The sequence below is a fragment of the Athene noctua genome, chromosome 15 (assembly GCF_965140245.1).
Source record: "Athene noctua chromosome 15, bAthNoc1.hap1.1, whole genome shotgun sequence".
Taxonomy (NCBI): Eukaryota; Metazoa; Chordata; class Aves; order Strigiformes; family Strigidae; genus Athene; species Athene noctua.
Window position 1 is genome coordinate 9014233 of NC_134051.1, and position 67599 is coordinate 9081831.

At 51.2% G+C, this 67599-nt stretch overlaps 3 protein-coding genes across 9 annotated transcripts; 2 read left to right on the top strand and 1 right to left on the bottom strand.

The window, feature by feature from the left end:
* Window positions 1-1702: 1702 nt before the first annotated feature.
* On the bottom strand, window positions 1703-16077 carry MAFK (MAF bZIP transcription factor K). Of its 4 annotated transcripts, none has more exons than XM_074918816.1 (3): window positions 15953-16077; window positions 7734-7813; window positions 1703-6605 (listed from the first exon to the last, which is right to left on the bottom strand). In XM_074918816.1, exons 2-3 carry the CDS (start codon window positions 7767-7769, stop codon window positions 6171-6173), a joined length of 471 nt encoding a protein of 156 aa, XP_074774917.1. In that variant the 5' UTR covers window positions 7770-7813; window positions 15953-16077; the 3' UTR covers window positions 1703-6170. The 4 variants fall into 4 exon arrangements, with proteins under 4 accessions (XP_074774917.1, XP_074774915.1, XP_074774914.1 ...); XM_074918814.1 differs by lacking the exon at window positions 15953-16077 and adding an exon at window positions 9909-10084; XM_074918813.1 differs by lacking the exon at window positions 15953-16077 and adding an exon at window positions 8766-8888.
* Window positions 16078-18627: 2550 nt separating this feature from the next.
* LOC141966306 (lysosomal alpha-glucosidase-like) lies at window positions 18628-29455 on the top strand. Of its 2 annotated transcripts, none has more exons than XM_074918812.1 (20): window positions 18628-18707; window positions 19899-20436; window positions 20635-20780; window positions 21738-21903; window positions 22412-22508; window positions 23568-23687; window positions 23945-24063; window positions 24132-24263; window positions 25035-25145; window positions 25952-26065; window positions 26229-26313; window positions 26675-26792; window positions 27120-27253; window positions 27375-27526; window positions 27720-27868; window positions 27961-28102; window positions 28301-28399; window positions 28526-28690; window positions 28773-28919; window positions 29146-29455. In XM_074918812.1, exons 2-20 carry the CDS (start codon window positions 19909-19911, stop codon window positions 29206-29208), a joined length of 2787 nt encoding a protein of 928 aa, XP_074774913.1. In that variant the 5' UTR covers window positions 18628-18707; window positions 19899-19908; the 3' UTR covers window positions 29209-29455. The 2 variants fall into 2 exon arrangements, with proteins under 2 accessions (XP_074774913.1, XP_074774912.1); XM_074918811.1 differs by having other exon boundaries at window positions 18665-18711.
* A 527-nt stretch (window positions 29456-29982) lies between these two features.
* Window positions 29983-59931, top strand: INTS1 (integrator complex subunit 1). Of its 3 annotated transcripts, XM_074919346.1 has the most exons (48): window positions 29983-30172; window positions 30273-30563; window positions 31139-31335; window positions 31570-31707; window positions 32447-32606; window positions 33558-33663; window positions 33953-34139; window positions 34278-34423; window positions 34709-34850; window positions 35199-35375; window positions 35615-35723; window positions 36292-36412; window positions 37057-37134; window positions 37662-37819; window positions 39010-39106; window positions 39505-39596; window positions 39808-39868; window positions 40249-40446; window positions 40704-40833; window positions 41016-41195; window positions 41286-41435; window positions 41997-42176; window positions 42366-42470; window positions 43306-43473; window positions 43825-43936; window positions 44380-44541; window positions 45731-45877; window positions 46284-46382; window positions 46757-46881; window positions 47540-47794; window positions 48453-48612; window positions 49241-49381; window positions 49785-49965; window positions 50049-50172; window positions 50247-50256; window positions 50713-50827; window positions 51890-51977; window positions 52597-52823; window positions 54078-54201; window positions 54680-54813; window positions 55204-55396; window positions 55660-55787; window positions 56281-56393; window positions 56964-57077; window positions 57959-58029; window positions 58574-58665; window positions 58782-58891; window positions 59323-59931. In XM_074919346.1, the coding sequence occupies exons 1-48, from the start codon at window positions 30115-30117 to the stop codon at window positions 59436-59438; spliced, it is 6570 nt and encodes a 2189-aa protein (XP_074775447.1). In that variant the 5' UTR covers window positions 29983-30114; the 3' UTR covers window positions 59439-59931. The 3 variants fall into 3 exon arrangements, with proteins under 3 accessions (XP_074775447.1, XP_074775445.1, XP_074775446.1); XM_074919344.1 differs by lacking the exon at window positions 50247-50256 and having other exon boundaries at window positions 50709-50827; XM_074919345.1 differs by lacking the exon at window positions 50247-50256 and having other exon boundaries at window positions 44383-44541; window positions 50709-50827.
* The last annotated feature ends 7668 nt before the right edge of the window (window positions 59932-67599 follow it).

Sequence of the window (67599 nt, forward strand, 5' to 3'; positions counted from 1 at the left end):
TCCTCCACCTCTTCAACAAGGACGCGAGGAAAGCTGGCGGTGAGCACACGGGTGACCTACACAGGAGCACAGGAGCCCGGCTGTGCCTGGAGCCGCGCCAGCAGGCAGCTCGGGTGGAACAGGCTTTTCTCGCTGCCAGCAGCAGGCTCGGGTGGTCGGCAGATTTGTTTTCCAGTTGTCGCTTGTCCTCAGGCTTTCCCCAAGGACAAGGCTGGGCTGCAGCTATCGGTTCTCCGGGTGGTTTTTGGGCTTGGGTCCCACAGGTTTACAACCTGGTGTCAGGGACGCGTCCTCACGGGGCACACCCTGCCATCGCACCCTGAGAGCTGGGGCTGACCACGCTTCCTGCGAGCGGAGGGGAAGGAAGGTCGCCCCTAGTACCGCAGCAGGGCCAGTGCTCTTGCACATGGCTCCTTGCCTCGCAGCACCCAGTCAGAGGCAGGAAGACTTATTAATTTTGGGGTTCTGGCACCTACCCGCTGCTGACAGGCAGCCAACTGCCAGACCTGCATCAGAGAGCAGGATTCACCATAGAGACTCCTCCCCACAGCTGTAGGACTTTCGCCTTCCCTAAGCATGGTGAAGGTTCAGTTTCCTTTTACTGCTGAACCTCCACCTGGCCCCCTCCTGATGCCCTTTTCCTCCTGAATTAACACTCCTCTATCCCTCCAATAGGCACGACTGGCCCACCTCCCTCTCTTTTCCTCTCCATCACCAGCTCCTTGCTGCCATCTCTCCAGGCAGTAGCTGAAGCAGCTGGTGATTTTCTTGCTCAGCACAGTGACTGCAATCACCCCACAGGCTTTATCCATGACCCTGCTTAGCCAAGCCTGCCTGGCCCCACCTCTGGCATCTAATGACCATCCATTACCCACTGACACACAAAGACTTTTCAGCCCTACCTCTAATTCCAACTTCAGACAATGCACCCATCTGCCTCCAACCTATTGCCTCTAACTGACACAGGGCAAGTGCTTTCCTCCTTCGGCTGTCCCCTAAAGAAAACTGACCACTTGGAATAGGGGATTAAAGCTAACACAGTCTCTTAGGAGCTCACTGGCACAAGGTGCCACCTCTTTAAAGCCCTAACAGGGAAAAACTGAAAGGTGAAATATTGATATACAGGGTTAAGGCAGTTTATTCACAAGCAGTTGCTGAGGAAAGCAGTGAAGGGACATTTCACAACCCAAAGGAGAGGGGAGTGTCTTTCTCCAGCACTCTGACCCATCTCACAGCACAGGGTCTCCAAGCCAAGAGCTCTCAGCATCACCACTGCAGGCAAGTGCCTGCTGAGCTATCGGTGCCCACTCATTCTGCTGTGGCTGTAAACACCCCCCAGTTACACACAAAGGCACAGCCTGGGTTAGAACAGATGTACATAGATAAGCATGGGATCTACCAGACAAGCAGCCTGGACAAGAGCTATCCCTTGGGTATGTTCCAAATACACCAGGGCAGCACCACAGCAGGGCTGGGAGACAGGTGAGCTGGCTACCCTGGGCTGGGTCAGATGCTTGCAAAAGCACGAGCAGCCGCCGCACGCGCCTTAGCCCAGCCTGCCTCCCAATACCACATCGCTCACCCACAGCACTGCAGCCAAGAGGCAGCTGTGTGCTGCGCCGGGGCAGACAGCAGGGAAACGGAGGAAAACACTCCACTGATGATCAATTCAGGCTCTAAAATGCTGACCATAGACCAGGGCAAGTCTGAAACCAGAAAATGCTTTATTGGAAAGGTACAAAAAAACCAGTCACTGCAGCTAAATTTACAGCAATAAATTACGTTGTGGCTGTCAAGAGAAAGTAATGGACACATACACAGGGCTATTCGCCTTACAAACAGGAATCCACATTGCTTGGTATATCAATAATTTATTTTATAATAAAAAAGCAGCACAAAAATAAATATTGAAATGAAATTACTGAGTAACCACAGAGGATAGAATGAGCTGGTGATAAAAAAACAACTTAAAACAGAAGACTTCTATCATTAAAAAAATGAAAGCAAGTATCCACCATCTACGGAAACACCCCAGCAGACTGAAATACAGACGAAGGAAAACAAATCCACATTACAAAAGTTTTTCATTTTTGTTTTGTTTCTTTTTTTTTTTTAAATAAAAACAATCATGACAATGAAGTTTAAATGATTCGAGAGAGAAAAAAATGCCACCTTCTCCTCCTCCCCGGGTCTGAGCCGTCCAGTGGCCTGACTGCTCTGCGGTCCCGTGGCACCGCGCCGGCCCTGCCACAGCTCACCTCCACACCGGCTCACCCGCCAGCACCTCATCCCCTCCCCAGCCTTCCCCGGAGCTGCAGTGTCACCCAGGTCTCTAAGCTTGCGCTTTGCGGTCTCCTCCGGCAGACGGTAGAGTTGGGCAAGAGCAGAAAGAGCAGAGACGCTGACTTGCTTCAAAGGGATCTGGAGCTGCCCTGGAGGGAAAGGTTCCCCACTCCCAGTAGAGAGCACAGCAAACACGTCTACAAGAACAGAGATGTCCCTCCCAGACCCTGCCCAACGCTTTCGTCTTCTCCTGCCTCCCACCCAGCCCATGGTTCCCACGTCACACTGGGGATGGGGAGCAACCAAAGAAAAGCCAGGGCCAGGGGAGAGGATTCCAGCACTCAAATCCAGAGCCCCCGCTCCTCAGCGGTGCAGGGGGAGAACAAATTAAGAGGGGCAGAGAAGGGAGCCCCAGCATCCAAACTACTGCAGCAAAGAGACAAGCGAGAGGTACGGCTGCAGGGAAGCATGGCCAGAGCCGCTTGGGCGACTCTGCAGGCAGCAGCCAGCTCCCCATGCAGCGCTCACCCTGGGTGTCAGGCTTGTAAGTGCAGGACGGAGAGGGAAAAAAAAAAACAAAACAAAAACAAAACAAAAAAAAACCCAACAGAAACAAACCGAACCCCAGAGGAATGCAATGCGACAACCCCAAGCTGGAGGGCCCTCCAAGGCGGAGGGTGGCGGAGCTGGGTCTCCAACGCGGTCAACAGCTTTCGGGTCATTCCTCCCTCCACGTTACCTTGCAATTCTGATCCCTCTGTGGAAGTTTAGCCAGGACATTTCATTCCCCTCCAGGTCACCACCCAGGGAGCCCTGGACTGGCAATTTCTTTTAATAAAGATTTACAGTATCAAACTTGGAAAAAAAATTATTTTTTTTACGAAAAATCTGTACGATAAAATGTATATAATTATATATTTATATATATATATTTCTCTCTCTTTAAATATTTCCACGTGGTCCTTATGGATATCCAATATGGATTACCTACCATGGCTATGGTATCAACAGCTTTAACAACACCCAGGCCTCTTGTTCTTTATCGAGTGACCAGAGATTTAAGTGCCTACCAGCACTAAACTAGCAATCACTTGGACAAGCCTTTGGCACCCTTCCAAGAACTGGAAAAAAAGAAATACTTGGCCACAAGGGAAGTGCCACGTAAAGATATGTTTCTCAACTCATTCCAACAGCAAGAAGACCCCATGGAACAAAGTTTGACCGACCTCTGTCCCCCTCGGTGTGACTGGTCTGATTTCCCCCGTGGGGGGGGTCAAGGGCAGCCAGAGGGTGTTCCTATCTAGCCAGGAATGTTATGGAGCTCTGGAGCTGTTTTAAAGGCTGGAAGCATTTGGGCATTTTCAAGTCAACTGGCCTTTTTCATTAAAGTTTTCATTTAAAGCCCCAACAGTGCCAGGAGTCTCCATTTTGCCTGTTTTCGGAGGCACCTGTAAGGTCTGGGAAAGTTTCCAATGTCTGTGAGCTGGAGAACATGAGAGGACCAGGAAATGACAGTAACATCGTTCTCTTCCTCAGCTTCTGCTGTGGGAGTCAATAACTGGTACTGATACACAGGGCATCGATCTGCCTGTTCGGAGATAGGGAGGGAGTGGAGGAGAAATGAGGTAACGCTAAGTGTCATCCAAACTCTACGTGTTGGAAAATCACTTGAAGGAAACTCCCTGCTCCCCTCCATAACATGTGGATCTGGCAGGGGTAACAAGCCTTCAGGAAGCGTTTCACTTACACCCTTTCTGGCTCAGTAAGGTCACGGATGTCGATGTTGAGGACTGAATGAGAACCAAGTCTGAGGTTTCTCTTTTCATTAACCTATTTCACAAAGGACCCTCCTGGGAAATCCAGAGACTCCAATGACAAGGTGAAAAAAAAGAAAAAGCAAGCTAACAACTTCTTCCAAAGACAAGTAGGGCTTCGCTAAATTTCTACAAACTTACTGCCATTGAAGGCAAGACAAAACCTCTAACAACAGATTATACGGGGTGTCAGATGCCAGTTTGCTATCCCCTCTGCAACAACAGTGGCACTTGATTATTCTCTTTCAGTCCAAAACACTCATGAATTCTCCGTGATCTTTGTTTTCTGTTCTGGAGCCCAAATCCTCTAAGCTCTTCTCCTCATCTTAAACTCCAGCAATCTCATTCTCTTCTCACCTGCGTGACAACAGGCATCGTCCATTCCACAAGTCTCTGACCTGCCCTGCAAAACTCACAGTCCCTTTTCTTTCCTACTTCAAAAAGAGAAAAAAAAAAAAACAACAACAAAACACACAAACACCAACATAGCTATTTTTTTTTTTTACAGTGACCTGGAAACATTCGTCTTTTCAGTGCTGCTGCGCAACAGCAGAATCTCTCCTTTCAGCTTCCCGCCTCCTGCCCATTGCCAAGGCAGAAATCCCTCTCCCAAACCACTGCTCAGAGCCATATGAACGACTTCTCAATCCCAATTCTTCTGTCCCCTACAAACACGCCAATTTTCCCTCCTGCCCTCCGTGTGCCTCTTGGGATAATTCACCCATTCCCAAGAGAAAGTGTCAAGTTTCAGGGTCACATTCACACAGGTTGTCTGAACACTGAGGGTTGTTCACTGTACTCTTTGGATCCCATCTTCAGCACCTGACATGCTATGGAGAGGAAAAGAGTCTTCCAGCTCCCATCTGACCCCCCCATAGCCCTTCTCTGGTCAAAGACTGGTTAGCCCAGCTCTCCAGCTGGGATGTTCACTGCTAACCTACCAGTGCTTTTGTCAAAGAGGAGGCTCTAGAACTTCTCTCCTCCTGTCTGAACGCTATTGCCCTCTAGTTACACTTCAGTGCTTTAAAAACATCTTTCTGAAATAACTCTGCACAAACTCCTTCTCAGAGTGCTGATCCCAGCAGAACTGTCCCACCTTCTCACAGCCAGTTCTGCCTCCACCTGGTAATACTTGCAGCATTTTTTCCTCCTTGTCTCCCCTTCTCCCCACCACACAGCTCTTCACAGCATTTACTGTGCCTCCTTCCCTTAAGCTTCAGGGAATCCAGAAATAAAAAAAAGCTGCTACTTCAAGACTGCGGATCATTTGGAAGAAATAAACTGCATAAATATACCCAATTCACAGGCACACCTTAGGGAAGGAGCTATCGGGAAACTTGGGCTTGGAATAAAGGAGGCTGCAATGTCATTTTTACAGGCCACAAAGTAATGGGGCATATTAAAATATGTAAAATATATATTTTTCCATATTTTAACAGCATGGATTGAAAACAAAATGTTATTCCTAATGGGTGTGGTCAGACCCAAGCATTAGTCTCCATCATCCTCCCGTTCCCATCCACTCCCAGCAGGATGATATCTAATCCAAAAAGCCTATATCCCTGCTCTTGTAATATCAGATGGAAGTGGGGAAGGTAGGGGAGACCCTTCTTACAGGGAGTAGGATGCCACTAAAGGAAATTCTTTTATCCATACATTCATCTCACATGATGATTTCTACGGTCCATCTGTTTCCTGGCTCTTGAGCATCATTCACGAAGACTCTGGAGGCTCCTCAGGTATCTTCTCCCAGCTGGAAAGCAGCTGCCCAGAGCTGAGAGGGGTTTGGGGAGGCAGGGGGAAGGACGAAGCAGATCTTGCAATTTGTACTGCATACAGAGCTCAAATCCTGGACACAAGAAGTTGATGGAGCCACCGAGTCCAGACAGAAGCAGCCAGTTAAGTTCCCTTTGTAGGTTTGGGCGTTTTTTTTCTTTTTTTTCTATTTTTTTGCACTTATGGAAGAGAATTGTTAAAATGCCAATTCTTGACGTGACCAAGGACTCCGGAACAATGCGTAAGAGCCTTTTCCCCTCCCCTCTGAAAGGCTGCTAGTTCCCCCCACTGAGGGCACTAGGACGCTGCTGAAAACGGCACAGAACTGGATGAGATTTCAGCTGATTTCACAATGGTGATGACACTGGTGGTGGCAACTTTGGTCGGGGTAATAGGCCCTCGCGCCACAGTACGAGCAAAGGTCTGGAGTGCTTCGTACTTGGAGCGCAAGGCGTCCAGCTCTAGCTTCATGCTGCTGTTTTCTCTGGCCAGCTTCTCCACCTCTTGCTGCAGCTCAACCCGCTGCCTCTCTAGCTCCTCTTTCTGAGTCACACGCTTGATGCGGCAGCTGGCAGCGTAGCCCCGGTTCTTCAGCGTGCGCCTCCGTTGCTTCAGACGGATGACCTCCTCTTTGGTGAGACCCCTCAGGTGCTGGTTCAGCTCCCGTACGGACATTGACACGAGTTCATCATCACTCAGCACTGGGGCATTCTCTCCTGACTCCTCCTTTACCTGCAAATACGAACAGCACAGGGGTAGCAGCAACCCTACATGAACGGATGTTCTGGACAGCGAACAGAGACAGGCCACCCCTCAGCAATGTGACACCTCCACATGGAAAACACCCCCGAAGCACTGCAGGGAGCATATGCTCCACTAAAACATCTGCGTAGAACATGGCAGAGATCTGAGCACTGCTGTCATCTGGGTTTGGGTAACCCTCTTAAGTCAGAAAAAGCAGTGAGCCTTACACACTCAGTGTGAACTGAACAGTAAGATTTTTAAGGAGATAAATGTAAAGCAGACCGAAGCCCTTTGTGTTCGTCAGGACTCAGAATTCATACTAACGTGAACACTAACGATGACACCTTTTCCCAGCATTATGCTTGGACAGCACAGCATCTCAAAAGCAGAACAGCCACTTGTATGCAGGGTTTAATTCATCATTTTGTGGCTTTTCATCCAAGTAGTGAATAAAACCAACCCTGCTTGGCTTCAAGGACCACAGGCTAATTAGGTTTTCCTGGTGCACAGGCCAGACTGAAGTTACATGAGAAAGACACCTTGTGCCTTTTTCTCAGGCAGGTTTGCTGTCACACTTTTTTTCAGAACCTTTTAAGACATCATCCTTTTGTCCCTTCAGAGACTGCAGGTTCTCTGGAATGAAGAGCTAAGACATTGGAAAGAAACTCTGACAATGCATGCACAATCCATGTGTAGATCACCACCAAGCTGGTACGTCTGAGGCATTTACTGTCTCATGGATCTGAGAGACACCAGCTGGACATGTCCCTTCCCAGTGCCTCCCCATCCTGAGAATAGAAGTAGCTCACTGATGGGCCTGGGAGCACTGGTTTCGGGATGCTGTCAGTAACTGCTATAGTCAAAAGTCTCTTGGTTAGCAACTGGGATACTCCAGCCTTCTCACCATTCCAGAGACTTCAGATTTCTTTCTGGTTATCACTGGTATTCTTCTACCCTAACCTTTCCTGTAGATTGTGGGAAATTGTATCAGCACCTATTTGTAAGAGTCTCTCAGCATGAAAAAGAACAGTCATGTATGACCGACCTCGCACGCAGCACAGTTCTGCGACAGCCTCCCCTGCCACCCAGCATCGCCCACTCAGCCTTCTTCCCTACCTTTAATGCCTTGTTCGGTTTGGGATTAGTCGTCATAACCTGAGCACAGTCTTCTGGACAAAACTGCTCAGAAATTGCAACTGGAAAAACAAAACAAGATTTTCAGGTTACAGTAGTCTCAAATACGAAGGTAGGAAGAAGATCCAAGTTTGGTCCAAACCCCCAACTTAACCACCATTAAAAGAAACAACCACACAGTTGTTTAAAACATGGGGCTGGATTCAGAAATCAGTTTACCCTGCTCAGATACAAGAAAGAGAAATTTGTGTTGACAAGTGCATTGCTTTTTAACACTACAGATCTCTTATTTTGCTATTAACTACACTAAGATTAAGCAGAGAAGACAGGGCAGGGAGGGGGGGAAAGGACACCAGCTCCCGTCTGTAAACAAGTTACACTAACCACCACGCAGCACCTTCCAGTATGTCACCCCTTCTTCTCCAGGGGAGCGCAGAGTGCGGCCTCCCAGGCCCAGTCACTCGCTCACCTCCCTCCGGAGGAATCCCAGACACGCAGAATAGCCTATTAGGGACTGAATTAAGAGTTACCTCCGCTCATAAAAGGCACTGAAAAGCCACAAGACAACAACTCCCTTCATGCTTATTTTGATTATTATTAACCCAGCTTGAAATTGAATCAGCAACCCAGAAAGAAGCTGCCTCATTTGTAACCTGCTTTCAGTGCCGTCCCCACCCAAAGGAGACGCTACCAGAAAACCCAACAACAGAAACAAAAGCCCCCCGATAACAAAGCAAGGCAGGAGTTCGCCTCTCCCAACACACCAAGGCTGTTGCTTCCCGATCCTCTCAGACCCAGGCTGCAAGAGCTGACCTGACTGATATTTCTAGTGACATGGAGGCATGTCCACTGACAGAGAGACCATCCCCTGCCGAGCCGCTGCCCTTCACTCTCACCTTAGCTGACGACTACACCCCTTCGATCAGTGCCTTGCAGAAAATCCACCTGCCCGCACCTCCACCCAAAGCTTTCACCCCGTGGTGACGGCAGCACGGCGCTCCGCCGGGTACCTACCGCGAGGGAGGCGACCGCAGCCGTGCCACCATCACAGCCTCTGCCGATGGCTCCCCGGCGGGGAGGGCGCGAGGCGCCGGTCCCCCCCCGGCGCACGGCGGCTTTGAGGGTTGCACACCCAGCGGCACCGCAGAGCGCGCAGCCTGTCTGGCGGGAGTCCTCTCTCTCTCTCTCTCTTCCCCCCCCTCCAGCCCAGCCCAAACCCTCCCCATTTCCACGTCTGCATCGTGTCACACATCCTAATCATTCATGAAAAATCCAGCCAAAGCATCCCAAGCATGATTCCCTTCTGATAGTTGCCATGGTGACCTTGGGAAAGTAGCCAACCCGGAGACAGTTGCCATGGAAACAGAGAAGCCCAAAAGCAATAATGACTTCAGGTCATGTCTGTGCAAAGACATCACGAGGTCGTCGGAGAGTAAACAAACTCATTCATATCTGCAAACAGGGGGTGGCGGGATTGGGGGGGGGGGGGTGTAAAGGTGGGGTGTGGAGACCAGTGGGAGCCGTGTGGGTGAAGGTGCTGGCTCAGCCCGCTCTGCTGCCACTTGAATTTTATCAGTCAAGACACCTCATCATCACACAACTTACGTAAAAATCAAGATGAAGAGCCGGGGGGGGGGGGGGGGGGAAATAATCCCGTAAGTGCAAATCTGTGAGATACTATCCTAGATATTAGGGAATGTATTTAGGCGCCTCCTCTATTTTTAAGCCTGAGACAGCACAGCTCTCCATGTCTGGAGGAGGGACAAGGACAGCCGCACAGCGGACAAGCCAAGATGCTCCGTGATGAATGGACCACTTACAGCAACTGGTGTGCACTGCGTTTTCTAGAGCATCACTGAGTCCTTCCCTACTCTCGTCCGGCACCAAACCCCACCCCGGGCACAGCTCCAGCAGCCCCTGCCTCAGCAGGCTGGGCGCCAGGCAGGGGAGTGCGTCCCAGCCCCCAGCAGCCACCTCCAAGGGACGGGGATGTGCCTGTCCTCTGGCTGCTGCCACACTGCGTGTTTCGCACGAGGGCGGACCGCAGGCAGGCGAGCAGGATCTCCTGCGAGCACGGGCGCCTCTCCAGACCCCAGCACTGCCCTTTCGCCATCCATCGCTTCCCCTCCGCACCGGGAGTTGGCCGCCCACCCCTACCTCCAGGCCGGAGGCGCAGACGTAGGCGCTAGCACGGAGGAGGAAGGAAAAAGCTCCTCGTCTCGGCCAAGTGGTCCCAGCGAGTTCAGGAGAGCAGAGGAGCTGCCAGTGCGTAAAGGAAAGGGCCGGCAGCCCCCTCCCTGCAGACGCACAGCGCCGCGGGCCGCGCAGGCAGTTGGTGCCATAGTTATGCAGTGAGTCACCAGCTGTTTACAGAGTTTGAGAGCTCACATTCCCACAGCATCAGAAACTCTTCCTTCCCTCGGCATCCCCCCCTCCCTCGCCGCCCCCATCCCTACAAGGAAAGGGGCACGCTGCCGTCCCGCTGGCGGCACTCCGCGCTGCTAAAACCGGAAAAGGAAAGTCAAAAAGGAGGGGGAGGCCGACGACAGACCCGTCACACCCACCAATTACACAAAAAGCCTTTTGATCCTCACCCAGCGCGTCTTCAAAGCACTTTCTACGCCAGCCGATGGAAAAACTGAACAGGGCCGCTTGGCTGCGCGGAGACGGAAAGAAATGTAAAATATCGTGGAAAACAAGAGCCGAGGGGTGAGGTTGCCTTCGGCGGGGGTCAGCGTGAGGGCTCGCCTGTCACCCCGAGCAATGCTCCAGCTCCACGTGACAAAACCCCTTCCAGTCACCTGTTGCTCTGCGTCGCCAGAGCAGCATCTCCTTACCCTGCACATTCCTCGGGGGACGGCACAGCCGCCCTCGCGCTGCACGCCTGTCTGCCCCCTGCACACCAAAGCACCCTGGACGGGCCGGCGTCCCTCCGAGATGGGCTGGGATGCATCCTGCTGCACCAGGGGCGACGTGCCAGAGCCACTGCTAGTACAGAGATGAGCAAGGAGGTTCAAGGCACCATCAAGAAGTGTGATGGCCAGGCCCTCTTTAAACAAGGGTGAGAAATTGGGGTCTGCCCTAACCCCAAGGGCAGGATTTGGTAACGCAAGTAGAAACACTCAAACAGGCTCAAGTCTTACACTCAGACACAAGTGCCAGGGCAAGTCTTATCTCTGCACTAGGTAAACCCACAGGTGTGGTCCGGGCTCTGCTCGAAACCAATACAACAACACTCGCAACCCTCACAAACAGTCCTCCAGGGCCTCAGGCTCCATCTCTATCTCCCTACCTACAATATCCTTCCCATCAGGACTATTTGGAACTACTCAGCTACCAATGATGAGCAACTAGAATCAGCACAGCATCTTCCACAGTTAGAAGGCAAAACCACACAACAAAATCATAAACCATACTGCAAACATGTCATTCAGCAGTGTTCCCTAAACATGCCGCACAAGGGTCTTCTGGGATCCTGCCTGCGATTTGATTATTAGAACCCTTTTAGTCTTTACCCTATTCCTGCCCTTCTTTTCTTAATTGCGTTTGCTGCATCATGTCTAAAATTAGGAACTCAGCTTTTTGGAACAAGGACCGCATTACATCTCTATTCTGTAAGCAGTACAACACACTTTGAATGCTACATAAATAAAGCGGTGAGTAGTAATACACCAACTGTAAGGGGCAAAGGCTCTTCCAGCGCAGCTCCACGCTTGTATTTAAAGCAAGTGTTTTGACTGTGGGTTACATAAAGAGCCCTTGTAATTCTGCAATAAAGTTACCCATTGACAGTCTTGCTAACGCCCTTTCCCTCTCTCAGACGACTTCTATGCCTCTTGCAGCATCCTCCCCAAAACATGGAAGTCTCCGTCTGACATCCCAAGCCTGTTGGTCTCAGCCTGGACCGTCTAGAGATCCCCAGTTCCTTTGCTTTGAAAGGAGAAGAGAGCAGAAAGCCTGACTCGGGCAGAGGTAGGACAGAGCTTTCCACACAAGGCTTGCAATTAAGAAAGAAAACATGCCAGAATGAGATTTCAGACTTTCCACGCTACAGGGCTTTCAAAGAGCATTACGCATTAAGGAATTACTATAAAGTCACTGCCGACACCCGACAACTGCGGATGTACTCGAATTTTAAAACTCTTTCTACACTGAAAGACAACCCTGGCCAGAACATGAGTGCCTGGCAGACAGCCCTGCTGGTGTTTAGCCTCCATCCTCAGACACGTACAGCAAACTGAAAACATGCAACCCTCACCGTCAGCCAGGCCAGCCACGACTTCCAGAGGCCAGAAAAACAGCGTGAGGTTCAAGCAGCAATGGGGATCTCCGCCATCGCATCTCGATTCAGCACCAACAGTTACGCAGGGAATACTCTACTTATTCCCAAATGCGGCGACTTGATTCCCAGGCAGGTGTTTGAGTTAAATTTCTTGTTTATCCGCAAGTTATCCCCAGCTCCAAAGCACTAGCCAAACAGACGTGCCTACCAAGGATAACATCTGAGCTGACAGGTGAAGGGAACTACAGATGCTTACATCTTCGTCGCCGTGCCTCTGCCACTCGGAGGCAAGACACGGATCTCCAGCACATTGCTGCATGGTAGGCAGAGCACCATCCCCCTCTCCATCATTCAAAAAGCCATTCTCCTGCTCTGACAATCTTCACACATCCTGTAAGGCAGACTGACGCTTGTCACTCATTTGTAATGAGAGCGGGGAGGGACGGGCTGATGGTGTGAATCAGAGAGTAGAAGCATATGCGAGGCAATATATTTGACATGAAGAGAGAGAAGACACAAGGAGGGGGTGAGTCACTGTTTACTGTTCTAGAGGAGCTCCACGCAGCCCTCGCCCAGCTGGCCAGCTTTCCATTTCCCTTATGGATCGGAACCAGCATCCAGCAGCAAAGAGGAGATTCAGGAACCTTCAGAGCACATTTGAGAGCTGCCAGGACACAGCGCTCTGAGGCTCTCTCTGGGGAAGCCTGGACACGGATCAGACAGTCTTCAGTGGTTTGGTAAACAACCTAGTCAGATGCTGCAGAGAGCCTGTGGTTAGGGAGCAGAGGATACGGAGCACCAGGAGGGTATGCTTGTGTGTCACCTCAGAAACTTCACGGAGGAGGTGGCTGAAGGGGAAAGGTATGCAGCAGCCAGCCCTGGTACTGACAAGCATACAGCACTTTTCCCATCACGCGCTTATAAAATGCGGTGACAGAGCTACACCACAACTACGCCTCAGCATCGCTGGCCCAGAGATGCATCTCCTCCAGACAGGCACGCTGAACCACCGAGCAACAAATAACCTGCTCGGATGCACAGTCAGATCCTGGGGCAGAGCTGGGATTGGGATTCCTAACTTCACTGCTCCTGACCCCACATGCCAGCCATCGAGTCGAACGTCTTCACCAACTGCTGATAATGGAACGTAACGGCATTGCTATTCAGGGTCCTGCAACACTGCAAAGCAGCTGGATTCACTACACAACCTGTCCCTCCACTCAGGGGCTTAGTGGCAGGGTAACTGCTCTCATCACTGCCTTCCCCCCTGCCCCAATTCTTGTGTTGATGGTCACAGAGCACTGCATCACTTGTGCTTGCTTCACGCTTGCAAGACTCTCTGCCCGAGTTTGAAGATAGCCTGAAACAATAGCTCAAGACAGAAGTGGAAACTGCCTGTTCATCTCTACAGGGTGCTGAGCCCGAAACTTCCTGATAATTGAAAGTGCTAGCACCGCTCAAGTATTTCACAGCTGGATGTTTACAAAAATGATCAGCAAGTGAGCTTATCCCACAAACCCTGACTGCTGCGGGGGCCAGCGCTCCCAGCTGTCCTTTCTTCGCTTCCCAAACATCTCACACAGCTAGAGATTTTCAATACTAAGTTTTGCAGCGCATTCCACGCCATTAATCATCTTCCAATGTTGATGGAAATAAAAGCGTGTCAAACCGATCTGTATTTTTCCCTTTCAGGAGGCACAGAGCAGTACCGAACTCCTTGCCGCAACAGATTGCCGAGACGGGCGACGGCGCAGAAATGACATAAAACATGACAAAGCACGCTGCCCTTGACAGGCAAGCAAAAAAAAAAAGAAAGCTAACAAATTTCTGCCTCTGGTTCAGAAACACTTGCAAAGCAGGGTACGAGCCTGGCGCGATACCGCCAGGAACATGTAACGGAGCTCAGGGGCAAAGCCCCGACAAGCTCAGAGCCCGCCCGGGCAGGGTGTCCCGACGGCGGGAGCCACCGCACGCCCCAATCTCGCGGCATTCGCCCCGCCGCTGCCGGCCCGTCCGGCGAGGAGGAGCGGAGGTAACTCCGGTGCCGCGCGGCCCTGCGAGCTGCCATTGGGCAACCGCGGCGTCCATCACCTCTAGGAAGTGACTGCACGAGGAAGGCTTCTCCGCAGGCAGCACGGCGTACACACACGGAAGGAGAGGGAAAAGCGGAGGAACGCGCACCCGTTTCGTCAGTGAGAAAAATCACAAGGTAAATTCGTTTGCTGGTAAAACCCCGACAGCACCCACGGCGCAACGTGCAGGGCTGGGGTGCAGGGCTACGCTTCTCGACGGACAAGGCTTATAAAAACTTAAAGTGCAAGAAAAAGGCGTGCAGCTTTCCCGGGAAACGCTTCCCTCCTGCCAGCTCCCCCTGCCCTCCACGGTCCCAGCTCAGCTTTAGGACTATGCTGGCAAAGGAGGGGGCGGCCAGGTGAAAGCAAAAATGGAGGCCCTTCCCTTTTCTGTAACAACTTTGCCCAAAGGGGGCTCGTTCCTAATTTGAGACCTCATGGCCTGCTTTCGGCAGAATCTGTAAAATAAATCCCCTACGGAGCAGCCCGCGAGGGAGGGGAGCGGGCTCTCAGTCTGAGGAAGAGGAGGAGGAAGGAGGTCTTCCTCAAACAGACCCTGACGCTCTGTGAGAGTTCAGAGATCTCAGTTCCCCTCGCTCACGGCCTGGATGTTTCCCCATCTTATGCCACTGCCTTCACCGGGAGCTCGGAAGAGGTTCCCCCACCCACCCACCCCATTTCTGACTAAATCCCCAAACCGCCCCGCGCCCACCAGACAGTCACGCGGCAGCGCCCGCTCCCAGAACGTCACCGTCCCCTTTCCTCCCACCGACACGTCCCGGGGCGGCCGCAGAGCGCCCCGTTTTCAGGGCTTCCCCCTTACGCACTCATCCCCCCCGCCAGCTCCGGGACCAGCTCAAACACACCACACACCTCTCCCTCTTCCGACCCAAAAAGCAGCCGTGCTCGGGGGAGATAAGCCTCCGGCTCAGCCCTGACGCCCCAAGCCCATCCGATGGGCAGCGAGGGGCCCGGCCGGCGCTTCCCACCGGCGGCTGCTCCCGCCCGATAACGCGGGGCGGAGAGCGGCTCACCGAGGCCGCCACCACGCCCGGCCACCGCCGCTGCCACGCTGCCCGGCACCGGCTGCGCCCCGGCTCCCTCCGTACTACAAAAGCTGCTATTTTTAGACGGCGGAGCGCGCGGCGTCACAACAGGTTTCCTCACATGTATTTTAAGAACCATTCAAAGGCAGAGGCAGGCTGCACGCTCATCCTTGGGGGGAAAAAATAAAAATAATAACAAGAGAGAGGAAAAGCATCGCCCCGGCGCAAACCCGCCGTCGCCTCCCGAGGGGCGTCCCCGAGCCCCGCGTCCACAGGGGTGCGGGGGGACACGCCGGCCCCGTCCCGCGGGCGACTGAGCGCCGCCGGCGCCGCGCTAGGTTCGAGGCGGAGGGGGGCGGGGGGGTGACCGCGGGGCCCCTGCCCCACCGCGGCTCCCCGCTGCGGCCGGGCCGAGGGGCCGCTCCCCGCCCGCCCCCCACTCCCACGCCGCGCTCCCCTAACGCGGAGATGCGGGGCGAAGGGGGGGGTAAGGGGGGGGCGGCTGCCCCTCGCCACCGCCCCGCCGGGGCCCACGTGCGCGCCGCCCGGCCCGGTGCGAGGGGCGGCGGCACCACGTGCCCGGCGCGGTGGTGACTCAGCACTTTTACCTCAGCCGCCCCGCCCAACCGGACACGACCGGACCCGACCGGACCGAGTCGGGCCGGACCGAACCTCCCCCCACACCCTCCCCGAATCGGCGGGAGCGGCCGAGCGGCCACCGGCACCCCCCCCTTCCACAACCCGACAGCTCCGACCCGACCCCCCCCGCCCCCGCCGCGCCGCGCCCAGGCGGCTCCTCACCTGCGTGCCGGCGGGAGCGCGCGCGCGCGCCCGGGGCGGGGGCGGCGGCGGCGGGAGGGGGGGGAGCGGCGGGGACGGCGGCAGCAGCGGCGGCAGCAGCGGCGGCGGCGGGGGCGCTGCGCGGCTCCTTCCCTCCCGCCCTCCCTGCCAGCGAGTCCCGCGGACAACAACAAGCGCGGGGCGGCCCCCTCCCCCCCGCCGCGCCGCCGACCAACCAGCGCCCCCGCCGCTTCCGGCATGGCGCGTCACGGCGCGCGTCACCCCGGCCCCGCCCCCGCGGCGTCACCGCCCCGGCCCCGCCCGCGCCGTTCATTCATGGGGACGGGCGCGGGGAAGGGGCGGGGCGACGCCGCCGCCGTCACGTACCGCCCCCCGCCCCCCCCCGCCCCGCGGGCTGTGCAGCGCCGAGCACCGCGCCCCGCCGCCCCCTCCCCGCCGCCGCGGGCCCCGCCCCGAAAGCTCCCGCTTGCCCGGAGCGGCCCCGATGGAGGAGGAGGGGGGGGGTGAGGGCCGCGGCGTGGCCGTGGGGTTCTGCGCCCCCAGGCGTAGGGGGCTTCGCCGCGGGTCGGGGCAGACGGCGGAGCGTGTCTCGGGCACCGTGAGGCCCTCGGGGGGCGGTCAGCGGCTATTTTGGTCCCCGGGCCGCGGGAGGTGACTGCTAGCCGGGCTTGCCCTCCTCTGCTGGCCAGCGGACCGGCTGTCACCCCGGCGCTGGCGGGCCCCACGGCCCCCCCGAGCGCCGCAGCAGGGACAAATCCTGCCCCAGGGCCAGATCCTGAGCCCAGTCCTTGCAATCTCCGTGTGCAGCTGTGAGAGCTGCCAACACAGCACCCTGACCCCAATGGTGTGAGCGGCGTTTCGGACCCCGTGAGCATCCAGCAATGATGAAAACGCATCCAAAAAATGTAATAACAGGCGGTTGACAAAACCCAACTGCCTCCATTGAAACCGGGCTCCCTTTGATTTTTCTCGTGTTTGTAACTACATTAGAAAGTCTGTGTTGGCCCTGTGCAATTTGTGCTTTCCAGCCTCGGTGCCAAATATCCTTGTTGGAGCAGACCTGAGGGCCATAGTTGAGTCTTTCAGTAAGATCCTGTCTTTCACTGCTGCTCCCTTTGCTCAACACAAGCTGCAAAACATGGGGAGCCCCACGTCTGGGACAGCCCCACAAGTCCACACAGCCAGAGCAAACCCTGGCTGAAGAATTTTCGTCCAGGGCAGTGTGAACGTAGACTGTTACAATCCTTAGCCAACAGCGAGGGGGATGGTGTCCCTCCAAGTTGTTGATTTAGAAGGCTGGTTCAGGCAGATGCACCTCCCTGCTGCTAAAGAACAACACCCCACCCCCACCCCCCCTTTTTGTTTTTTTTGCACTGAGCCAATGACGCTGGTTAAAGCTCCCAGGCAGTGACACGAAGCCTGGGCATATCATGTGTTGGCCTTCACCGCTCCCAGATTTTCAGACTCTAGTTGAAAACCTGTCCCAGGTGCTGGGACAAGGTGAGCTCAAGGCTGGAAGGCAGATTTCAGCCATCACTCAGGTCCTCACTGATGTCTCCGAGACCCTCATCTGATCTGATCTCATCTCTGAGATCTCATTATCATTGATGTATCCAGATCTCCTTTGCGTCCTGAAGGGTTTCTGGTGGCTCAGAGAGCCACAAAAAGCAAGGAGAGGGGTGCTGGTGGTGAGATGCCATCCTGCATCATCCAATGGTTCTCCCTGAGACAGACACGAGACGTTGGTCCCCAAAGGCACGAGGGATGGGCTGGCTGTGTCCTGGGTGGGGGTCTCACCCTCCGTGGTGACAACCCAACACATGGGGCTCACCAGAATTGAGGTATTTTCTCTGTCTGCAACAGCATGGGTTTGACAGATCCCATATAGTGTGGGGTGGGGTGGGGTAGGGTGTTGTGTCACCTGAAATTCTGTTTCTGGGTGAATTGTCCTGTTCACAACAGCTCTTACTTTTTGTTTTCATTCCCTGGAGAAAGCAACTCTGCTCCAAAGGTCTGTTGTCCTTTGCTGCTGACCTTTAGACTGCAGTGGCCTTTGATAGTAAACAATGAGCAGCTCTCCAGTCCCCTGAGAGTGGGAAAGCCTGGGCAGGGAGGGTGCAATTACCATACTGTTAACCAGATGAACAGGAGTGCAATGGGAGAAAGGACCTCTGGTGAAAACCTGCACGAAGAAAGAGATTTGTTTTGGGAAGTGTGGGGTTTTTCAGGTCTATCCCACCTGCTGTGTGCTCAAAACACATCTGGCATCACTATTCCCTGAAGCCACAGTGTAGGATTCAGCACAGGCACCTCTTTCACACTGCTCTGGGTAAAGTCCTCTCACCCTAAAAGTGAGGTAGAGGCACTAATACTCCGGGGTTTGAGACCTTGCATGCATCCAGGCTGGGGAAAATCTAAAAAGTTGTTAATCTCTCATATTCTCCATCTTGGGGCTTTCAAACAGCATTTAGTGTAGATACATATATTAAATATATATATATATATATATATATATATATATATATGTAAAGCACACAAACCAGAGGAGCAAGCGGCTGAGAAGTCGCCGGAGAGGCGTGTGTGGAGGCGCTGCTACTAGAGAGGAGCGGTAGGAAGGCTCTGGGCGTCTTGTAGGGTTTTTACGGCGGAGCAGGCAGAGCTGCAGCGGCTGGGAGCCCTGCCCGCTGCCCGCTGCCCGCTGCCTGCCTGCCCGCTGCCTGCCTGCCCGCAGCCACAATGTCAAGAGGAGATACGTGTATGTAAGCGCCTGGCATGGCCGGAGCGGGGCCCAGGCAGGCCGGGCAGGGGGGTCCCAGGGCACGATGCCTCACCGTGTCGGGCTGGGGAGCCCCCAGCTGCAGGAGCTGGCGGTGTCCCCCCCCCCCCCGAATGCCCCTGCTGCAGGGTGACATCGCGGGGTGGCCTGGCATGAGCATGGGTGCATGGGCTGGTGGCATGCCGAGGTCCCCGGGGTTCGCATGACAGTGCTTGCCAGCCACGGCGGGTGGGCGCAGCCACCCCTGCGTGGGGAAGCGACCGAGGATTGCATAAGGCTGAGGTGCTGCGTGGGGCAGGCACTGCCGCTCAGGGGTGGCTTCTGAGCCAGGCCCTGGCAGGTTGAGCCATTTTGGTGCTGGAGCTGGAGGAGGGCTGCCAGGGAATAAAATCTGCTTTTGGGGGAGAGCTGTTTTGCTGAGCTTTTGCAGATTGCAGGGCGGAGGTGAGTGGGGTCTGAGCACCTATGGTTTGGGTAGGAGATGGAGAGAAGAAAGTTGTGTCTCTTATTTAAGGTGCTGAGATTGCTCCTTGCACTCAGCAGGAGCATGGGGGTCTCCTTTGCTTACAGTCCTGGAGATGTTTGCCTGAGTGGTTGTTAAAATCAGATTTTATCAGTGGGAGGCAAAGACTGACAGCATATTCCCTGCCATCCCTCGCCCAGCCCTCCCTGGGACTAAATCCTCTGACTCAGGGCTTTGGTTGACGGCAGGGGATGCTCGGAGCAGAGGATGCTTTACCCCAGAGCTACAGCTCCCAGCACCATGGCTCTGTTCTCACGGGCAGAGGGAGCTTGGTTTTACTTGCAGCTTCCAGACACGCTGCAGCCCATAAATTACGACCTGAGAAAAACCTGAGGGGCTGCTTTGCCACCCAAGAGCAGGTGGGGTTCAGGTGGATGGCACTTTGTCCCCTGGAGCTGGCAGAGTCATGTGGCAGCATCTCCCTGCACTCCTGCAGGATCAGGACCACCCAACCCTGGCAAAGCCATCCTTTGCCAAGTTTGTCGTATGCCTGAGCCAAGGGTGCAGACATCACGGTGCAGGGTGCCAAGGTGGGCAGGCTCTGCCTGAACCTTGGGTGTTGGGAGCGAGGAAGCCATCCTCAAGGCTTGGGCCAGTTCTCCCCCTCCAACTCCTTCATGCCTGCCTCCATCTCCCCCTCACTCCAGCACCAGGACGATGAAGTCGTACCAGAAGCTGACGACGGCGGTGCCGCAGCCGGTGGCGTGCCGGGTGGAGGAGGAAGGGGCCACCCCGGCACCCGCCGGCCGCGGGAAGCTGGCCCCATGGTGGGTGGGCAGTGGGCTGCTGGTGGCTGCCGTGCTGCTGAGCACTGTCACCGTCTGGGTACTGCGGCAAGTGTCAGGGGGCTGGCCTGGACCCATGCTACCCCCCAAATGTCTCCTGGTACCTGAAAGCCACCGCTTTGACTGCTACCCGGAACGGCGTGTGGTGGTGACGCAGGAGCTCTGCGAAAACCGAGGGTGCTGCTTCATTGAAAGCCCCCCACCGGCGGCAGGCAAGCAGGGTGTGCCCTGGTGCTTCTACCCCCCCGACTTCCCCAGCTACACCCTGGAAAGCCTCAACCAGACGGCACTGGGCATGGTGGGGTTGCTGGTGCGGACAGAGAAGGCCTATTACCCCCATGACATCATGAAGCTGAGGCTGGACGTGAAGTTTGAGACAGACACCCGGCTACACATCAAGGTGAGCTTCTCGCTGGCTGCCCTCCAGAGCTTGTGACTGTCGTCCTGCACCCTCCATCCCATAGGTGACCATTCACTGCTCAAACCAAGTCTAGAAGCTACTGTGCTCCAGGCGTGCCTGTATGTGGCCAGTGAGCATCTCCAACCCTTTGCCCTCTTGCTTTGCTGGTCTTTAAAGCGTGTTTTCTCCCTTTTGCAGATAACAGATGCAGCCAACCCACGGTACGAGGTTCCCCTTGAGGTTCCCCAGGTGATGAAGAGAGCAGAAAACCCCATCTACAGCCTGGACTTCTCCCGGGACCCCTTTGGGGTGCTGCTGCGGCGCAGGGCGACAGGGACGGTGCTGTAAGAACCCACCTCCTCTACATCCCACAGCGGGTGGGGGAACGCTCATCCCACCCTGGGCAGGCTCCAGCATGATTCCTGGGGGCTTTTCCTTAGGGAAAACCATGCTGTGGGATCTCCAGCCAGTAATTACACTTTGTCTTCATCTTTACAGCCATGCTAATGTGCAGATGTGGCAGCACATGGCTTCCTGACCCCACAGGCTGGCTACATACTTGCTGGGTCCGTGGCAGGGCTGGGTGGGATCAGCACCTCTCTAAAAACCTCCCAGTGCCCTAATTCCTCACCAGGTCCTACAGCAACCAAACATTGTGCAAATCCCCAACATGTCACCAGTATGGGACCTGCTGACTTGGGGAAACAGCCACCAAAGGGTAGTGGTTTTGGCTGTTTCACCCTGCTTTTGGGTTTTCCTGGCTGTCCAAGCTACAGGGACACCCACAGTCCCAGGCTTTCTGTGGAGGACTGCAGGTGGTTTTCTGTGCTGTTGTCAGTCACCTCCACGGCTTTGCCCACACTAAGCTGTTGGTGAGCACCAACAGCCAGTCAATGTATGGCCAGGGTGTTTTGAGATCCCGTCGTTTCCTGCTCCTTCCCATTTGCTGGTGTCTGTGGTCTGTCCTTTAGTTGGGAGCTGTTTATCAGTGACAACAGGCTGAGAAACCCCACTGCCATATTGCCTTGGTGGTTAATAATAACTTGCATGGAAACTTCTGGTGTCAAAGAAAAGACTGTACCATGCTAGGTCAGGCTTGGGCTGTGCCTCTCATCCAGCCAGACCCAAATTTGCCACCTGGGCCAAGGTACTGGGGCTGAATGCAGGGTGGGACATAAGCTGCTGTACCGGCCTTTGGGATGCTTCGAGGAGCAAGGGGTAAATTGTGATGGGCAAACAGATCTCGGTGGATCCCAGCATCCCCTCTTGACCCTCTCTCTCCCTCGGTGTCACTCTGGCAGGCTCAACACCACCGTGGCCCCCTTGATCTTCGCTGACCAGTTTCTCCAGATATCCACATCGCTCCCATCCAGTTTTCTCTACGGGCTGGGGGAGCACCGCAGCACGCTCCTGCACAGCCTGGACTGGAATACCCTCACGCTGTGGGCCCGTGATGTCTCTCCCACGGTACCATCCCCCCACTCCCTGCAGGGGTGCAGGGCGTGAGGACAGGGGTGCTGCTCTCCAGTGCATTGGACAAACCATGGGAAAATGTGGCAGGAGGATGGGCAGCAGTCCTGGGAGAGGCAGGGGGTGGTCGCGGCCGATGGGCAGATATGTGCCGGGAAGGGTTTCAGAGCAATTGCAAAACTCTTTTGGCACTCTGAGGGCCCTGGGTGTTTTCCGCTCCACCCTGCTGCTCGTGCAACAGGTTGTGGTGAGGCAGGAGGTTTCCCCCTTGCCCAGCCCAACTCAGTAGCAGCCTCCAAGCTGCGAAGAAGGAGCCTCCCATGGCCTTCAGCGCCACCTCTGAAACCATCCCCATCCCTCGCCTTGTCCTCCACAGAGGGTGACAGATGCCTGGTTAGGTGGTGGCAGCAGATGCAACTCGGGGCCATTTATTCACTGCTGTTGACACGGGGCTCTCCAGCTTTGCCGGGGAGCTTCTCCCTCATCTGGCACCTCTTCTTTGCAGGAATCATTCAACCTCTACGGTGCTCACCCCTTCTACCTGCTGATGGAGCAGGGTGGAGATGCTCACGGGGTTTTCCTCCTCAACAGCAATGCGATGGGTAGGTGTCCCGGGGGACCCTGGGACAGCTTGTCCCTGGAGGAGGACCCGACAGGTGGGGACAGATGGGAGCTGCTGGAGAAGCCAGTTCGGGAACTTGGGGCGAGAGGAAGCCGTAAAAGGGAAAGATGTGGTTTGATGGCTCCGTTATTGAGCATAGCCATCTGTTTCCTGGCTATGGTGAGGCTCTTTAGCAACTGCCGAGCAGTTTAACCACATGCCCAGCTGCCAAGTTGCTGTTGGAAAAGCAAGTCCCTTGTGTGTGGGTCCGTGCCCATTCCATCTCCACCCGAAACAGCCTTGCCCCCAGGCCCAGCGGCGCGGCATGGCTGAGGCGCAGCCGGGGATGCCGTCTGCCGCCCGCGCTCTTCCCAGCTGTGCTGTGCCGGCTGTGGCCATGGGATCCGCCTGTGTGTGCCAGCTGATAACACAGCAGCTCCCACGGGCTCCTGCCGTGTTGGGGACGGCACCGGCCATCACCCGTCCCTCCCAGCAGCCGCTGCTTGCAGCCAGCTGGGACAATGCTGTGCACGCTGGGGCTCTCGTAGCTCCAGCTGCACTTGGCTTTATTGTGGCGATGCTCCCGAGGAGGAGCTCACGGGAGATGCAACCACCTGAGCTGAGGTTTGAGAGCTCAGTTGTGTGAAAAGCCCTTCTCAGAAAAGCCCTTGCTCCCACATGCTCACTTGTATAAGTAGCTCTTCATTCATTTAGGAGGAGATTTTTGGGGAGGGCATGAAGGAAAGCCCTGCATGTGCTTGGTCTTTAAGTGGAATCTGGGAGAACAGTGAAGCTTTGGGCTTAAGGAGCAAATTTTTGTGATAGCGATCCCTCTCCCCATGTAAAACAGCAATCTCCCTGGGCTGTGGTGATTTAAGCTGCCAGATGCCCATTTAGCAGCCACTGAGTGCAAGGCAGTGAGGCAGTGATTTCTCCATTCTCCTGCCCAGGCTGACCATTACCTGTGGCGCTGCTTTGTCCCCGCTGTGGGGGTTGGGGTCTGGGCATTGCTCCCCAGTTGTCACTGTCTTTTTCTCTTCTCCCCCCTGCCCACCAAAAGAGGTGGCCCTGCAGCCTGCTCCAGCCCTGACCTGGAGGACCATCGGGGGGGTGCTGGATTTTTACATCTTCCTGGGGCCTGATCCCAACATGGTCATCCAGCAATACCAGCAGGTGATAGGTAAGAGTCTGCACCCCAACGTGGCCACCTGCAGGCACCTCCCCCATGCTCCCATCCCTGTCGCACCCCAGCTTCACCACCATCCCCAGCCCTTCCAGCTGGGAAGCGGCCAGTGGTCCCCAGCCATCCCATTCCCAGCCCTCCCAGCACATCAGGGGTCATCAGTCACCTCCTTTTTCCTGTTTCCCTTCCCATCTTTTTGAGATGCTGCTGTCATCCAGGGATACCCCGTCTGTGCTCCCTCTCTCCCACTGCAGGTTTCCCAGCCATGCCACCCCTCTGGGCACTGGGCTTCCACCTCTGCCGCTGGGGCTATGGATCCAGCAATGAGACCTGGCAGACTGTGAGAGCCATGAGGAACTATGAGATCCCCCAGGTAACCCCTCACACCCGTGGAGGCTGGGTCTGGGCTCTGTCGCACATCCCTGAGCCTCTGTCCTGCAGGATGCGCAGTGGAATGACATCGATTACATGGATGGGTACCGTGACTTCACCTTCGATCCCCAGAAATTTGCCTCCCTCCCGTCGTTGGTGGAAGACCTCCACAAACATGGGCAGCGCTACGTTATGATCTTGGTATTTCCCCTCCTCTCCCCCTGTGCTGTCTTTGTTGCAGAGCTGGGATGTAAGACGTAAGGGATGCTCATGGTCGCTGATCATCCCCAGCCCTGGGGATTTTTATCCAAGGCTGGTCCGCAGTGCTGGGCAGGCAACTGTAAACTGTCACTGGAAATCCCCCTAATGCAGGGACTGTGGAGACACGGGCCAGGTTCTTGTGCTGTGGTCCTGTCTGCTGTGGGAGTACAGGGATGGCCCTGTCCCCCGTGGGTGAAAGAATAGAGGAACTGTGGGTCAGGCTGTTTAACTTGTGGGTACTCAGCTGGGGTGCCCCCACATCCCCAGTAGTGCTGGGATCTCATGACCTGGCTGTGATCTCCCTTCTTCCCTCTGCAAGGAAAGGGGGTGCGGATTCTGCTTGCTGGGGGTAGTGGGGACTGGGGGATCCTGGGGAGGGAAAGGTGAGGTTCCCTCCCTGTTGAACTTCCTGTTGTAGCCCAAGCCCATTCATGACCCAACATTTCTTGCATAAGCATGAGATTTCTTGTATTTGTCCCCCCCTCCTCAAAACGCCCTAACGGGTCCTGGGGACTTGCAGAAGTGACATTTTAGAAAACATGCCTGGAAGTGTTGAAGCAAGTTTCTGTTCCCTTTGGGGGAAACAGCCACCGTCTATGGGCTCTGGCTGACCCTGTGTGGGTTGTCCTCTTCTCTGAATCACACCGGTCTGGCAGGGGGAAGGCGCCACAGTCTGCCAGGAATGGCACTAACCCTCTGCTTTGTCCCCAGGATCCCGGCATCAGCAGCACCAGCCCTAATGGCTCCTACTGGCCTTTCGATGAAGCCTTGAGACGAGGCTTGTTCCTCAACACCACCCAGGGGCAGCCGCTCATCGGGCAGGTGAGGAGCAGCGGGGGGAAATCCCAGCCCCGCAGAGTTGTGCAGTAGCAGGTCTGGGATTTCATCCTTCGCACTGGGGGGAAAGCCAAGCGGCCAAGGGACCTCTCTGGGATGCTTGCCAGAGCCTGGCTTAGCCATCAGCCTCGTGTGTCACCTCCTGGTGTCTCCATCGACCCCAGGAGCCAGCCCCTGCCCCAGCAGAGGAGCCTGTGGGAGTCATATGAGCTTAACGGTGCTGCCCAAGGCCGGTCATCTGACTTCTCTCCCTTCCCATTTCTGGGGTGAAGGGAGGTTGTCTGCAAGGGACACATACCTCCAGTTCTGCTCCACAGCGGTTCCCTCCCAATTTGTGTCCCTTGGATGTTTGCTCTCTCCAGCTCTCTCTCACCACCTATGAGGAGGAGGCTTTTGATGTAGCCTGAAAAAATAGGAAAAAAAGAATTGGCTAAAATTTCTGGAGTAAGGCAAAATGTGGAGAAATCACAGCTCTTCCCTGATGTGCCCTGGGCTAGGGGATGTAAGGGCTTGTGCTGCATGCGGAGGCAGAGCAGCTGCTCCATCAACTGCCAGTGCCCACTGGGTCGTGGGGGAGTCCTTGGCACCCCAATGGTGGCAGGAGGGATGCTGTGCATGCAGCATCCAGAACTTGAAGCAGTCAGCCTGGGCTTATCTTCTGGTTTATTGCCTGTTTCACCCCTGGTCCTTCAGCATGGTCACAGCCCTGTGGCACCCCGTTCCCCATGGCCCCACCCCCCTCGCCCCAATCACCTGCTTGCTGAACCTGTGGTTTTGTGGTGTCCCCGCAGGTCTGGCCCGGCTTCACTGCCTTCGCAGACTTCTCCAACCCGGACACACACCAGTGGTGGCTGGAGAACCTGCAGCACTTCCATGCCCATGTGCCCTTTGACGGCCTCTGGATCGTAAGTCCCTCCTTGCCCCGGGTGACTCCCTGCCAGCAGCTCAGCTGGCACCCAGTGTGTGTCCTGGAAGGACTGTCTGTCCCTCAGATGCAGCTTTTTCAAGTCTATTCACTAATTCCCAAAACCTTCTCCTTGAAATTGCTCCACAATTTTCTTGGCTTAGGACATGAATGAGCCATCCAACTTCATGGATGGATCAGAAGATGGCTGCCCCCAGGGAGAGCTCGACAACCCACCCTACACACCGGGTAAGGAGGGAGGTGAAATGCAGGGCTGTGCTGGTGGGTACTGTGTGCTTTGAGATCACTGGCAACAGAGTGTGATGGAGGAAAAACGTTTTTTAAGAGACGTCATGTCTCTGTTTTACACCCTGAATGTCTCCATCCCTACTCACGTGTGCTGGTGTCCGTGCCCAAGCCTTGCACAGTTGTTGGGGCTGTGTCAGGGTGCAGGATGGGACCATCTGCAGGAGCTTTCAGTGCTGTGTTGGCAGCAACGGCTGGTCCCTGCGTGTGGGAGGGCTGACCCAGAGCCAGCAAGCGTGGGGGGGTTTGTGTCCCCTGCACCCCCCCACCAGCACATGCAAACAGAGGCTCTCCCTCCTGGCAGCCGTGCTGGGCGAGTCCCTCTTTGCGAAGACGGTGTGTGCCTCAGCGAAGCAGAAAGCCTCAGTGCACTACAACCTCCACAACCTCTACGGGCTAATGGAAGCCAAAGCCACAGCGAGGTACCCGAGCATCCAGCTTTCTGCTGGCCTGGGTATGGGATGGGACAAAGTCCGGTGGCTCAGGGCCGTGTAGGGAAAGGACGGGGATTTGAGTGGCTGACCCAAAGGGGAGATACTCTGGCTGCTCACGGCCTCGGGATGGGAATAACCCAGCAGAGGAAGGGAGCTGACACCGCTCTGGGAGGGATGGGTGGGTGAGGCTGGTCCTGGCATTGAGCCTTCGCTGTACTGCTCAGGCTGGACCTCTCCTTCCACCATTGTCGAAAAGGCAAGCTCCTGGGGGGCTGCTCTCACCTCCTGCCTCTGGCTCTCCCCACTGTTTTCCAGTGCCTTGATACAGATCCGGGGGCAGCGCCCCTTCGTCATTTCCCGCTCCACCTTCCCCAGCCAGGGCCGGTACTCAGGGCACTGGCTGGGTGACAACCGGAGCCAGTGGAAGGATATGTATTACTCCATCCCAGGTGGGTGGCACAGGCTGCACGCAGACCCCTCCCTACCAGCACCCCAGCTCCATCGAGCTTCCTGCTTGTTTGGAGACATCTCTGAAACTCCTTCCGTCCCGCTGATCATTCCTGCCCTTAGGGCTGCTGAGCTTCAGCCTCTTCAGCATCCCGCTGGTTGGGGCAGACATCTGTGGCTTCTCTGGCAGCACCTCGGAGGAGCTGTGCACCCGCTGGATGCAACTCGGTGCCTTCTACCCCTTCGCTCGCAACCACAACACCCAGAATGAGGAGGTCGAGGGCAGCGTGCTCGGGTGGGAGGCACCCCGGGGGTGGGATGCAGGATGGGGGATGCAGGGTGTGTGGGATGCGGGATGGGGGATGCGGGATGGGGGATGTGGGATGTGGGATGCAGGAGATCAGGGGAGGTGGGGATGCCTGATGGGGTTGGGAATGGGGGGCTGCTGATTCCCCTCATCTCCCCCAGGCCCAGGACCCAACGGTGTTCAGCCCTGTGGCAAGGACGGCCATGAAAAACGTGCTGCTGACCCGCTACTCCCTCCTGCCCTTCCTCTACACCCTCTTCCACCATGCCCACCTGCAAGGGGACACTGTCGCCCGGCCCTTGTTCTTTGAGTAAGAGCATCTGTGCCAGGAGCCAGGGATCCAGTTTAGGCTGGATCATGGAGAAAGGGGCTGATCCGAGCGGTGTCTCCATCCCGCCGCAGGTTCCCCCAGGATGTGGCCACCTTGGGGCTGGACAGGCAGTTCCTGTGGGGCCGGAGCCTGCTGGTGACACCGGTGCTGGAGCCAGGGGTGGACTCAGTCACGGGCTACGTCCCCCGAGGCGTGTGGTACGACTTCTACACGGTGAGGAGCACTGCAGTGCTTGGCTGAGGGTCGGATGGGCCCTGCTTGGATGTCTCGGGGCTGAGGGTGGGAAGCCATGGCTGAGCCCAGCAAGCCCCACTGGAGGAAGGGGTGGGGATGGCTACTGCCCAGACCTGTGCCTGAGCCTGTGCCGTGCTCCTGACCCCCTCACACCCATGTCTCTTGCCGCCTGCTCAGGGCTCCTCAGTGAACAGCAGCGGGGAGATGATGAAGATGTCGGCCCCCCTGGATCACATCAACCTGCATGTCCGGGAAGGTACCGTCCTGCCCACTCAGGTGAGCGCCAACACATCACCTCCCTGGGGTCTGTCCACAGTATGTGTGTCCTCCCCAGCACCTCAGCTCCTGGACCCCCCTCCTGGGTGCTCACAACTCTACAGCACCCATGTCTTTGAACCCCAGAAACCGGGGACCACCAGCAAGGCAACCCGAGGGAATCCCCTGCGCCTCATCGTGGCCTTGTCCCAGAGTGCCACTGCCTGGGGGGACCTGTTCTGGGATGATGGCGAGAGCCTGGACACCTTGGAGCAGGGAAACTACTCCTACCTGGTATTCAACGTCACACAGGTGGGATGTGGTGGGGAGGGCAAGGGGAGGGGTGTCCTCTGGCACCTGGCCACATTGAGCTCATGTCACCCCCCTCCTGCAGAACATCTTCACCTCCATCGTCCTTCACACCAGCAGTGAGGCCACTGAGGTCACCATCGGCACAGTGAGCATCTTTGGGGTACAGGAGCAGCCCAGCAAGGTCCTCCTGGACGGCCAGGAGAAGCCCTTCTCCTACCTGGACAACCAGGTACAGCCCCATCTTGGGGTGCCCTGTCCAGGGGGTCCCTATCCTGGGAGTCTCCATCCCTCCTCCCCCAGCCTGTTTCACAGGGTGGCTGAGAAGGTGGGTGAGGACTCTGGGGTGTCTCTCCCTCCATGTTGGGGTTCAGGGAGAGGGGAGCTCAGCCAAGCTGGGTATGCTCTGCATCCCCCTATTGAGGCTGTACTCCAGAATGTCTCCTCTCAACCCACAGGTCCTCACTGTGAGCGACCTTGGCCTCAGCCTCAGCCAGGGCTTCTCCCTGCGGTGGCTGTGAGTGGGGGGCCACGGGGTCGCCCCCACCTCGCTGAGACCACCCATCGGGAGATGGTCCATGCTCCTGCCCCTGAGGGCAGGACGCCACCGCGGAGGAGGTGATGGGGACTGTCACCTGCTGCCATGCGGCCCCCCTCCAGCACGGCTGGGGATGGGGGGTGCAGGGTGGGGGCTTGGCTGCCGGGTGCCCCCACCTGGTCCGGGGTGGGTGGTGTGGGTCGAGGTGTGGGCACTTGTGGTCCCTGCTGCAATAAAGGCACGTGCAGAGCTTGTCCTGGGAGTGTGATGTGGGAACAGGGGGGTGGCCGGGAGAGGGTGAGGTATGGGGGGTTGCTGCAGGGCCCCCCAGTTTCAGTCCCCGATCTCAGTCCTCCTGATTCTGTCTCCCCAGCCTCAGCTGCTCAATTTCAGCCCCAATCCAAGTTTCCCTGATTCCAGACCCCCATCCCAGACCCCCAAATTCAGGCCCTAATCCCAGCCCCCCAATCCCACCTTCTGTTTCTGCCCCTAATCCCCCACCATTCCAGCCCCTCCATCACAGACTCTTAACTCCCCTCTCCGATCCCAGCCCCCCAGTCCCAGTGCCACCATCAGACCCCAAGTCTCAGCCCCCCCAGCCCCCATCCCAGTCCCTCTCTGGCCTCGCCCCCCCCCCAAATCCCCCCCTGGGGTGCAGTTCATCCCCCCCCTCCCCCGCTAGGGGGCGCCACTGCCTGCCGCGCCGCGCCGCGCCCTCCCGCCACCAGGCGGCGCTGACCCGCGGGGCGGGGCCAGAGGTGCCGCTCTAGCGCGGCGGCGGGAGCGCGCGCCCTTCGCTTCGGCCCCGGGGGCGGGGCGAGGCCGAGAGCTTCCGGTTCCGGGTTACGGCGGCGGCGGCCCGTTAGCGGGGTCTGTGTGCATCGGCGCCATGAACCGGCCGAAGGCGGCTGCCGTGCGGCGGCCCAGCGCCGTGCCCAAGCCCTCCGGTGAGTCCTGGTGGGGTGCGGCCGTCTCGCCCGGGGCCGGGCGGGGGGCTCCGGTGTCCGCGGGCCTGTGCTGTCACGTCTGCCCCCTGTCCCTTTGCAGCGCACCCGCCGCCGGGAGACTTCATCGCTCTGGGCTCCAAGGGACAGAGCGGCGAGGGAAAAACCGCCGTCACCCTGCTGAAGCCGGCGCCCCCCGGGCTGCCCTCCGAGCGCAAGCGGGACGCGGCCGCCGCCTTAGCGGGCCCGGCGGGGCTGACCGGCTTGACCAAGCGGCCCAAGCTCTCCTCCACGCCCCCCCTCAGCGCCCTGGGACGCCTGGCAGAGGCGGCCGTGGCGGAGAAGAGAGCCATTTCACCCTCCATCAAGGAGCCGTCTGTCATCCCGATCGAAGGTGAGGCCTCGCTGTGCTTCTGCCAAGGCGAGCGAGTGAGGATGCAAACTTCAACTTACCTTTCCCGAGAGCTTCAGCCCAGGAGCCTTCCTTGCAGCCTGCACACTAACGTTTGTGTGCTGTTCTTAACCATTTTCTCTGCTGGATATAGGGCCGAAGTCACGGCTTCTGTTGGCATTGGGCTGTGTTTATCCTGTCTGATAGCTGTTTAATAGCAGCCTCTGAAAAACTCCCTGAAGAAATCTGTGAGTCTGGATTGTGGTATTTTAGTCATATATTTCTTTAGCAGACTCTGGATCTGAATGTTACTAGCTTTTTGAATTTTCATTCTGTTTTCTGGTGTTTGATACATTGCAGAGGAGCGTGCAAGCACAGACCAACCAAAAAATAATCAAGGGATATTGCCTGATGTGAAACTGAACTTTTAATAGCAATTGGGTAGGGAAAAGCTATTGCAGGGTCTAAAGATGAGCTGGTCCGTGCTTTGCTTTCCTGGTGACTGGGCCTGCTGGCATCTTAGGGCAGGTTATTTTGTGTGAGGGTAAGCACTGATGCCTGTATGTTGATAATTGCAGTTGTCCCCACGGTGCTGCTGGATGAAATTGAGGCAGCAGAGGCAGAAGGCAATGACGATCGTATTGAGGGGGTGCTGTGTGGAGCTGTGAAGCAGCTGAAAATGAACAGAGCCAAACCTGATACCACGCTGTACCTGAGCCTCATGTACCTGGCAAAAATCAAACCAAACATATTTGCCACTGAAGGGGTTATCGAGGTGAGGGCTGTGCTGTGTTGGGACTCTTGGGCTTACTGACCAATTGTTGCTGCTGACTTGCCAGCGTAGTTGCAGTTTCTCTCAGACCAGAGCATGATTTGCATTAGCTTTGTAAATACCGTTCCTCTGTGGCAAGTTACTGCAATTTGTGTTTCTTTTTTTGTACAGCTTTCCTATATGCCTTCTTGCTAGATTGCTTGATTATTTTTTTATTTATTGTGGATGATATTCCAGGCACTGTGCAGCCTACTCCGAAGAGATGCCTCCATCAATTTCAAAGCCAAAGGGAATAGCCTCGTGTCTGTCTTGGCCTGCAACCTTCTCATGGCAGCTTATGAAGAGGATGAGAACTGGCCAGAGATCTTTGTCAAGGTTGTTGAACCAAGGGTGCTTCTGCTGGACTGAGGCAGTGGTGGGCAGACTGGGTAGAACCGGCCGGGGTTGGGAAATGTGTCTGTGCTGGGGTAGGATGTCAGCAGAAGATTTATTTGTGCTGCAGGACGAGGGGGTATCTAGTGGCCCGTTGCCCAGTGTGGGGAATGCAGCTGGAGGAGGCAGAAGTTGGAGGCTGGGCCCGTGCTGTATTGACAAGGGAGAAAACCAGAGGATTTTTTTGGTTTTTAAAAGAAAAATTCCACTGGTTGTTGAAATGCTGTGGCCTCCTTTGCATTTTGTTGCCTTATCTCTGCTCTTTTCTGAGATGCCTTTGACAGTCTGTAATGATGTAAATGTCACAGAGACTTCGTATTTTCTAGTTTGCCTGTAAGGATTAGAACAACTCATTAATTTTAAAAGGCTAAGTTTTTAAAAGACCAGCTTCTATATTTTGGTGGTAGAAATTGTTGTAAAGTCTTTGCTAAAGCTTAGTGAACTTTGTTGCTTGAGAAGGTCAGTGCCCAGTCGAGCCTGGGATGTGATGGTTTTTATTTTGCTCCTATGTGACTTACCTGCAGTCATCTGATCTGTTTTTCATCCATGCAGTGGTTATGCTCATTTCCTGCTTTGCAGCTGTATATTGAAAATAAATAAAAACTGGGGAAGATCACAAATACTCCTTTGATTAACAAATAAAAATAGAAGGCTTGAGCATGGTTTATGTTCTCATTTGCAGGTTTACATTGAGGACTCTCTTGGGGAGCGCATCTGGGTGGACAGCCCTCACTGCAAGACATTTGTGGATAACATCCAAACAGCTTTTAACACAAAGATGCCTCCTAAGAGCATGCTTTTGCACGGAGAAGTTGGACGTAGTGGAGGGGACCTTAGTGCCGGTAAGATGTTTGGGAAATGGCAACAGAGGGCTAGGGAGAGGATGGAGCCTGGTGAGCTTATTGACTGGTGAGAATAGTTTGTTACTGGATGGAATCACAGAGACCAAATGTTTTGTTCCAGGCATTGCTTTTCCTCTCTTTGGGCCCCTTTCATTTTTAGGGGATGTTTGAGGGCAGACAGTGACAGAGACTTGGAGGATGTGCCTGTGTGTGGTACACTGTGAGGAGGTGACTATTGGCCTCCTTCACTGTTGCTGAAGGGGATCCTTGAAAGAAGCTGAACCATATCCTGGGCTGCATCTAGAGCAGTGTGGCCAGCAGGCCGAGGGAGGGGATTCTCCCCCACTACTCTGCTCTTGTGAGACCCTCCCTGCAGTGCTGTGTCCAGATCTGAGGCCCCCAGCATAAGGACATGGACCTACTCGAGCAGATCCGAGGAGGCCATGAAGATCCTCGAGGGGCCGGAGCATCTCCCTTACGAGGACAGGCTGAGAGAGTTGGGGGTGTTCAGCTGTAGAAGAGAAGGCTCCAGGGAGACCTTAGAGCGGCCTCCCAGTGCTTAAAGAGGGCTACAGGAATGGTGGGGAGGGACTTTTTGTCAGAGAGATAGTGATAGGATGAGCAGTAATGGTTTTAAACTGAAAGAGGGGAGATTTACATTAGATATAGGGGAGAAATTCTTTACTGTGAGGGTGGTGAGACACTGGCGCAGGTTGCCCAGAGAAGCTGTGCCTGACCCTCCCTGGCAGTGTTCAAGGCCAGGTTGGACGGGGCTTTGAGCAACCTGGGCTAGTGGAAGGTGTCCCTGCCCATGGCAGGGGCATGGGCCTGGGTGATCTTTAAGGTCCCTTTCAAACAAAACCGTTCCATCATTCTATGATATAAGAGAATGAGTGATGTCTGGAAAGAGGAGTTGTCTCATGAAGCATGCTGTGTACTGGTCTCTCTTAGGGAGTAGCCCACACCCTTCCATGACAGAGGAGGAAGACAGCCAGAGTGAGCTGCTGATTGCAGAGGAGAAAATGAGTCCAGAGCAGGAGGGCCAGCTCATGCCCAGGTACAGTGCCTCTTCCTCTCCTAACACAGCCGTGTGGCAGATCTGTCTGTGCTCACCCACTCCTACAGTGCTGCAGCAGGGAACTCCCTATCCCTCTGCACTAGCTGTCCTGTGGCACTTGCTAGAGAGTATTGAGCATCAGATAAAACTGGTTCCAGGATAAAAGAGTAGATGTTGTTTGTTTGTAATGTATGCCACAAACAAGAAAGAATGCTGATTTCTGAGCACAGCAAAGTGTGACCACGCTGGCTTGTGTGGGAGTGACTAAAATGCAGTTTGTGTGGCCCAGGTATGACGACCTTGCAGAGAGCGTGGAGGAATATGTCCTGGACATGCTGCGGGACCAACTCAACAGGCGCCAGCCAATGGACAATGTCTCCAGGAACCTCCTTCGACTGCTGACAGCGACCTGTGGCTACAAAGAGGTGCGGCAGATGGCTGTGCAGAGGCTGGAGATGTGGCTGCAGAATCCAAAGGTAAGGATAGAAGCTCTTGAAGCACAACCCTTCTGGACCTGCTCTGGAATCCAGCCAGGAGGGCCACATGCTATGTGCCAGTTCTGTTTCCGATCTGTGACAGCAAGTGGCTGTAGCCTTTCTGTTCTTCCTCTGCAGTTGACCAAGCCAGCTCAGGACTTGCTGATGTCGGTCTGCATGAACTGCAACACCCACAGCTCAGAGGACATGGAAGTTATCTCCAACCTCATCAAAATCCGTCTCAAGCCAAAAGTCCTTCTCAACCACTACATGCTGTGTGTCAGGTGAGTGACTGACCAGGTCTGTGACACTCTGGAAGAGGCTGAGGGCCTTGATGGTCTCAGCGTTTCTGCATAGTGGTTTTAAATATCACCTTGGACCATGGGGTGTAATATTTAAATGAATTTCATTGGCCTGGAAGTCTTTTCAGTAATCCTTTGTTATTGCTGCATGTATGTGCTGCTCCATCCTCTTCGCTTCTGTGTGTTAAATACTTCAGAGAGAAATCGAAACAGTGGGTCTGACTGCAATGAAACATCAGCTCTGATACCCCTGGTCTTCCCTTGCAGAGAGCTGCTGAACGCGCACAGGGATAACCTGGGCACCACAATTAAGTTCGTGATTTTCAACGAACTGTCAAATGCAAGAAATCCCAACAATATGCAGATCCTCTATACTGTGCTTCAGCATAGCTCAGAGCAAGCTCCGAAGGTAGGTGTAGTGTCTTGTGTGGTTGACAGTGATCCCAGAACCCCACCCAAGAGACTGAGTTGAATTGAGGCTCAGACAAAATCTCTTCAGTCAGCTGTGTGATCTGTATCATACCGTTTTGAAATTTTGTTATTGCACTTGTTAGAAAATGCCCATGCACATTTATTCTTAACTCCCACATTCTGGGTGACCAACCTTGTGGTAATGAAGTTTCATGAGAAGAATGTTACAGCTCCCTGGGGGTCTGAAGGGCAGACGTACCACCAGCATTGTTTCCTTGTGTCTTCATTTTGTGGATACAGATACATTACAATGCACTGAAAGTTTTCTCTTTCTGTGTGACCTCAGTACCTAGCAATGGTGTTCCAGGATCTTTTGACTACTAAGGATGATTACCTGCGGGCTTCACGGGCTTTGCTGCGAGAGATCATTAAGCAGACGAAACATGAGATCAACTTCCAGGCCTTCTGTCTGGGTCTTATGCAGGAACGGAAGGAGGCCCAGTATGCAGAAATGGAATTCAAGGTACCACTCTGACCCTTGTGCTGTTGGATGTGCCAGTGATGTACTGGGCTCTTCTATATCTATTTTTCTGGCTGTTCTTTTGCTTTTTATCTGAGTGAGTCAGTATTTGTGTGTCTCATCTCCTAGCAGTACTTCCGTATCCCATTTCCAAACAACCATGATTGTCATTTTTGATGATGAAACACTTCCAGAAGGCAGCTTTCAGTATTGCTGATTCAACTCACTTTTTTTTTTTTAAGGAGCGGTTTGTCATCCACATAACTGATCTGCTAGCTGTCTCCATGATGCTTGGTATTACAGCCCAGGTGAAGGAGGCTGGAATTGCTTGGGACAAAGGAGAAAAAAAGAGTAAGCAGAACAACCTGGGTTCCATCTGAAGATGGGCAGCTTGGTAGATCTCTCCTCTGAGGTTGGGGAAACATTGCAGCTAGGGTTAGGAGGGAGTATAAGCCTCCATTCTGAATAGAGGGTGCTTGCTGTCATCCTGAGACTGACAGAGTTGGGGGATGTGGCATTTCCAGTGCTTCTTGGATCTATGGAAGCAGTGGTTGAGAGGCTGGGGAAAGAACTCTGTAGGGAGAGGTCTCAGGCCTGGAGGAGCAGCTGTAAGAATTACCAGGGACCTAATTCTGAGAAGACAGGCCTTTGGGATGGCACTGAAGTGACTGCCCAGATGTCATCTTCTCACAACGCTAATTCACCCATGCTACGTCTCAGGGGTTTGCAGCATGTGTCAGAAAGAAAAGTACATGGGCTGTCCATGCTGGGACGCACAAGGCTGTCTGATACTTCTCAGTTTACTGTTGATGCTTCAGAGCTCTGGTTACTATCTGCTCTCGAAACAGCCACCCTCTTCTGCTTGGCTCCTGATGGGCCTCCTAATAGGTATGTAGTTCATAACCTGACTGTTTTTCAGACCTGGAAGTGCTGCGCTCTTTCCAGAACCAAATTGCTGCTATCCAACGAGATGCTGTCTGGTGGCTTCATACAGTTGTTCCATCTATCAGCAAGCTGGCTCCAAAGGACTATGTGCACTGGTAAGAGTCTGGTAGTCTGCTGTGCGTAACCAGTCCCTGTCCCAGCTGTGTATGACATATAATGAAAAAACAGTATATGCCAGGGTTTGGTTAGATTTCTCTCCCCTTAACAGACAGGGAGCAGAAACTGTTTTAGCAGGGTTCAGGCTGGGACTGTCTCCTGCTCAGGAATTCCTGCATATGCATCCTTTTACTAGAAATATATGATAATGGAAAGTATTTCTGATTTGTATTATTTGGGCCCACCCAACAGGGAATTTCCAGTCACCTGGCCAAGTGTGATCCCTGTGGACCCTTTGTTCTTTTGTCTGACATCCTTTTTCAGGCTGCACAGTTGAGGGCTCCCTAGATAAGGCTATCTTCTCTGCCTGCCTCTGGAGGACAGGTTGTGTCCTGTACAAGGCATTACTGAGGCAGGTCAAGCCAGAATGAATAGCAAGCGAGATATGTTACTGAAAGTATAAAAGCCCTGTACGCTGTATAGTTCTCTCTGTTATGATTCATGTTCTTACTTTTGCTAGACTTGCTTATCTGAGGATGTGTGTAGGATGGGAAGCATTAGCAGGAGTTTGGGGAGACTTGACTGTTGAATGTGTTCTTGAGCCTCCCGCAGATGGTGTTTACTGTCCTCTTCATCTCTACAGCCTCCACAAGGTGCTCTTCACAGAACAGCCAGAAACCTACTACAAATGGGACAACTGGCCCCCTGAGAGTGACCGCAAGTGAGTGTGTGCCCCTCCCATAGTTGGGTACAGGCAAGGAGCTGCTGCAGCTGGAGGCAGAGGAATGGGTGTTTTTTGGTGTTCCTTATATAGCTCTGTGTTGGAAAGGCTTGGAACTGTGCTGAGATTTTCTTCATCTGTTACACTGCCTTAAAATTGAGGGATGTTGCTCCCTTCTCCATCTGTTCCTCTTCCTCCTTCATTCCTGTTCCCTGTGCCAAGCTGTTCTGTATCTAGATGCTGTAATTGTACACAGGGTAGCCCTGCACTGTAAGTTTTGCTGGGGTAACATTAGGGAGCTCAGACTCAAGCAGGCTGAAGTGTAGAGGTACAAGGCGATGTGAGCAATATTCCATAAACCAATTTGTTTCAGGTAGTTGCATTTGGAGCTGGAGACCAGGGAAGGAGTTATAAACTAAGCTGTGGTTTATCTTCTGCTCAGATGAATTCTAGGGTCTCTGAAGGATTTCAGGAACCCTCACGCTGCTGTTAAAAGAAGCGTGATTGATATCTCATGTCTCTTGCAGCTTCTTCCTTCGCCTCTGCTCCGAGGTGCCCATCCTTGAAGACACGCTGATGCGGATCCTTGTGATTGGCTTGTCACGGGACCTTCCTCTTGGCCCTGCGGATGCCATGGAGCTTGCTGACCACTTGGTGAAGCGGGCTGCGGCTGTGCAAGCAGATGGTAAGACTGCACAAAGCACTAGTCAGCAAGTGGTTCCTTCTGTCTGCGTGTCCTCTTACTGCCACCCAGGGCTGAGGCAGCTCCTACCATGTACCAAAGAGCCTTTGCATCGCTAAAAGCGTGTTTTAGTCATGATGGCTAAGCATTTGGCTCAAAACCAGACACGTCTTGCTGTTGCTTTCTCACTAGAGAAGCTTCTTACTTTCTCCTGCTGTTCTCTGTGTTACTAATTTTCTGTCATGGAGTGTTTGGGAAGTTATTGGTTGTGTTGAGGATGGAAGACTGTGAATAACCATCCAGAGTTTTGACTTAGCATTTTTAAATTCAATTTAGTCCTTCATACATACTGTAAAACAAAAATTTTTAGGCCGTGCAAAAGTGAAAAGGTTGGAAGTTGAAGCAATTAACCAATGTATTGCATGCTCCTCCCAGTGCCATTATTCAAACACTGTTACAGAATAGTGGTTACAAAAGCAGCCTTAACTCTCACCCCTTTTATGAATTCATTCAGCACTTGCCTGTATTCCTGCATCCTTGGAGAGTATGTCCATTCTGATGAGCTCTATGTGCTTGTGTCGGAGTTGAGGGGGTTGGAGTTTGATTCTAAAATATCTTATATGCTCTTAGCGCTGACTGGTTAATAGCAAAGTCTAACCCAGATCCGGTCAGTGCAAGTGGAATGAGCTAGACTTTGCTGTTGAATATCCTGTGAAAATGTGCCCAGCCTCTCAGTGTAGCATTTTAAATGCTATACCATTTCAAATACTGGAAGACTCAAAGTTAAGTTAGAGTGAATCTGAAAACTTGCAACAAAGTTGAAATGCATTTTTAGTTCCTCTGAGTCCCAGAAGTTCTGAGCAGGTACACTGCTTACCTGAAGGAGTGTATCTGAGTTCTGAAAAAGATACAGGTATCGTATTGGATGTATTTGGGGAAAAAACTGCCCTTAAGAATTTAAACCAAATTGCAGCTGAAAAGCTCGATATCCTTATATATTGACTTGTAGCTTTTTTAAGTGTTACTGCTTTTTCAGTGTTGTTGGGTTTTTTTTCCTGTAATATCATGAGAACGAGCCCACAATAACATAGTTGCTTGAAGTAAAATTTTTCTTATCCTGTGATGCTTTTCTTGAACGACTTTCAGCCAGGTAGACAGGTCAATAACTTGCTTGGTCTTTTCTTCTCTCCCAGATGTTGAGGTCCTGAGGGTAGAAAGAATCCAGCTGATCGATGCAGTCTTAAATCTGTGCACTTATCACCATCCAGAGAATATCCAGCTACCCCCAGGGTAAGGCTTATCACACAGACAATCTTCTTGTGATCTAGCTCATTTTCACCTTGTGACTAACTATCCTAGCTCACAGATTTTAAGATGCTTTTCCCTATTACAATTTGTAATAACAAAATCATGAGGAGACCTTTGCAATGTCATGTTCAGGTGGGAATTTCTATAGAGCAGTTTAGACCCAAGTTGTGGAATGGACTTTCCTCTGCAAGCACTCTGACCTTTCTGCTCTAGAAATTTTCAGCTGACCCCTGTTGTCTCTCCTGAGACAGTCCTTATTTATTTTTTTTCCAAACCACTGAACTGGTGTGGCTGAAGCTGAACAGTGCATGATTAAGGAGAAAAGCAGTCTTGAGAAGTAACCGAATCTGACCACTTGTATCTGTTGATGGCTTTTGCAGGTACCAGCCTCCAAATCTAGCTATTTCTACCCTCTACTGGAAAGCCTGGCCTCTCCTGCTTGTAGTGGCTGCGTTCAATCCTGAAAACATTGGTGAGTGTGGACATTTCTTAGGATATTAGTTCTGCTGCAAAAATTGGCCAAGGTCCTCCCTGCTGAAATCTGGTTGCCTGTGTTCAAGGCATGGTGGTGAGCTGTTCCAAATTGAACTTGTTGTGTGTCTCCCCACCTTGGAGTGTTAGAATGTATATAAAGACCCTCACTTTTTTTCCTGTATTCCTGATCACCTTTCTCTTTACTGCAGGTCTGGCTGCATGGGAGGAGTACCCCTCTCTAAAGATGCTTATGGAAATGGTCATGACCAAGTTAGTATGCTTATATTCCTACATAAATCAAACAGACCACTGAAAACACATACTTCTGAATGAAGTTTGTGCCAGCTGGCACCTTTCGTTGCAGTGGGACTGGTGTAAAATAAACTGGTTGGCAGCAAGCACTGTTGTTGGAGTGGGAAAGGTGCTTTTCCCCAGCAGAAATACTATAAGCAAGGGAATAAAGCTGAGAAAAAGGGAGGGATGACTGTGATGTGCTTCACTGAAAAGGTCTTGGTCTCCCTGGCCCTGCTGGGGAGCTGCCTTGTTTATTTCTGTGTTGCCTAATGGAGCTGAGGTCCTGGGGACTTTGGCTGTGGTTCGCGAGTTTTGATTAGGCTAAGGTAACCATTTTCTTCAACTTATTTTCTCAGCAATTATTCCTATCCTCAGTGTACCTTGACGGATGAGGAGACACGCACAGAGATGATTAATCGTGAACTTCAAATCTCCCAGAGAGAAAAACAGGAGATTCTTGCATTTGAGGGTCATCTAGCTGCTGCATCCACAAAACAAACTATTACAGAGAGCAGCAGCCTCTTGCTGTCCCAGCTGACAAGTCTGGACCCTCAGTAAGTAGTCTTCTGCGATCTGGTGCCATCATGAAATCCCAGTTAATGCTAGTGAGGAAACCCTGCTGCTTATAGGGTGGTTGATGTGGGCAAGAGCAGCCCTGATATTTGGTGGCCTGGGATATGTGTCACATTGGGTCCTTGTCCTTCTGTTGCCACCTGCATGTTGCCCTCATGCACTACCGAACCAACTGATCCTCATCAACAGCAGAGTGAAGGTACGGCTGCCTGTGGATAACTTCTTATTTCTCTGGCAGGGGCCCCCCACGCAGACCTCCACCACACGTCCTGGAGCAGGTGAAAAGCCTGAACCAGTCGCTTCGCTTGGGCCACCTCCTGTGTCGCAGTCGTCATCCTGACTTTCTTCTCAACATTATTCAAAGACAGGTGGGCTCCCCCTGATGGCTTGGCTGTGTTGGGATCTGATCCCTCATCTCTGAAAATTGAGCAGAGTGAGGGGCAAAAGGAAGCTAAGTGAGATGCAGGGGAAGGTGGTTTACTGCCGAGGAATATTGTCAGTGTGCTGCATCTATGTTTTGCTGATATTGCATTGTTGTTCTGCTTCCTAGGCCTCATCGCAGTCAATGCCATGGCTGGCAGATCTGGTTCAGTCCAGCGAGGGCTCCTTGGATGTCCTACCTGTGCAGTGCCTTTGTGAGTTCCTGCTTCACGATGCTGCTGATGAGTCGACCTCAGGTGAGGAAGAAGAGGAGGGTGAGAGTAAGGAGCAGCGTGCCAAGAAACGCCAGGTGAGTAGTCTCTTGGGGATCACTTCTGTTATCACTTTCTGTGCAACCCAGATTTGATTTCACTGGAAAGGCCAACTTCTCACTCCACAGAGACAGCAGAAACAAAGGCAGTTGCTTGGACGGTTGCAAGACTTGCTGTTGGGTCCCAAAGCAGATGAACAGACAACCTGTGAAGTGCTTGACTATTTCCTACGACGCCTGAGTTCCTCTCAGGTGGCCTCACGGGTCCTGGCCATGAAGGTGAGCAAAATGAAAATCTTTTTGACGAGGGTTTGTCAGAAGCTGAGGGCAGTCCTAGATTCTCACGAGTCCAGAGCCAGCGCAGTGAAATTGTTTCATGTCATCCTTCTTCAGTTACTTATCTCAATCTCCAGACCCCATCAAATGCACTTCTGCTCCCTGCTACCCAAAAGCCTTCTTTGTTCAACAGCCAAGCAGTACTTTTCTTAAGATAGAGCTGGATTTTGCTATGTTTCCTGTGAAGTTCAGGTGTAGACTCAGCAGATCATGTGCTACATGGAGTAACTGGCAGCAGCTGTTGTCTGTGGGGAATGTAAATGAGTGAGTGCCTGGTGCAAGGCAAGAAGAATTGGCAGAGAGCTCAAAAAGATTATGCTTAGAGAAGAGTGAAACTTCAAGCAGGGTAGCTGTCAAGCAAACACGTTATATGAGATATGAAACCTGCTGCATTTGGATCATTCGCTGATGCTTGAAGCTTGTTTCTGTTACATTCACTAGTATGAAACTAGTGGTCCAGCTGTGGCTTGAAATGCGATGGCTGTGTCTGTGTGACTTCTGCAGGGCCTGTCCTTGGTGCTGTCAGAAGGGGGACTGCGTGATGGAGAGGAGAAAGATCACCCCATGGAAGAAGACTCTGGCGATTCTGAACTGCTGCAGGGGTATCAGTGGCTGCTGAGAGACCTCCCGAGGCTGCCGCTGTTTGACAGTGTTAGAGCAACAACAGCTCTTGCCTTGCAACAGGTAGATGTTAGTAGCTGGAAGGGATGAGTGACCAGCTTATTCTTTGTCCTACTCATGTTAAAATCAATCTGAGCAAACTGTGTGTGGGTGCAATATTGATGTGTTTATATGCTTGCAGAATAATTTTTCTTATGCTGGTGCTTGTTTTCATTAAATCCTGATTTCTGATGAGAGGAATTCTCATTCTAGGCCATCCACATGGAGACAGATCCCCAGACCATCAGTGCTTACCTGGTGTACCTCTCCCAGCATGCCCCAGTGGAGGAGCAGGGACAGCACAATGACCTTGCTCTGGTGAGAGGCCAGGTTGCCAGGGCACAGGGATTGCATGGGGGAGACCTGGCGGGTCTCAGGACAGCTGTAGCAGCAGGATGAGGTTTTTTGGAAGCATGTGAATCTGATAACTTCGTGTCTGAGTTTCTGTATATGTGTTGGAAGGCAAACTGTCTTTAGTTTCATATCATGAAATGATATTGGAGCAATAACCTCTGGTCCAGCAGCCCGTAGGTGGTGTGGGGAATGCAAAAGTGAATAGAGACTTGAAAGAAATGCCACCACCTGGCAGTGTATCACAAGTAAGCAGGGGCTAAACCTGCAGTCACGTGTATCTGGGGAGAGAATGGGAGGTCAGGAACCTTAGTAGTGGGATATGCACTTTGCTATAACCAAAACTGTATTTCTGATTTTTTTTTCTATTTAAAAAAGATTTTAGTGAGTGTTTTTGAACAATGATTTTTTCGTTTTTCTATTTGTGCCTTTTTCATTGTTTTTAAGGCTCGTGCTCTTTCCACCTCCATAGATCTGTTTAGATATGTGGAGGTTAAATGGTAAGAGTCAGTAGGTCTGTTTCTTCAGAGAAATGCAGATTTTTACTTGGTAAATGCTCACTTTGTAATGGGATGCACAGAATACAGCTGTGCTACAACTGGGGATGCTGTAAGGTATCACAAGATGCATGCAAGGCACTGGCATTTTCCCTGTTGTGACAGTTCTACTCTTGACTCTACACACTGATCTCTAGAGTGGTGTTACCTAGGCTTATATGGCAACTGGAGAGCATGATGCAATGAAACAGGAGGACCTGGCTGTGTTGTTTAGTAAAGGCCTCATGGATCTTTTCCCCTTGCAGGATGTAGCCCGACTCATAGTGGAGCGTTCTACCATCATGTCTCACCTCTTCTCCAAGCTCTCGTACTGTGCTGAATCAGATGCAGTGCTTGTTGCTCTTCTCTCCATCTTTTCTCGCTATATCAAACGTATGCGCCAGAGTAAGGAGGGTGAGGAGGTGTACAGCTGGGTGAGTGCCTTCCTGCCTTTCTTAAGCAGGTAAAAGAAACTGGACAAGTTAACAAAAGAGAAGCCCTTTGTGGGTTACTGACTATGTAGAAACCACGTCTGGTTCAAGAATTCTCTGATGTGAAAATAATTGGATGTTGGCATAATATCAGAGCCAAGTGTATGTGTACATAAAAGGCTTTTTTAACTTTTCCTTGAGTATCTTTTGTGGCCTCTGTTGGAGATACTGGGCTAGGTGGAATTTGACTAAATTTGTCATTCTCACATTCTCCTTTCATCTATATCTCACAGATGTCATTCTCCTTTCTCTCACCACCTTTGTTCATCCTAGTTTTTCTCTGCCTTTTTCCAGTCAGAGTCCCAAGATCAGGTGTTCCTTCGCTGGACTAGTGGGGAAACAGCCACTATGCACATCCTTGTGGTTCATGCCATGGTTATTCTCTTGACCCTAGGGCCACCTCAAGGTTAGTGAAGTGTGCTCAGCTTTGTTCAAGGGTTCATGGACAATACAGAGAGCCTTTCCTCTACCTGCCATCTCCTAACAGGTCAGGCTGGTGTTAGTTCTACTCAGAGGCTTGTTCCTTCCAATACTTGTCTCTAGCTGTAAGATCTATCAGAACATTGCTGCACAGAGTGAAGGATTTGCAGGCTTATTTTTTTGCCTTCTGCCGCAGCAAGAAATATAAAAATGATGGTGTGTCCCTCCGTGCTAAACAAGGACTCAGAGACTTACTGTAGTGTGAGAATTGGGCACTCAGATAGGTAGTTCACATTTCCACTTGATAGTGTTTATTCCCAAGTTGTTTCTGACTGTTGAACAAGAAAGCGTTCTGGTGATTAGTATAGAGAAGGGCAGGGTGTTCTGGGTGCTTATGAACATGGGAGATAATTTTGTATCCACTCTAAGCAGGGGATGGTGATTTTTTTACCTTACTGGATATATGGTTCCCGGAGAAAAAGCCCCTTCCTACTGCTTTTCTGGTTGACACCTCAGAGGAGGCTCTTCTGCTGCCCGACTGGCTAAAGCTGCGTATGATCCGCTCTGAGGTCCCGCGTCTTGTGGATGCAGGTGAGCCTGTGGGGTGTTTATTGGTGTTTCAGACCCTCCTGAAAGGAAAGGGAGAGGCTTCCCTGCTCAAGTCTTCTGTGTGCCTACTTGGATGGCTTTGGGTGGGGCCATCAGTCACCTCAGACACTGCAGCTGAGCAGGGAACTCGCATTTAAAAAGCAGCTTGTCCCTGAATTTTATGACAATTACAATCTAAACATACAGCAGAGTCTTTGCCATGTCCCTTAGGGCTGTTAAACAGATGTACAGAATATGAGCTGGTTCCAGGCAGGGGCTGTTACGGGATGTCCCAGGGTGATTCCCTGCTCAGCCATGATGTAGTTCAGGTACCAAGGGTTTGAGAACAGATACAACCTCACTAACCATCACACCCCATAGGTTAATTGCCACAGCATTAAGAGCAGAACTCGGTGAAAGATGAGACTGAAGAGTAGGTCAGTGCCTTTGGTAGGGCTTCTTACTGCAGTGTGAAAGGCAGTTCCTCCCGCTCTGATCCAAGTACTGAATCTTGCTGGCTTTTATATGCAGTCACTGTTACTTTTAAAGTAGGGGAGCAAGCCTGTGTGGATATTGTGCTGTGTATTTTAAAGGAAATGGGGGACTCTGATTTGGAGTCCCATCTTTGTTACAATTCAGATTGAACTAAGCTATTCAGTCGCCAGACAACAGGCACGGCGCTGCTTGCATAGGGCATCCTGTACTTGCAGTGTGGAAAGCGGTGTCTGAAGGATGTAAGCTGTACCTGTAGTTACTTTTGTCCTTGCACGGCTCATCAGTCCTCTTTTTCTTCTTAGTATTCAGAGCTTTCGTCCCTTTCTTACTAATTAAATGACAGCTGTCTATAGCCAGTGATTGAATTATTCAATAATTCCTGCCTGCAGCCATTAACAGATAGGGTGGAAGTTATTTTTTTAATATGAATTATTGGGTTCCTGAGGTTTTGATCAAATTAAACAGAAGATCAAATTAGCCAGTGAGTGAATTAACTGGAAGATGCAATAAGAAGGCAATGATTTGCAGAAGAAAGGAAACATAGTAGGCAGCTGCCAGACTTCTGGCTTTAGGTTCTCTGCAGCCCTGTCATTAACATGTCACTGTTGGTTCAGCCAAAAGCACAAAGATCATGTAATAAAGTTGACCCTCTGTGGGTAATTCAGAGGTCTGAGGACTCAGTGTTTGTGTATTTCAGCCCTGCAGGACCTGGAGCCACAGCAGCTTCTTCTCTTTGTTCAGTCTTTTGGAATCCCAGTTTCCAGTATGAGCAAACTCCTGCAGTACCTGGATCAGGCAGTATCTCATGACCCACAGACACTGGAGCAGAACATCATGGACAAGAGTAAGAGCTTCATATGAAGCTGACTAGGCATTTTACTTGTTCTTGAACAGTTTTCACAAGTATCTCCTGTGACTCCCTTGGAAAAATCCAAACTAGTTCAGCAAACTATGTGCACAAGCTGCTTTGGCAGCCTTTTGTCACTGTAGACACCTCCCTAGGGCTTGTCTGCATGGCCCTTGGCTGTATTTCCTAAAATAGAGAAGGATTTTTTGATTTGGATTGTACAGAGTCTAAAAAGTAATTTGGGGGCTACCTTGTAAAAGAAACAAGGCTTAAAAGCATCACGTTTACAAAGCCCATGGGAACAGCAAATTCTCTTCACTGTGGGAGCTGTACAAACAGCAACCAATTTTGCTTTACTGAAGAGAGTGAGGTGATCATGTGTTCACATTTTTTCCTTTTTCAGACTACATGGCTCACCTTGTGGAGGTTCAGCATGAGAGGGGAGCAACAGGAGGCCAGACTTTTCACTCCCTGCTCACTGCCTCCTTACCAGCCCGCCGAGGTACTGCCTGGGATAACCTAAACTTATGAATATCCAAGTCCTCTTCCAAACTGTCTTCCTCTGTTGCTGTTGGGAGGGACGGGAAGAGCTGCCTTCAAAAGGGGTCGTGTTGCAATGTATCAGCAAGCTACAGTTAGACACCAGTCCTTGCTAGAGTTTTTTGCTCCTGGCAAAGGGAGAAATTCCAATATTTCTGGAGTTTACTACAATGAGTTGTTCTGAGTGATATGGAAAAATAGGTCTTGCATGGCCTCAAGAGAAAAGCTACTGAATTCCTCAGTACATAGAGACTGTAAAGCTGAAGTGATCTAGTGTTGGGGCTCCAGATGCTAGCTACCATAATGTCATTTTTATTTCTTTTATTCCTCTTTCAGACAGTGCTGAGACTGCAAGGTCAAAATCTAGTCCTGAGAACTCTCAAGGGCAGAGCCGGATCCGGGCCTTAAGCCAGGTCCGGGTTTTGGGCCCAGAAGATGATCTAGCAGGCATCTTTCTGCAGGTACTGATATAACCTCTAGCTGATCAGCTACTTCCCTGCAGCAGCTTTAGAAAATCCATTTCTCTTATACTTGCATCTTCTGACCCCGTCCTTCTGCAGTGTTTGCAGGCTATGAGTATGAAAGCCCTGCATATAATTGGGCTGCATCATTACAGCCTGATGGCACTGATACTGGAAGGATTTTTTTTTCTTGTAGTTTGAACATGTGGCTTTTGATCATGCCTAATACTGTCAGTGCCTACTAGCATGTTACTGATTCTGCACCTTTTTTGTTCTGTGTATAGTGCCTTTCCTCTCAGCAGTGGATGGAGGATTTGTGAAATGCTCACAGGGCCTTGGCAGCAAAGCTGTGTGCAAACAGCATTTGTACTCTGGCTTGTCTGCTTGCAGAGCCTCCCTCTCTCCACTGACTCCAGAAGGAGCCTACAGGGAATTAATTGGCCAAGTTGGTTGCCTGTATTTGAGTAGTATGGTGATTTCCCTGCAGTGTCAGTGTTTCTGTACCAGGCACTAAAATATTGAAAAAGCTGTATCAGAAGGTCCCAGTTAGCCCACAGTCAGTATAATTGTACAGTCAGTTCTCTGCTTCAAGATGTTTATGGTACAGCAAGTCCTTTCATTTGCTCTCATAAACTTATTCCCTTCTGTGTCCTACCAGCTTTTCCCACTAAATCCAGACCCGCGATGGCAGACTTCAAACCTGCGCCCGCTTGCCCTGGCATTGCAGCAGGCCCTGGGGCAGGAGCTGGCTCGCATCCGCCAAGGGAACACGCAGGTGACCGGGATCACAGCACGACTTCTCCAGGCAGTAGCTGCGCTGATGAACTCGCCACACAGCGGTGCGTTGGTGATGGCAATGCATCGTAACCACTTCATCTCCTGCCCGCTGATGCGCCAGTTGTACCAGTATCAGGTGAGTGGTGTAAGGTGAGAACCTTTGTAGCATTTAGCAAAGTGGGGTGAGGAAGAAGCAGGAAGTCTGCAGTGCATCTGCTCTGCTGTGTGCCGGCCCTCAACCTGTGTAATGCTGGAAATGGAGCCTGTGAAGCATCTACAGAGGGACTCAGGTTGCCTGGATGTGGGTGTCTGGATGCAGGCCGGCCACAGCCTAGCCCTGCTGAGAGCCGGGGATTACCTACAGGGTTAGGTGTACTTTACCTCGTCTGGTTACTGTGCAGCACTGGGGATTTGCAGCTGACAGTCTCTCTTGGTTTTGGGGTCTCTAGTCTGTGCTATTTCGTAGCATGGATGTGTCTTGCAAGCCAGTGCATTTGCAGACAACTTGAGAACTGAAATGTGTAACTCCTTAAAGAAATATTTGCAGCAGGCTGAGGTTTATCCAATGAAATATCTCATTCCTTTCATCATTATGAAATGTGTGTGTGACTGAGTCTTCTGCCTTGCATTTGTACACTGGAAGCTGCTGCCTTCATTTGAGTGAGCTATGGTCCAACAGAGTAGGCGTGCTCTATGTATTCTTGGCAGTATGTGTCACTATTTGCATCCTTCCTGCTATCTTTGTTGTATTCTTGAAGTGTGTATCAGCAAGTCTCTTTCACTGCACTCCCCAGCGCTGCATGCCACAGGACACTGCCTTCTCCTCGCTCTTCTTCAAAGTCCTCATGCAGATGCTGCAGTGGTTGGAGAACCCTGCGGTGGAAGATGGTCCTCTGCGTGCTCAGCTGAAGGCCTTTGCTGTGCAGTACTCCTCAAGGCACAGGATCAGTGACGGTACTGGCATTGTGCAGCTTATGGGACTCAGTAGACAAAGTGGGACAAGAAAGGGACAGAAACAAAACTGCACCCAGAGCAGGAAGTGTGGTGGATTGCCTTTTAGAGAGGTATGCTTAGGTGTAGTGAAGGGAGGTTTTGTACTGTGCTATATAAACTCCATGAGGATGCAGACAAGGGACTTGGCTCTGTGGGTCTGCAGTAGACACCTGGTAGCATCTCACCAAGCACAGCAGATCTTTCAGGGAAAACTTCCAATTGTTCAGGCCAGGAATTCTGTGCTAGCTGTAGTCCTGAAAGATGAGCATGCAAGGATGCCTCTGGAACAAGGCCACATCATGACTTGTAGAGTTGTTTATTGTCTGCCATCTGTTGGGAGGAGATGTCTATAATCAAGAGCTTAGACATGGAAATGGGTTTGTGGTTATGGAGTTTTCCCTTAGCCACATGTCCCTGTAACATGCAGAAGAGTTGTCAAGGGTTTTGGTGGGAGTAAAATGGCAGGAGAGTGTAGTGTGTGTGTGTTTGAGCAGTTGTGCTCTGGAGCCACATGGGGCATCTGTAGAAGGGAAGCCTAGTGTGGGAGCTGGCTTGGCCCTGTGATGCCAATGCTGTGATTTCTTTGCAGTTCGAGGTGGCTTCTTGCACCTCACAGAAGCTCTGACTTTCCGTCGTGACCCCGACTTGATCAGCTCCACGGTACGTGCCATCATTGCAACCTTGAAATCAGGAGAGAAGTGTAACGTGGAGCCGGAGCTCATCAGCAAAGGTATGGCTGTCCTTCTGCTCTCCTTCCCTGTTGCAGCAGCAGGTTGAACTTCCAGCCCAGCAAGGGAGTGCTTACTGAGCAGGCTGTGGGAAGCTGCCTTCTGCCTGGATCAGAAAATGTGAACTGATCTAAACTTGGTCCTATCTTGTATCACCTCCTTCCCCTGCACTGGTATGTGGGTTTATAAACTGTAGCCTGGGCTGGGATTAAGTCTCAGCAAACTGTTGTTTTCCACTAACAACATAAGAAATAAAGCCTACTGTCCCAGATAAAAATGGCTTCCCTCTTCCTTACTGAGCCAGGCTTTCAGGAATGCTGGAATGATTGCCTTCATGATACTCTTACAAGGTTCCCTAGCTTTCACCTCATCCTGAAGTTAATGACATCTTTCTCCCTCTGCTAGTCCTTCAAGGTCTGCTTGAAACTCACTCTCCGTATTTGGAGGAACTCCTGACCGTCCTCTTCTCAGCTACTGTTGAGACCACTGCCAGGTTTCCTGCCATGAAACCAATTGCTGTGGTGAGCTCCTTGTTGCTCCAGGACAAAGAAGAAACACCAGTGAAGAAGGAGCTGGACAGTTGCAGGTGAGCCTAGGCAATGTTGGGGATTCACTGGTAGGTCTGGGTTCATGACATCGCCACTGATACGGGCTTTGTTTTCTCCTCAGTACCGAAGCAGCTTGGCTAGGGCCGTCCTCTGGCCTTCTTAATGACTGGTTGGAGATGTTGGACCCAGAGGTGATCAGCAGCTGCCCTGATCTCCAGCAGAAACTACTGTTCTCCTGGAACAAAGTAAGAGTTGTTGGGTAGAGGGACTACTGTGCTGAAACCACCTTCCTGGGGTACTGGCCTGCACCTGGAAACAGGGCAAGGGTCGTTTTATGTTTTGCTACACGTTGCCATACCAGTTTCAAAGCAGCATAGGCTGACTAGGAGAGGGGTTCTGGTGCATCCTTCTCAGTGCAAGTCTTTTGCTTCATCTTATCTTTGTATTTCCTCAGCTGTATTCTTTTCAGGACTTCAGAGTGCATTACAGACACAACATAGTCCCATAGCAGCCCAGCCAGCTGTGTTTCCATTGGTATTTTTGCAGACAGATAAATAGCTTGCCCAGAAGGGATATTCCGAAGCGAAGACTAAAACAGTTTCACGGATGATGCCATGTTCTGTTATAAAGTACTGCAGTTCAAATCCTAAATCCATGTGTTGTCTTCTGTGCTGTCTGCCTGCCTGGATCGTCATCCTTCTGTAATATACATAGTGTCTCCTGCATCCACCTCTCAGCAAGGATCTGTTTATTACCTCTCCTCCTTGTTTGGACCTTTCAGGCAGGGTCCCAGGTGCCCTCCTTCCGCCCGTATCTCTTGGCTCTTCTGACTCACCAGTCCAGCTGGACCACACTGCACCAGTGCATCAGGCTTCTGCTTTGCAGAAATCGGGAGCAAAGGTGAGTCTTGTTTTTCAGGCCTAGCAAGGAGTTTTGAGTTGGGCGACTGTGTCTGAGAGAGAACAAACAGAAGCTGAGAACAAGAGCTGCCTTGTTCCACGGTGTGTCTGCCAGGAGATGTAACCCAGCCAAAAACAAGCTTTGTGAGAAGGATGCTGATTTCAGTCCTGCTGATTTGTGTACCTTGATATAAATATTACCTGCTGTTTGATGGAAGTAGCACATAAAGATTTGGCTGTGTTCTAAACAGGAAGTGCTAATCACTGGGTAATCCATCTAGCATTGCCCTTGTTGATAATCTTTATGAACATGGGGTTTGCAAGATGGCTTGGATAGCGAACTGACAGCAGTCTCTGTACCTGGGCAGGCTCTGCTGGATCTTTTGGTTGTACTAAACTCCCATTACCAGGCTTTCTCTAACCCCCTTCCTGGCATCAGGCACCCAGTTCTGATCTCTGGAGCAGCTCTAGCTCCCAGCTTCTGTACGCTGCTCTCAAATACTGAAGTGCCACTGAGGTAGTATCTTGCTTAAACTTGTGCTTATGGATGAGGAAGTGCTAATACCTAATAGTAGTAATTCAGGACATGACTAAACTAGCAATACTTCTAAAGCTGGTAGTATTTCAGTTTGCTTATTATTTTATTTTTGATCTCTTGCTCGCTAACAATCTCAGGGATTTCTGCAATCCATGATACCAGCCAGGATAGGATGTTCTGTATACTGGGACAAGAAGGTCACTGGTCTGATTGTACTGATTGTTTGTGTTGATGACCAACTTCTGGCCTTGTTGTGCAAGACTCCGTGTAGCCACCACACTCTTGCTGAATGCCGTTTGTTCAGCTCCATACCCTGTGCTGTGCTTATTGCAACAAATATTTAGTCATAATCTGGGAACAGAACCAAACCCCTTCTTGGGACTTAATGGATCCTATTTTTACATTTGCAGATGTTTCTTTCTTCACAGTACTCACGATGTTTAGAGACACTACCATGTGTTTGTGTGCTGCCCGAGGGCTATGTTGCCTCTAATTACAAATCTGTCTTCTTTTGTCCTCTGGCAGGTTTGACCCAACTGCATCCTTGGATTTCTTGTGGGCCTGTATTCACATTCCTCGGATCTGGCAGGGAAGGGACCAAAGAACTCCTCAGGTAGTGGTTCAGTTCTTCCAAGATTCCTCTCTGGATGGAGTGAAAGACAATGCTTTCATAATGCCTGATTTTTCCGTGGCCAAGAGGTGGCTGGAGTGATACAGGTGCAGCATGCCAAGTTTGCTGCCTGTACCTCAGCTGTTTATTTAGCTGCTCTGCTATGTTACATATTACAGTGGCAATTTTGAGTCCAAAAAGCTGATGTGAACACACATAAGTTTGCCCACTTGGCATTTCCTCTGCAGCAATTGCCACAATATCTGTTAAAGATCTAGGCACAAGGCTGCAGTGGTGAGCAATCTAAAACGCAGTGTGGGATAATTCCCATTTTACAAAGAAAAGGTTGTTGCATCTCTTCTCCACAGAAGAATTTCTTTGGTTTAGTGACTGAATTATGGTTTATGACCCTTCACACATGCTAGGATGGAAGTAAATGAGTTCAGAAGTAGAAGAGGTTTCATTTGGGCTGTGTTGCATGCTTTCAGAGCTCTAGATATGGGGCAGTTCTTAAGTCTAGTTCTAAGAATGTTGCATTCCAGCTGGGGAGGGTGTGACTAGAAGGAACTAAGGATCTAGGGATTTGATGTGGATTCATTTTGGATGTTCTCTTGCATTACAGAAGCGCCGTGAGGAATTTGTGCTCCACCTAAAGGCATCGGAATTGATCAGCATGGTGGAGCTGATCCTGGCTGAAGCAGAAACCAGATACCAGAACACTGAAGAGGCCTCTTGCACACTTATCCAGTCTCGACTGCCTTTGTTGCTTAGTTGTTCTCATGGGGACCTTGAGAGCATCAAAAAAGTAACGGAGTATCTGACCAGCTGCATCCAGCAGTGGGGAAGCAGGTGGGGTTGCAGATGCGGAGCAGTGTCTACTGTAATTGTAGTTACATGAGCACAGGCAGCCAGGTAATGATGTGACCTGCCAGAATGTCTTCATTAAGAATACTGTGTTCCAAAACCCCTATGAAAAGTATACACTATCCTCCCAGAGGTTTGGGGGGATAATAAGTCATTTTAAGTGGTACTTGGACCAGGAAGGTGAATATATAGTGAAATTTAATAGTGAAGTTTAAGAGCCTTTTTGGTTTTAGGACTTCAGGATGAAATGCTTGCCATGCTTTTTTTTTAATTCTTCAAGGCAATGGTTATTTTAATTACTAGTTCCTAATGTGGGATTTCTTGTCTACTCCATCCCTTGAATCACTGCTCATAATGCATCCTGCTTTTGACCATGATTGCTCTCAAAGCTGAATGGAGACTAGATTGTTTCCCAACAGCTATGGTAGCACTGTGGGAAGAACAGGAAGATGCTGTATTTGTGGCAGTGAAATAAACTGAGGTAATTCTAACCTCGTTTATGATGATGTTAGAAAAGAAATTGAGTAATTTCAGTTGCCATTGCACTGTACAGACTGTGCCAGGGATCTATGGGGGGCTGGTGTGTAGAGAACAGGCTGGCTAGTCTGACTAGCTGTGCTTCTGACTAGTCTTCCACTTGGGATGGAGAAGACCATGAGTACCACATGCAGGAACTCTTCACTGGACATGTAAGCAGAGCTTTGTAACTGCAGTTTTCTAACTCCAAATGGCCTAATGGTAGATCCATGTAGACTGTGAATGATTTGAGCAGTTCAAAAGACTGAAAAAGGAGTGATGCAGGTGAAATGCTGGGGTTTCAACCCCAAGCCCCAAATTAAGGCTGACATGTGGGTGATTCCCACAGCCCTTCCCAAAGGGGGGGTGAGTTTCCCTTTAGGCTTCCCTCCAGGGTGGGGCCTGGCAGACAGAGCCATTGGGTAAATGAGCCCCAGTGTCCTGCAGTCAGTAACCAAAGGTCAGGTGTCCCACTGAGGGATAAAAGCTGGGACCACTTGCAGGCAGGGCAGTGTCTGTGTGTGAGGTGGATGCCCTGTGCAGAGTTCCCTGTTGGGGAAGGACCTCCCGCCTCCCTGGGACTGGGCTCCAGTCATGTCTGGCTTTTGTAAACGCAGGCTGTGTAGAGATTCAGTATGTGGTTTCCTCATCTGATGGGTCTGGGATGTTTGCTGGTTGAGCTAACATAGTAACCAGTGGCTGACCTCTCCCTTTTTCCTTCAGCTCTGTGGGAAAATGCTGCCAGGACCTTCTGCTCCAGATATACCTGCAGCTTCCCGAGCTCCTTGTGCCTATGCCTGAGATGCTTCTCACCAGTGAAGGAGCCAGAGACAGCAGCACTTGCAAGGTAAAGTTAGAGGCATAGGAAAGCCCCTTTCCAGTTGTGTACCCAGAGTGGATGCTACCTTGATGCCCAGTTTAAAAGGAGAGGACTGGCAAAAGCTTCCTGGGTCGCTTTGGTTTCTTTACCTTGGTCTTCTGTTGTCACCCTCCATGCCTGCATGCTCAGGAGCAGAGAGTTCAGGTGTGGTTTATTTTGCAGTGTCCTCCTATAAAATAGTATAAGCATCACAGGCTTCTGTGTGCCAGAGGCTTCTGTAATGCACAAGTGTGCAGGCATCTGATCCTGCTTTGATGTCTGTAGAGACTGGGGGCTTCAGATCCTGTGCCAGCTGGAATGTTGTGTCTGCTTGCAGATTCTACCTGAAAATAATTTCTGTTAACCCACTCTGTGGTTGGAAAGAAATTGGGAAACACTGCTGAAGAGCTGGGGACTTGATTATGCTTTAAACTTCTTAACTGTTTACTTATTACTTTTCTTCTAGCTCGATGCCCTGGTTCACAGATTCATTAACCTCCTTGCAGACACCAGTGACTCCAAGTCATCAGAAAGCCGCGTGTGGGATGCCAATATGGCCTGCAGGAAGCTAGCTGTGGCTCATCCCATCCTGCTGCTTAGGTACCCTTTCACCCTCTGTGTGGCTGGAGTTCATTGAAAAGCATCCACCCTTGTCCTAGAAGGAGAACAAACTCGCAGCAATCATGATGATTGTGACAATCCACATTCATGTACAAAAGTTAAGAGAAATAGCAGCAAAGTCATATCTCTTATAATGAGGCAGCACCTCTTCTGGCTTCATGTCTGTCTGGAAACAGTCCTCTTGGAATTGGAGGCTAGAGAACAGAGCATGGGTGGGAAGTGGGGCTTGCTGATTCTATAGATACAGGTATCAAATCCAGGACCCTGGGGGAGGATAAGGGATGCTTCCTTCCAGGAACTGAGGTGTAACAATGTGTAACTGTTTCTAGAAACAGACTAATCAGGATTTTCTTCTGTTTGGCGTTTCAGGCACTTGCCAATGATTGCAGCACTGCTGCATGGCCGTGTTCACCTCAATTTCCAGGAGTTCAGGCAGCAGAATCATTTGACCTTCTTCATCCACGTCCTGGGGATCCTGGAGCTGCTCCAGCCGCAGGTCTTCCAGAACGAGCACCAGGCGGCACTATGGGACTGTCTCCTGTCCTTCATCCGTCTGCTGCTGGTAGGAAAGTCCCTGCTCCCCCTCCATGTGTGGGCTGACAGCCACTAGATGGAGAAGCTCATGTAACAGGGCAAGCCCAGCTCTCTCCCATTCGAAGGGAAAAACTTCATATACCTAAGAACAAAAAAAGTGTATCACATACCTTGGAGATCTTAAAGAGGAGGCAGGAGGTCAAGAAGCTGCTCCCTGGTCCCCAGAGGTGCAGGATGGGGGGCAGTGCATCTCTGCTTTTTTGCTAACACATCTTCTTGATTCTTTCTCAGAACTACAGAAAATCCTCACGGCACCTGGCTGCCTTCATCAGCAAGTTTGTCCAGTTTATCCACAAGTACATCACATGCAATGCCCAGGCAGCCGTCTCCTTCTTGCAGAAGCACTCAGATCCACTCCAGTAAGCTTCCTTACTCTGCTTAGCCTGTGGTTTGCTCATGGAGAGCTTGCACAGTCAGGCTGCCATGAGCTAATCAGACAGAAGACAGCAAGAGGATGTGACAAAATAGCTATTAATATGGCACTCTTTTACCCTTAGCTCCTTCAAGTCGCTATTGAGATGAGCAGCATATCCCTTTTACGTGAAAACTGAGCCCAAGAAAGTCAGATAACGATTTCAACTCACCTAATGGCCTAAACGTCCTACTGAGGCATCATAGTGCCCCGCAGTCAGTTCCAAAAGCCAACAGGAGGGTCTTTTCCCTGAGCAGTGGCTGAAGGGTCCCACCTGCAGATATAGGGAAAAATGCATTTGAGTTCCAGTTACGATGAAAGGAGAAAAGTCTTGTTTCTGCTTCTGAGAAACTACTCGTTTTAGTGTACATATATGTGCTGTTACTTGTTCTCATGCCCTTACTGATTTTGAAAGCTAAACATGCCATCTTTTCCCCCAGTGACCTGTCATCGGACAACAGTGACCTAGCAATGTTGAAGTCCCTCCTGGCTGGGCTGAGCCTGCCGAGTAAGAGTGGCATCTTGGACAGGGGCTCTGATGAAGAGAAGGATGGTGAGTCTTGGGGGAAGAGTTATTCCAGCTGGTAAACCTGTAGTACGTTTTGGAGCACAGATGCTTTTACAGGCTGTATGCTGTGCTCATTCTTCTCATAACAGCCCAAAGTAAGGGTATTTAGAGCAGAGAATGGCACTTGTATACTCAGCAATTTGGAACCAGTATCTGGGACGGGTTAACTTGCTTTCCTGTCAGTATCACAACTGGAGCAGAACAGCTCTTAACAAAGGTGAGTTTTGTTGATGTGGATTTTGCCTTCCTCAGCCACACTTAAGGATCAACCTATCGGGAGACCCTAAGGGTGCATCCACTTCTCCACTGTTCATAGCTTGCATGGGAAAATTATTCAGTATTAAAAAAGCTCAGGAAAGTTCCTTGTCTTTGCATCAGCTGAGGGGTACGAGCAGGTGCAGTGAGGCTAGAGACTGTGTGAGAGTCAGGAATTGTGTTAGAGTATTGCTGGTCAGCTCATGATACTCTGCTATACTGGTAGGGAATGCTGGACCTGTCTCCCTGTTAGAACTACATAAACTGTCAGGAGTGACCTGTTCTCTCTCTCTCCCCCAGATGAAGCAGCAGCTGGCTCTCTCCCTCTTGTCAGCGTGTCTCTCTTCACTCCTCTCACGCCGGCTGAAATGGCCCCATATATGAAGAGACTCTCTAGAGGCCAAACAGTTGAGGGTAAGTGAGGACCTGCAGAGCTGCACAGGGCAAGTGCAGACTTACACCAACACTGTTACTTATCTGTCAGCTACAGGCTAGTTTCCTGTTTCGGTCATGTTTGGAAGTCTCCAGCAGATAGGATGTGGTTTTGTTTTGGATGAACTTGTCCATAACCTTCTGTGATTCTGTGACAGAGGCTTCTTATGATGCTGTTATCACTTAGCTCAGCAGTGTTGCAACTGCCTCTGCTGTGGGGCTCGTCAAGGATCTTGTAAGTGCTCCGAGAAATAGTATTAGTCATTCAAGGAGTGCTACAGTTCATGTCAAGCCAGGTCTGGTGTGCTGATAGGAGTGCCATTTTTTAAATGATATAGAAATTCCAAATTGATGAGAAGCCAGATTTTGTTAAAAATCCCCAAATGGCCTTCATGGAAGAAAATCATGTGAACTTGTCATATGGGAACAACATGCTGCTTCTTTAGAGGTCTTCTGAAATCACAGGTGTCCAGTGTTTAGACCAAAATTGCAGTATTGAGGTGACAGTTTTACTTCCACACTAAAAATAGGGGTAGGAAATCCTGCCTGGACACTGTTTCTAAAAGAGGCTTTCTGTGAAGATCTTTCAGTTACAGAAGGTGCTCTGGAATTGAAATCTCACACCCCGCTCCACTCCTCCCCCTGCCTATGGCATGACAGTGCTGGTGACCTGGGCAGGTTGGGATGTGCTGATTGGCACATGACCTACCTGTTCTCTTCCTTTTTGAAGAACTGCCTTCATTACTATAGCTCTGTGTGCAGGTGGGAAAACTTGACTGCTTGGGAGATTGGATTTGTAGCGAAAAAGATCCTTTGGATCAGTGAATTTCAGTCACCCCTTTTCAACCTGTGTCTCCCACCAGACATCCTGGAGGTGCTGACAGACATTGATGAGATGTCCAGACGGAGGCCAGAAATTCTCTCCTTTTTTGCTGTGAGTATTAGTGTCTCAAACTGCCACTGGAAGGAAGAGATTCTTTTCACTGGAGTCTGTGTAGCACAGACAGCCATCTTAAATAATATCCTTCCTCTGCTTTTTGGGTGGTTGTTGCAGCATCTCAGGAGCAATCTATCTTCAGTTAGGCCTTCTGAGAGCAGGCAATATTTACTTTCCTGCCATCTTCTCTCCATTGCATGTTGGGTCTGTCATCATCCGCTTTCTTCCTCTGACACAGAGAAGTTAATTAGCCCTCTGCCCTTTTCCCAGTACTGGGGCAAGGAGAGAGCAAAACAACTCTGTTGAAAACACTACAGCCTAGGGAAAACTCAGCTGTCTCACATGGAATAAGATTACAGAAGGGTGCTTTAAAGTATTCAAAACAGGATAATCCCCCTTACAGAGAGGGATTTCCTGGCTCAGCCAGTACCTGCTGGATGTGTGTTGGGCTGAATTGGTGCTGGAGGGGTAGTAAAGCAAGTCTGAGGAGTCTGTGCTCCCTGGATGGCCCTGGGATCCTAATTTATGCATCGTCTTTCAGACAAACCTACAGAAGCTGATGAGCTCATCAGAGGAGTCCTGCCGAAATCTGGCCTTTAGCCTGGCTTTGCGCTCCATTCAGAACAACCCCAGGTGAGGACCACTGGAACGTGGGCTGTCCCCGGTCACTGATGGGCACTGGCTGCGCATCTTGCACGCCTCTTGGTGGTGATCTGGACTGTACTGACACTGTCACGTTTTACTCCCAGCATTGCTGCAGACTTCCTTCCCACCTTTATGTACTGCCTTGGCAGCCGAGACTTCGAGGTGGTGCAGACAGCACTGAGGAACCTGCCTGAATACACCCTCCTTTGCCAAGGTGAGTTGGTATCTGCCACCTTTGGTGCACGCTTGGCCTCACGGGTCAAAGCTGGGCTCCTATGCTGGGAAAAATCTCCCTGGGAAGTTGCCAAGGGTCAGTGTTGCCTAGACCAGGCCATCAGACACACAGGTGATCTCTATCAATAGTAGCTTTGGCCTGAGCATCCCAGGGGAGATTTCTATTAGAGACAGGGGAGGCTTCCTTGAAGTGATTTTACTTTGCTCCCTTATGATTTTCTCTGAGTTGTGATCCCTCACGTGATCACATACCCTTGGAGCTGTTAGAAGGTGGATTGTGCCATGTTCTTCTGAAGGAGAGAATTTTTTTGCACAGCTGCAAGCATTCATCCTGGTGTTTGTTGGTGGATTGCTCTTGCCTACACATTGGAGCTGTCAGGTCGGTCCTCATGCTGTCCTTCCCTTTCACAGAGCATGCAGCAGTGTTACTGCACAGGGCCTTCCTGGTGGGGATGTACGGCCAGATTGACACCAGCTCCCAGATTTCAGAGGCTTTGAAGGTTCTGCACATGGAGGCCATGATATGAACATGTGGTTTTGGGAACTCAACTTCCAGAGGAATTAATTTAACTGGAGTCATCAGCTGCATTGAAGCCCTGTAAGAAGACAGTGTATTTCAACCCGCGTGCTGGAAGATCAAAGAGGTGATGTAGCAGGCCAGACTGCTGGAAAAGGAGAGTGTGCTGACTGAAGATCTGAAAGGAGGAAGGATCGATCCATCTGGCTAAGACGCCATTATTGTGGGAGAAAAAAATCTCCTGAATATTGTGCCAAACAGGGACCACTTCCTTCATGGGGACTTGGGGCAGCGGCCATCAGTTACTGTTTGGTTTTTTTGTCTCCAAGAAGGCAGAGCTGCTGGGAGATCAGAAGGGAGCGCTGGCCCTTGCACTTGAAGTCTCTGCACTCTGTGTTGGAGGGAACATGCAGATCTGTGCAGAGGAGAGACCACTTTGTTTTCTGGGGGTGGGCATTTGTGGGTTTTTTCTTTTTTAATTAAAATTCTCTTTGTTTCCATTGTGCATGTCTCTGCTCTGTGCTGCCTTAGATGTAGCTTAACACCCCTCTCTCCCTCTTCTTCAGCTGCTTGTTATTCTAGACAAAAGGAAGACCTGTCTCCATGGCTAATTGTGCACAGAGCTATCCTGACCTTTTACAGGATATGCAGGAAATAGAGGAGGTTTAGAAGGATCAATGGGGTATCATAGATGAGTTTGGTCAGCACCAACTGCTGACAAGACAACTTTTAAGAGGTTCCTTAGAAAACATTTCTTTAAAAACAAAGCAAACTTCTTGATACATCTGCAAACATCCTAGCAGCTGGCCACTGTCACAGCGGAGTCTTGGAACAAACAGCTGGGTTTCCTCTTCGGCGTCCGCCAGTTCCTCCCTGTGACTCTTCTGACCACTGCTCTCTGGTCCTTGTATGCTGATAGGGGTGATGGTTTATTTGCCAGCTGTCATTTGAGGACAGAAAATGAGGTGTCTTCTTCCCTCAGCTCCAAAGAAATAATTAAATTCTCCAGTCTCACTTAATTCCAGTCACCAGTTTGCTTTCATGTTGTTTGTTCCTCTGGCACTCTACTTATTAGTAGAAAATCTTTGTAGTAGTCTAAAGACAAAGATCCTGGAGGAATTTTATAGATAGCTGTAAGTCTGTATCTCCTTGCTGGTGGCAGGGACAGTTGTGACCTCATGGGCGGTCAGGTAGAGAAATATTGTCCGTTCTTGCAAATGAGGAGTGTCACAGCTGAGCACTTTTGCTAATGGGTCAAAATATGAATGAACATCCAGCTGGCTTTGCAGAGAGATGGAGAAGAAAAGAGAGAGAGCTGAACCTCCCATCAACTGTGAGTAGCCTTGCCTTTAGAGAGATTAGAGCCATCACTTAAGGATGCAACATGCTCTTTTCCTCAGCAGCATCTGCTTCACATCCGGAGCCACTACTGTGGCAATTAGCTACATATAAATTATGTGGAGGAACAGCTGAAGAAGATCAAGTCAGTGAAATGGTTTTCCTGAGGGGCTCAGTGACAGCAGGATTAACGCCTGTCTAAAGGGTTCCCAGTGAGATTACTGGCTTCTCTTACCGTAGTCCCTTATCAGACATCATTAAGGTACTGCTCAGTTTGTCAGAGCAGGGCGGTAGTTCTTTTGGTGCTGCTGTGGGCCTACAGCAGCTGGGAGCTTGTGGGACTGGCTGGAAAAGGGCTTTACCCAGGACTTTGAATCATGGAGTAAGGAAAATGGCTCACGACTGTTACCCCATAAAGGCAGCAAATCAAAGTAGTGCTTCGTGAAGATCCTTCCTGCAGGTGGGGCTTTCCAGAAATCCTGCTCCAGGGCTGCAGCTAGAAACATTTACAGGTGAAAACAAGTAGCATGGTTGGCCCCAGATTCTACTGTTTGGCAATGCCTGCTGCAAGCAGACCAGCTCCAGGATGCCTGGTTCAGAGGGGCAAGGGATGCTTGGATGTGACTGAACTACTTAGTGTGACCCCTCTGACCAGGATGGCCAGGCTTTGCAGAGCAGTGTGAAAAAAAGATGGGTCTGAGAAGGGGGAAGGAGCATTTCTATCAGCAGCTGCAGAAATCATCTTTCAGGAGATCGGGGAAACAAATTCAAAGGGAGGGAACATGAGTGGAAGTTGCTCTACAGAGCTGGGCCTTCCCATGTATCTCCCACTACAAAAAGCATCATCTATGATTTGTTGATCTCCTTTTTGCTGTATTGAAGGTTCCCACAATGCATTTTCTCTGCTGCCACCCTCTATTTGGATCCAGTGGAGCTAAGCAGGTTGCCCTGGCTTAGAGCACATCACTGAAACCAGATCAGCGCTGAGAACAGGGCTGTCAAGGGGTGCCTGGCTGTGCAGAGACAGCTTGGGGCAGGAGCCTGTCCCTCCTGTCTGTGAAGGCAGCCGTGACAGCTCTAAAACAGTTAGCAACAGCGTTACTGATGTCCTGACACTCGCCCGCCTTTTAATCAGCACTCCGTAACTTCCATCTCTGCCTGGCTGAGCACCTTCTCTCCTGTCTCTGTTGAGCTGACAGTGTTACCCTTCAGGGCTCTGCCGGGCTCCTCCCAGGGGCTGGGGCTATCTCCTCTGTCAGGGGGAGCTGGTGCCTTGCTTAGACAAGGAGTGGGGCAGAGGTTTGCAGGGTCAGTCCTGGCCAAGCCCCTGCTGCTCCCATGACTCACCCGAGTGGAAATCACTGCTCCTGTCTGCGTTCCCCACCACATGTCCCAGAGCGGTGCAAAATCATTCTGAGATACTTCTCTACCACGATCTGCTCTAGTCAAGGGTCCTAGGAGAGCCATGGGCAGCCAGAACTGGTGTCCGAGTCTATGTGGGGCTGGGGACTGCACTCAACACTGTCTCAGGGAGAGGCTTTTGGTTTTCTCATCTCCCAGCTCTAGGGGAGGCACAGTCACAAAGGGAAAACTGCCTGCAGGCTTGTCCAGTATCCTGTGGCTGCACCCAGCTGGGGGCAGGACTGGCACAACCCCTGTGCATCAGCTGGCCCTGCTTTGGTGCCTGCCTGGATGGGGAGCAAGAGGAGCCCAGGAGGAGCTGGGCAGTCCTGGAGCAGCTGAGGGGCTGCAGGGCCTCTTCCCTAAGCACCAGCTGGCCAGGACCAGGCAGGAATAGTTGAATCGAGATTTGAACAGGCCCCGGCATGGTGCAGGCAGGCTGCAGCGGGAGATCTGAGGCTTGGGAGGAGGGGGTCATGACACCTCCTCACCCACGTTGCGATGATGTTCATGTTGGGTCCTCTCAAAGCCCATCTGCTTCCCCACAGAGGTGACCAGGTCCTGTCTCCATACCCTGCAAGCACCATGGATCACAAATCCTCTGCAGATGCCAGGCACCTCTTCTGGCAGTTTTCTACTGCAAATTATTTCTCTTTGCTGCAAAGATCAAATGTCTTTATGTCCCGTGGTCATGTCTTTATGACCCAGATGTGACAGCCTCAGGAGGGAGATGGACACTTGTCCAGCATGCACATGATAGACCTTGGCTGGGCACAGGTGGGCATCTCTAACCTGACCATGCCCTGTCCTGGCCAGGCCTGGTGTGGCTGGGACCGCAGCCCCACACAGGTGCTGATGCCTCGGAGCAGGGTTGTGCCTCCCAGGAACCATGAGGGGTGTCCTGGAGCACCACATGAGTTGGGCCTTGAGCAGGGCATGACTAAGTGGGGAGGTGCCTGCAGGCTCTTGATGCAGTGGGCTGTGGGGCAGCCTTTGATGCTGAGGAACTGGAAGAGTCCCAGCGCTGAGCTCAGAGGCAAATCTCCCTGACCCACCACATCAACAGTGTAAGCACAGGGAGAGGTATACAGGTAACAGCCAACAAATGGAATTTCATGGTTAAAGGCACCAACATTTTCACAGACATTAGAAAAGAAGAAGGGTAGAGAAAGAGAAGCCTCGCTTTACAAGGAGCAGCATGCAAGAAATCTCATGCATTATCATCTGTGTGTAAATGTGGGCCATGGAGTCTATTCTTGGGACTGCTCCCTGGGGCCGCACCATCCTCTTCCTCCAGCCAACCTCATCTGTGACCTCTGTCAGGGACAAACAAAATCCCAGCCCTGCCTGCCCTCAATTAACTTCCTTCTGGCCATACCACAGTTCAGGATGGTGTGATTCATGTTTAACTTGAGGAGTTGTTCACTAAAAGCTAAAAAAGGTAAAACTTTTGTTAGCTTCGGGCATGTTAAAGTCAGCCCCACACCAGCTAAGTAGCCTGGCTTCTATAGGAGCAGCATTTGCCTAAGGTGGACTGATAGTTAAATCTCAGCATTGCCTCTCTGTGTATTTAAATAATTTGGCCCTGAAGCAGGAGAATATAGAGCTTGTATTTTCCCCTCTTTTTAAATTCAAGAGACCTTTGTAATAATATATCTGCCTGTCCTGTGTAGCTGGTGGTGTCTTGCCTTTGGTGCTACCCTGTCTGCATGAACAGCATTTCTAACTCAAGAAGATACTGGGCAGAAAACATCAAGACCCCCAGCAACAATTAAAAAATTCATTAAGCTACAATAGCCCAGTCATTGCTGGGTAATTATTAAGCTGTAAAAATTGCTAACTGTCTTATTAACATTAAACAATTATGCAAATAATGGAAAACATACTATAAGAGTAATAAAATTACCTCTCTTTCTCCCTCTTTTTTTTTTTTTTTTTTAAATTTTAAACCAATAATGAGATTTAAAATCTAAAGTGATGCTTATGGTTTTGCTTTCCAGGGTTTATTGGGAACAACTCTGAAGAGGAGTGAGACCTCTAAGGGCACTCAGCACAGGGTGAGTAGGACATCTTGAACCACATCTACCACAAGTCATCTTGCAGAGCTTGTAGTGACCCTGCACCAGGCTTCTCCCCTTGTTCTGCAGCAACACAGGGACATGCAGGTGCCGATGGCTTTGGAGGACCACGCAGTGGTCACACTGCTAGGCCGGGTCAGGAAAGAGGGAGTTTGGATTTTGTATTATCACAGACTTCTTATGGGAGCCCCCATTCTCCCCAAAATAAAGCACGTGGTGCTTCAGGTTTGATCTGGGTGAAAACAAGTTTTCACATCAATTTGGTGCAAAAGTGGAAAGTTCCAGCCTTTAAAGTTATCCTATCTATCTTGAGGATTTTATTACTATCAAGTTAGTAACCTCAGGTGAGAGCTGGCCTTTCTTCTGGGTGAGGTTCCAGCTGGAGTTTGGAGGTCAGCAATAAGCAAATTGACGAGCAAATGCCTTCGTCTTCCTGTGAGATGAGAACAAGAACCTTGTTTACCCCCACCGCCCGGAAAAGGAGACTTCACTTACTCATGTCCACAACAAGCTTAGAAGAGGCAAACTGCTGCTTTGCTTTAGCAGGTTAACATTGTTAATCACTAACAATTACTGGTTTTCCAGGCTTTAAACTCTGCTCCACTGATAAGACGCAGGATTTCAAAGCAGTCAAGCCAGCTCCTGCTCCAGGGTGGGTCCTGCTCCCATGGTGATGATATGATAGATACCAATCACCTCACCCAATCTCATCATCCAAACAGGTTTTGATAAGCAAAATACACCTTCACTTTTGCTTTCTGGTAAGAGTGATGAAGTTTGCCACTCCCAGAGGACCGGAGGGAGAATTCTGCCACGGCAGTGCAAAGATCACCACCTCCTCAGAAGAGGTCACCTTCTGAAACAAACACCATTCACAATCCCATTGGAAAGCTGATTTTAGATCCCCGATTTCTGGAGATCCACCAAACAGCTGTTTATGGCCTTTTTATTCTTCCTTCTCACCTGGTGTGTAGGATGCAGCACATGAGCAGCCTCTCATCCTTGTTGCCCAGAAGTAACTTTCTGACATCGGTACTAGTACGTCCCTCACCTCAGTTTTGGGGGATAGGAAAGCCAGCAGGTCATCTTGGAGGCAGGGGGACACCAAGTGAGAAAGACTTTTGTTTTTTGATGTGACATTGTGTTATACCTGAGTGACAGGACACACTTTGCTCTGATGCTCACTGGTTTTGGTCTTTTGAGGATTTAGGATAATGGATTTACCATTTACGAGCTTCTCAGAGGCATGTGTCGTGGAGAGATTTACTAAAGTGCCTCTTTCTGTAACTTCACATTTCACTTTCATCTTCTTTCAGTGGAAATTCGTGTTCAGACTTGAATTTTGTAATCATTTTTTTTCTGCTACTTTGCAGGTGAAACTAGCCAGACTCTGAGGAGAGGCAGGTATCATGCGGAAGCATTTCTGTGTGAGTAGCTGTGAAATTGTTGGGGCTTTCTTTTCCCTGGCTTGGGCCTTTCCGTCTCTGTGGAGTCAGCCTGGCTGCCTTCTGGGAAGAGAGAGCTGATGAGGCATGTTACTGATGAGACGCATAGTTTTTCCTTCTCATTTTGAATCCCTGAATTTAATACAAGCCATTGGCACGGGAATGTATGAGAGCTCTTGGCTACAACACACACTTCCTATTGTTGGGAGTGAACAGCCCTGCATACAGCCTGCAGCAAAATTATGAAGTAGCTCAATTTGATCAGCTGATTTTCCACAATAGTTCAAAGATGTGATTTTTCTATGATGTTACACTCTCTTATGAAAAAAAACCTGCATCATTTGATTCTTAGCTTCATGAGGCCCCAATTGTCTGATAGAATGAATCAACCCTTTCCTCTTCCCTCAAGCCCTCAAGCTAACAAACATTAGTTGTTTTTCTTTGGGCTATTGGGTGGTCTTAGTCATATATTTAAATTTTTTTCTCTACTAATGGTAAAGTCCAGACTGTTGCATATGGGAACAAGGATAAATTTAAGAGATAATGTCAGAGGGTGATCCACACTAGTCATAGTCATAGCAACCGTCGGGAAGCACTCAACATTTCTCTGTTGCAGTTTGGTATCTAGGAAGAGAACTGAAAAGGACTGTGGAAGAGAAAGAAAAGGAGAAGTGTCTGTAAGCAGAGAAAAGTAAATCAGTCCATGTCTGTGGTCTGCTGCTCTCCAACAAGCTTCCAAACACGCCTCAGGCAGGGATCTATGAGGGCAGGCACTGTGCTCACAGAGCCAGCAGTGCATCACAGGCAGGAAATTTCACCCAGCAGCACTGGGAAAATCTCAGTGAGTGTGGGCAAGGTCCACAAAACAGGATGAGGACATATAAGGCACTTCCAAGGAAAAGATGTAGAAGGGAAAAATATGATCCGGAGTAAGGATTTGTAGGTGTCATCCCATGAGGAACGTCGTGGGAGAACAGCAGTTGTGGGTAATAGGTAGGCAGCTGCACAGGCAGCTCTGCCCCCCCTCTGCCCCGTTCCTCCCCTAAGTGCTTGTTAGTTTACCTGTTGGTGCATTAAAGACGCATCATAGCTATAAACTCCTGCAGAGCTCTCCTTAATCACCAAGAACACTGCACAAGTTGCTGATGCCTGTATTTTGAAAACCCATTATTGGGCCAGTAGTAGTACTATTACTGCATTAGCTAACTCCTTCAGCAATGTCATTTTAATCACCTTAGCATGTAACATGGGCCTGATTCTTCTGGTGTACCAAGGGCTGTACTTCCAACCTAACCCTCTCTTGGGATGCACAGCTTGGAGCCAGCCTCTAATAGTTTCTTCTTCTGGTGCCTGCAAGCCTGAATGCCTTTCTGATACGACCATCTCGGTCAAACACAGATGACCAGGCACAGTGCAGGGAGACACAAGGTGAAATGGAGTGGCCTGTGATGTACAGAAAATCGCAGCTGCTCTCCAAGTCCAGCCTGGCTTTCCGCTCTGTGGGTTTGTGTCCCCTGCCACCCAGCCCCAGCTGCCCCTTCCCAAAGCACAAGGTAATGAGAAGGGACTAACTGCATCGACTCATTAAGCTGGGTTTTTTAGAAGACAGATTGTCGTGTTAAATATATTTTTAAAAAACTAAATATCATTCTCTGGGCTGTGCCCCATCTGGGCCATTAAATCTGAAAGGGGTAACTACAGCTGTGTCAAAGCCGAGCTCAGAAGCTGCTTTTCACTATTTGTACTACTAGCAATTGGCAACAACTCCGTTTTCAAACATCATTTTCTTCTCCTCATTTCCCAGTGCTGCACTATGTAGATTGCAAGCACGGTGGGAGGGATGCACACTGCTAAACAAAACAGTCTTTGGGACTTACAGAAAGAACCCCCACATTTCCTAAACTCATTG

What these genes read in the sequence shown, in the direction of transcription:
- MAFK (XM_074918816.1), bottom strand. Translation starts at nt 7,769, where the DNA reads ATGACGACTAATCCCAAACCGAACAAGGCATTAAAG. An exon ending in AACCGAACAAGGCATTAAAG is followed by an intron (nt 6,606 to 7,733) that starts GTAGGGAAGAAG and finishes TCGTATTTGCAG; the next exon opens with GTAAAGGAGGAGTCAGGAGA.
- LOC141966306 (XM_074918811.1), top strand. Translation starts at nt 18,689, where the DNA reads ATGTCAAGAGGAGATACGTGTAT. An exon ending in GTACCGTCCTGCCCACTCAG is followed by an intron (nt 28,400 to 28,525) that starts GTGAGCGCCAAC and finishes TTTGAACCCCAG; the next exon opens with AAACCGGGGACCACCAGCAA. An exon ending in TCTCCTACCTGGACAACCAG is followed by an intron (nt 28,920 to 29,145) that starts GTACAGCCCCAT and finishes CTCAACCCACAG; the next exon opens with GTCCTCACTGTGAGCGACCT.
- INTS1 (XM_074919346.1), top strand. Translation starts at nt 30,115, where the DNA reads ATGAACCGGCCGAAGGCGGCTGCCGTGCGGCGGCCCAGCGCCGTGCCC. An exon ending in ATGCAGAAATGGAATTCAAG is followed by an intron (nt 35,376 to 35,614) that starts GTACCACTCTGA and finishes TTTTTTTTTAAG; the next exon opens with GAGCGGTTTGTCATCCACAT. An exon ending in AAGCACTCAGATCCACTCCA is followed by an intron (nt 55,788 to 56,280) that starts GTAAGCTTCCTT and finishes CTTTTCCCCCAG; the next exon opens with TGACCTGTCATCGGACAACA.